Source organism: Eublepharis macularius, chromosome 13 (genome assembly GCF_028583425.1).
Source record: "Eublepharis macularius isolate TG4126 chromosome 13, MPM_Emac_v1.0, whole genome shotgun sequence".
NCBI classification, from domain to species: Eukaryota; Metazoa; Chordata; class Lepidosauria; order Squamata; family Eublepharidae; genus Eublepharis; species Eublepharis macularius.
In genome coordinates, this window is record NC_072802.1 from 18,039,993 (window position 1) to 18,112,081 (window position 72,089).

The following is a 72,089-nucleotide window of genomic DNA, read 5'->3' on the forward strand; positions in this document are numbered from 1 at the left end:
GCAAGCATTTATTTCTTGGTATGCATCAGCGTGAGGCGTTTCTTGTTCCTCATGTACCCCTTCAAGTTCAGCGACTGCAACCGCATCTATGATGTCTACATTAGTATCGTTGGGTGGGTCATCGTCTGTATCGGTTGTTTGCCTTTCCCTCTTCTACGACTTACTTCTAATGAGACTCACAGCAGCAACAAATGCTTTGTGGATCTTCCAGTCAAGGCTGTTGATAGTACGGCGACCATCACCATGATGACCCTTGGCGAACTGGTTGGGTTTGTAACCCCTTTGTTTATTATTCTGTATTGTACATGGAAGACTGTCTTATCTCTAAGAGAAAACAATTCCCTTTCCCAGGACCTTGGAGAGAAAAAGAAAGCACTGAAGATGATCTTAACTTGTGCTGTGGTCTTTCTGATTTGCTTTGCCCCGTACCACATCAGCTTCCCTTTAGATTTCTTTGTGAAAGCCCAAAAAATCAAAGACTGTTATGCTCGAAAGATGATTTTGATATTCCACCCGATAGCCTTGTGTATCGCCAGCCTAAATTCTTGCCTCGACCCTGTCATTTATTACTTTACAACAGACGAGTTCCGAAGGAGACTTTCAAGACAAGACTTACAAGACAGCATTCAATTACATAATACACACTGTGGAAAAACCAACGGATCCACAGAGAGCAATGCCACAGCATGCAAGTTGGAACATCTGTATTGTACTTTTTAAATGGTTTATCATAACGCCATGGGCTCAAATTCCTACTGATAGGGCAAGGATAACGCTTTGGATTCCTTTCTGATCTGCATATTGATTGCCTTTAAGGACTTGACTGGTTGAGTATAAATGTCACCTTTTGCTTGCACATGCTTTCCCCCTCCCCCAAACCCCTGGGACTACTGTTTTAAAGAGTATTCAAAAATTATATTTGATTCCATTCTGGAAAGGTAACATCAGGCTAAAGTTACAGTGCCCTAAACTGCATGGCCCAGGCTAGTCTGATCATGTCAGAACTTAGAAGCTAAGCAAGGTTGGTCCCGGTTTTTACTTGGACGGGAGTTCACCAAGGAAGTCCAGAGTCACTATGCAGAGGCAGATAGTGGCAAACCATCTTTGAATGTCTCTTGCCTTGAAAACCTGTGGGATTGCCATAAGTTGACTGCAACTTGACAGCACTTTAGACACGCACACAGAAACTGACAGTATCGTTTATCCAAAAAGTAACCCAAGGCCAGTGCATGTAATCATTTTTTAAATTCAGGTAATGATTCCTGAAAACATGTCTATATTTGAAGAATAGCCCAGGTTTTCCATAGATACAATGTTCACTTCTTAGACTGCAGTTGCCAAGATCACGTGGCACATGTATTGTCCATGGTCATCGAGGTTACCACCCAAAGCAGTGGCTGTAGCATCCTTGGAGATCCCAGTCCATATGAGGAAGCCTATATCCAGATGCATCCTCAAGGCCTTTTAAGAGCATTAGATGGAGACAAAATTGACCATCTCTTAAATGTCTTAGATCTGGAAGGAGAATTATTTCCTATTATCAAAAGATTAAGAGTCTGTGAAAGGGGCTACTATAATCGATCTTCACAGCTCTCGTGATATGTCCCGTTCTCTATATGACACCTTCACACTCCTTTCAATAGAACATTTCTTATCTGTGCTATTTTTTCCTGGAGTTCATTCCAGAGATACTCAAATGCAAAGGAAGTACCATGCATTACTACTACCACATGTGATACATCAAGACAGAAACACATTCAGACTGATTATCAGACTCCTACATAGCTAGTGCCCATTTTCACATAAATGAGAGGTTGCCCTCTCACACCCACGCCCACAAATCCACTTACCCAATCCACAAAACTCCACATGTAGAAGGGCAGTCAAGGGCCGTTTCCGCATGGCTTACCTCAACCCGGAACGCTGCACAACATGTCAAAAAAACCACGGAAGATCGTGTTTTCTCGCACGAATTTTGCACGATGTTGCTCAACATCACGCAAAACTTGTGCGAGAAAATGCAAACTTTCACGTTTTTTCCGGCATGTTGCGCAGCATTCCGGGTTGAGGTAAGCCATGCAGAAACGGCCCGTTTTAACCTCTGATTTCTTTCCTGAAAGTTTAAAACAAACCAGACACTCAAGCGAATTCAGGGTTCGTTTATTCCAGTGAAGGTAAAAGAAAAAAAACAGGTCCCTTGGATGATTGTGTAAAGCCTGCTAAAATGTTACTAGCTGATTTCACTTGTTTCAAGAAATATGATAAAGGATTTTAAAGCAAAAGCAATGAGGGAGCAGGCTTATTCAGAAGTAAGACCATTCAATTCAATGGGGCTTATTCGCAGGAAAGCGTTTTTATGACTGCAGCCAACATTATGTTTTCAGGGAAGATGAGCTTGGTTGTACATGCTTAACCACCACCTTCATAGATAATGAAAATGAGAGAGTATTGGATATGCACACTAACACGTCTACGGCAGGCAGCACCATTTCAGATGGGGGGGGACAAGAGATTTCAGCAGGAGGAGTTTGTGGCCAGATTTTTACAACTGTTCAAATTAAGGCTGCAATCTCATGCGTCCTTGGGATCGCATCCCTTGACGTCAGCAGGACTTTCTTCTCAGTAAACCTGCACATTGCAAAAAAAAAACAACCCTATGTCTTTTAACAGCATTTCCTTTGGGGTTATTTTTATACCTCATAATTAAATATGGCAAGGCTGATGGTACTGAACAGCAGTGTTTTCAACCAAACAAAAACAGATTCATGCCTTTTGCCTGCATATTTAATCCTATTTGGGGGGGGGGGTTGGTCCTGGAACAGCCAAATGGGGACTACAGGCTCAAGGAAGCGGCTTTATCTGACTTCCAGATGCCCTACCGAATTTTAATCGATGGGGTGGGGTTACAAAGTGATTCGCTTAATCCATTAGGGAAAAGAAGCAGTTATGTATTTCCCATGCATTTTCTGTCTCACATACATATTCTGGAAAGGCAAAGGAGTATTATGGATTAGGGTTGCCAGCAGGTCTGGAGAAAATTGTCCGGTTCCTGTAATAGACAATTAATGTGTAGAAATGGGCTTTTCATGGCATGAAGGTAAATGACATTGCCTGGTAAATAGCATCCCATTAAGCCTCTATTGAAACCTTTTTTAAAAAATTCAGGCCGTTCGCAACTCTATTACTGATTGCATCCTAGAACAGAAATCAACCCTTCAGGGCCAGACCAACGGGCTAGTCTAGCACTTTGTTTATTGTCATGGCTATTGAGATTGTGCCAGAAAGCTTCCAAGTCCTGCATGAAGGAAAATACCCCCTAGACACTGTAGTCTCCCCCAGCAATGGATATTCAGAAGTATATTTCCTCTGATAAGGAAAGTTCTATTTAACCACCATAGCTACATTGTTAGACCTATCTTGCACAAATGTGTCTACCCTTACTAACCTTGTGGGCATGACCTCGTTTAACGGTAAAGATCTCTTGGAAAAATCATTCAGAAATCACAGATTCTCCATTGTGCATATATCTGCAAACACCTTACTGCTTATGAGAGAATGAGTGCTCATTATTATTATTCCCTTCATATAGAGTCCACTATAATGGAATCAGAGGACTTGAGACCCCAGAACGATTATTTAAGAGAACGGCTTGGCACTTGGACATTGCTCATTCCTAATGGTCAGTCAGTGGACAGAATGGTTCAGCAAGACCAAGAAATAATCACAGGTGGCCTGCAGCACAGAGCAGGGCAGGGAACCTCCTTAAACAGTACCCCGATACGAGGCTCTCTTGCGTGTTGTGTTTGGTTTTTTGTACATGCCAAAAATACTGTGAAGTGTTCAAATGTTAATTTAAAATTCCTGATGGAAATAATTTATAAAAAACATGTTTTATTTTTCTTATAATAAACCCAGTGATGCTCTGTGAAACACAGTTTAACGTTTGATTAAACATCTGAGTGGATATATACTGTACTTACTTTGGTCATCTGCAAAACAAATTTATTTAAAACAAATGGAAATGCATCTTTCCACTTCCTTAGCTCTACCTTTCCCCAGGCACAGGGGCAGATCTACATTTTGGGGGCCCTGAAGCTTGAACTGTTATGGGGCCCCCTTTGCAACCAGCAACAACAGGGCAACATCCAACAAGGTCCAAAGGGCTTTGCTGCCCTCGCAAGGACCTCGAGGCCCAAATGGCAGAGAACGGGGTGGTGAGGTGGAGCCCTTGAAAATGGGTCATACAGTGAGCCCCTTCCCAACAGCAACGAGGTCTGGGTAACCACTATTATCTTCTTCAATGGAGTTGTTCCATGGCAGATCACTACAAATTTTTAAAAAATTTAACCACATCTCAGGTTTTGATTAAAATTGCTGTACTGGATTATCTCACAGGTCAAAGTCACTTGTGTGAATAAAAATTCCCTAGGCTAGGCTTTATAGTTTCCAAGTTAAGGGGGATGAAAATTATGGAAATGTTGTATACATGCATGATGCATCATAGAATCTTTAAACATAAAAGCCAAGCCATATTCCCGACGACTTACTTTTTATTCTGGTGCAGGCGCACTGAGGGCCCTGCGATGCGCCTGCGCCAGGATAAAAACTGAGTTAGCAGTGGCAGGCTTCTGAGGGGCCACAAAGATGGTGGGGAGGCAAAGCATGGGGGAGCCCTCCTGTGCGGCCTCCCCCTTGCTCCGTAGCCCCTCAGAGGCCAGCCTGGGAAGTAGCAGGAAGGCGAAGCACAGGGAAGCCCTCCTGCACAGCCTCCCCACTGGCTCTGCAGCTCCTCAGAGGCCTACCTGCAGAGCTGGCGGGAAGGCACAGTGCAGAGGAGGGCCCCCGTGTGGCCTTCCCACCACCTCTGCAGTGGCAGTGAGGCCACATTGCGTCTCCCTTCCTTCTCCACGGTCCCTCAGAGGCCTGCCTGTGGAGCTGGTGGAGAACCGCAGCATGGGGGAGCGCTCCCACGTGGCCTTCCCACCACCTCCATGGTGGCAGCGGGGCCCAGGGCCCACCGCTAGAACCCGTTGTATTTACTTTCACAACGTGCTCTGTTGCTAGTCTCTAATAACTACACAGGTTGCCAACATTTACCTGCAATAATCCAAAGCAGGCCTTGAAACAAGATCTGTGCAGGCCTTCCCCCACCCTTATGGTGCTGTTGTTTCCTCCCGGGCCAGGCTGAACGGCTAGGCTGCTGGATACAACCAGCACACTTTAGGGGAAGCTACAACACTGAGCATGCTCCATTCTAAGGGCAATATTAAGAACTTCAACCCATTGGCTTATGATTCTATCACTAAAATAGCCTTATTTTAATAACAAACTCTTTTAAAAACTCCATTAATTTTTGTTGAAAAATTCACTCATTAAAAAAAAATTGCTTCAGGGGCCCTCTAGGATTTGGGGCCCTGAAGCTTAAGCGCCATTCGTTTCACAGTAGATCCACCTCTGCCCAGGCACGAGTGGAGAGAATGGGATACGCCTTGTCAGAATCGTCTTTTTCTTTGCTCTCAAATGTCTGATGATCTCTGGGTGATTCTGCTTCTGGCCCAACCTAGTTCTCAATAGGCAAAGATCCCTGTGCCCTAACCTGCCCAGGCTAGCCCTATATTCTCAGATCTTGGAAGCTAAGCAGGGTTGGCCCTGGTTAGCACTTGGATGGAAGACTAGCAAGGAAACCAGGGTTGCTATGTAGAAGCAGGCAATGGCAAACCACCTCTGTAAGTCTCTTGCCTTGAAAACCCCAGCAGGGGTCGTCATAAATTGGCTACGACTTGACAGCACTTTCCACCAGCACCACAGAGGGTCCCATTTGGACTATGACCCTCCGGGAGAAGGGACAGAAACCTCTACTGACCTGTTTTCCTCACCTGAAATTGGGTTGCCAACCTCCAGGCATGGGCCTGGGAATTGGGTTGCCTGGGAATTGGGTTGAAAAAACTGCTGGGAGTTTCTGGTTTGGAACATCTGGTATGATAGGACTAGGGTTGCCAGCCTCCAGGTAGTGGCTGGAGATCTCCTGGAATTACAAGAGATCAGTTCACCTGGAGAAAATGGCTACTTTGGGAGGTGGACTCTATGGAATTATGCCATGCCAAGGTCCTTCCTAAACCCCACTTTCTCCAGGTTTCTCCAGGTTTCACCCCCTAGATCTCCAGGAATTTCTCAACTTGGAGCTGGCAACCCTAGATAGGACTCTAGGTAGACCCAGAAACAACATAAGCTGTAGTTAGGCCTTTACTGTCATGTAATGTTTGGTCTGGGAAAGGCTTACGATGGCTCTTAACAGATTTTCAGTTCAGCTGGTATTTTTGGCTCACAGTTCGTACACTTTGGAAAAAAAGCTACTAGTACATTTGCAATAATAAGCTCAGAACTGAGTTGGGAGTATATACTTGACAAAAAAAACTTCTGCCAACTCAGATGCCGATTCCCAGTTTCCCAGAGCTGTTCACAACTGCCGGTAACCAGTAGAAGAAATGCTCCCAGTTTTGCAAACGTGCTTAACAGACAGAAATTTCAGCTTGCTTGTGCAACATTTTGCATCTCTTGGCACATTTTTTAAAAAGCCCAAACTATACTCAGCTGTGGTTAAGAGGGACTTTTTCAGAGCGGAGGAGGGGCTGTGCAGGCTCATTTGCATGGTAAATGTTGATGTGATTCACTTGGGGAAAAAGACACAAATCACGCCAGAAAGCATCCGGGTCTGGTATTATATGCAGGAGACGGGGGGAGTTGTCCAGTTCAGGGCTATATAACCAGTCTTAAGGCCAGGGCTTTTTTTCAGCAGGAATGCAGGGGAATGGAGTTCCGGCACCTCTTGAAAATGGTCACATGGCTGGTGGCCCCGCCCCCTGATCTCCAGACAGAGGGGAGTTGAGATTGCTCTCTGCGCCGCTCAGCAATGCGGAGGGCAATCTCAACTCCCCTCTGTCTGGAGATCAGGGGGCGGGGCCACCAGCCATGTGATCATTTTCTCCGAGGGCAACCCACTGAGTTCCACCACCTCTTTTCCCAGAAAAAAAGCCCTGCTTAAGGCTATTTCAGCCCTTCTTCCACACCTCTCCTACCTTCCTACATTTGACAGATATACACAGCAACACCTTCATATGCTTATCACATCCTTCTCTGCTTGAGTTCTGCTGCCCCATTACACATTGGCCGTTTTCCCACATGGCTTACCTTATTCTGCAAAGTAGCGAAATCTCGCGAGAAGACGCTGTTATCGCGCAAGAAGACGCTGTTATCATGCAAGAAGACGCGATAGCAGCATCTTCTCGCACGATTTTGCGCGAGATTTCACTATTTTGCAGAATAAGGTAAGCTGTGTGGAAACGGCCATTGTTTTTTCTGACTCTGAAAGAGCCTGACCTATGCCGGCGTATGAAGTAGATTCATAAAGTAAACTGAATATAACATTTTTCTCTTGCTCTCTTTTTACGTTTCTGCCATTTTTGAGCCTCTAGGTTTTAACTTAAAGAAAAAGTATTTCACAGACAGGTCCCTCTTACAATGGATCTAGTTCTTCTTATGCATGCATTTGTAGCTGTTCTATCATATTTGATAATATTTACAATCTGGATGCTGGGAGGAAGGAATGGAAAAAGTGTAACAGACATTTTTTAAAGGCGCACCCAAAGTCTTACCAGGAGCCAAAATCAGGATAGGACAGGGCAGTGTACGCTGGAATCAGGGACAGGCTCCAGTAAATAGGAACAGTTGGTGTCTGAAGTAACCATAAGGAAACATCTGGCTTATATTGATAGGTTACGCTTATTTTAAAAGAATGTACCCCCCCTCCCATTTCACTTGAAAACCTGCAAGGTGACTAAAAATGCAGGATAACACTTTTAACAAGAGAGAGAGAGTATTGCATTGTGGTTAGAGCAGCGGTATTCACTCCATAGCTTGTGGAGAGTCACATTCACAATTACCATCAACTGAAGAGCCACATGACTATCACAGGGTGGGCGAAGTGCCTGGCTTTTCGTTGAAGAGCCCACTTGCTTGGATCTGGCCAGCAGCTGCACGAACCTGCTGTGCCTCATGCTGGGGAAAGAGAAAGAAGGCAGACGGTGCTTGGACATTTCACTACAGGGACGCCCTCAGCCTAGGGTTGCCAGCCTCCAGGTAGTGGCTGGAGATCTCCTGGAATTACAACTGGTCTCCAGGCCACAGAGATCAGTTCCCCTGGAGAACATGGCTACTTTGCGGGGTGGACTCTACGGAATTATGCCATGCCAAGGTCCTTTCCCTCCCCAAACCCCTCTTTCTCCAAGTTTCTCCAGGTTTCACCCCCCAAATCTCCAGGAATTTCCCAACTTGGACCTGGCAACCCTAGTCCCAACCCCCCACCCCCTGCCATGAGTGTTCTAAACAAAGTCTCCAAGCTAAGGAGTAAAACGGCCACTGTCCTGGTGTGGTGGCGGTGTGTGGCTGCCTTGATGACGATGTTACAACTTTCTCTTCTCTGCAGAGGAGGACAGAGGGTGATTGGAAAGGACTGGCCCTTTACTTCCATGCTTGGCATGAGGATTGCAGCTTGGATGTTCTTTGGTCCTTCCAGCAGCAGCTGTTTCAAGGGGGCAGCCACCTCCCTACCACAAACCCTACTGGGCAATGGCCTTGCCCAGGGCTTTTTTTCTGGGGAAAGAGGTGGTGGAACTCAGTGGGTTGCCCTCGGAGAAAATGGTCACATGGCTGGTGGCCCCGCCCCCTGATCTCCAGACAGAGGGGAGTTGAGATTGCCCTCTGCGCCACTCGGCGGCGCAGAGGGCAATCTCAACTCCCCTCTGTCCTGAGATCAGGGGGCGGGGCCACCAGCCATGTGACCATTTTCAAGCGGTTCCGGAACTCCGTTCTCCCACGTTCCAGCTGAAAAAAAGCCCTGGCCTTGCTCACATTCTTGGAACATGGAGTGGCTGCCACATTGGAGAATGGTACTCAGAAGCTCCACCGGAAGCATGTCAAAGAGCCATGTGTGGCTCCTGAGCCACTGAATACCTCTGGGTTATAGGGTTGGACCTGGTCCACAGACTTCCAGGCTCAACTCAGGCTAGTCACTCAGGGTCCAACTAGACATGGTGGCATCCATGGGTCGGAACAAAGGGTGCTGCCACAAGGATGCGGTGATTGGGCCCTCATGGCCATTCTAAATCCCTTTAAAATGGCAACATCCTCACCCATGGCCCTGAGTGACTGGCGTAAAGTCACCCAGGGCACTCCAAAGCTGAGTGAAGTGTTGAACTCTGTCAGCATAACCTACCTCACAGGTTGGGTTGTCAGCTCCGGGTTGGGAAATTCCTGGAGATTCTGGGGGTGGAGCCTGGGGAGGGCAGGGTTTGGGGAGGGGAGGGGCCTCAGCTAGGTATAATGCTACCTTCCATGGCAGCCATTTTCTCCAGGAGATCAGATGCAATTCTGGGAGATCTCCAGCCATGACCTGGAGGTTGGGAACCCTACTCACAGCATCACGGAGCAAATAAAATGGAGGACGAGAGAACTATTTTCCTGACCCCTTTTTGACAAAAGGGTAAGACACAAATCAAATAGTTATAGAACAACAATAAAACAGAATAGGGGAAGATAAAATGATCAATAAGTTCCAGGGAACAGGGATAGCCTAGGGGCTGGATCCTTTGACTCTCTTTGGAGAAAGACTTCCACCCATGCAGACATACTTTCCTGGTTGATGGAGGTAGTTCTTGGAGGATCTGATTCTGTGAAAGGGAAACTCGTCAGTTTCTTATGTGTCTACAGGTACAAAAATGTACAACTTGTCTGAAATTTATTACTTGGCCATTTTCAAATCTGTTTTTCCCCAACACTTGATTTTAGTAGCATATCACTGAGTAAATTCAGTACTTGACTACTCGCATTCGGACGGAGGCTGGCTTGCATTCACCCTGGACGTCCCCCACCTCCCACATCATCGTATCTCTGACTAGAGGCATTTCGAAACAGGAATGCAAACACCTGTTCCAAGCCGCCTGTGAACAGGCGATGTTGACACAGATAGCTCTTGTTTCATTCTGCTCACACCCATTTCTCTTCTGTCGCCTGAATAACTGGCAAGCGGAAACCACAGTGGAAGCAAAAGGTGAAAGAACCACCACCGTGATAGGCAAACGGAGAGATACAAAAAGTGTGAAATGCTCAGCTGCAAAAGAAAAACAACCAAAAATATGCAAGGGCAAGAAGGAGCACGCTTAGTTGGCTCAGAGGAGTGATAGATACCGTGTGTCACAGGAAGGCAGCCATCACACACACACACTCACACCCAGGGCTTTTTTTCTGGGAAAAGAGGTGGTGGAACTCAGTGGGTTGCCCTCAGAGAAAATGGTCACATGGCTGGTGGCCCCGCCCCCTGATCTCCAGACAGAGGGGAGTTGAGATTACCCTCGGCGCGGAGGGCAATCTCAACTCCCCTCTGTCTGGAGATCAGGGGCGAGGCCACCAGCCATGTGACCATTTTCAAGAGGTACCAGAACTCCGTTCCCCCACGTTCCCCCTGAAAAAAAGCCCTGCTCACACCACACAAACATACACAATGCTGAGGCACCAGCCAGTCTGGCCTTGCTTAAAATTGCTTCCCAGCTTCATATTGGGTGATCAGTGATTTTCGGAAGGTAGAGGGAACTTAAAATCCTTCAGCCCAATCGGAATCCTGTGCCACGCCCACATTTCATAAACTGGGACTCCTCCCAAAAATCCCAGATGGAAGTCTTTTAACCTCTCCTGAGATCCAGTGGAAATGAGCATTCCAGATGAGTATGCCTGTTACTTTGTAGCAGTAAAATGAAACAGGAGTCCAGGGACCCCTTAAAAACTAACAAAGCTTCTGCCAGCATAAGAAGAATGGTTTCCTCTAATTTATCTTTATATGTTATTTATAGTCCACCTTTTTCACTGAGACTCAAGGCGGATTACACAGTATAGGTCAATAAAACCAACGGCTGGGATATTAGATAAACAATAAAATAGGGTCCAGATTGCAGAATTCGAAAACAAGCAAGTTCTGAATACAGAGATAAAATATCATTAAAGGAAAACAGAAGTAATTTGACATATTAAAACAATGTGGAAACTACCCAGTAGAAGCATATCTGCATCAACAGACAATCCCCAGTAGTACAAACTACAGTCTCTACCCTTTCCCTAAAGCTTCTCTCTGAGCCATTTCATACAGTACAGCCCTTTTATCTGAGTTTTAAAACCCTCCTGAAGAATTCAGTTTTGCGCAGTGTCAGCCCCTGGAAGTTAGGTCCCTTAGTTCTCCACAGCAAACACACAGGTGATTTGGTTGAAGTAATATTTATTCAAGATCCATCTCCTCAGGCTGATCAGACAGTGGAATTGGCAGAAGTGACGTGTACAGGAAAAGCACGGTTAGTTATACAGTAAAGTCCCACCCCCAGGTTAGTAACCCGTTGAAATTCTGGCGCAAACACCAGAGACGAAAATCGTCACAGTTTAGACTACATCTACAGAGTACAGAGTAAGCATGAATTCATCCCCATTCCCAGGAGAAGCCCCGTTTGTGTTGGGTGCAGCAGGGCTCAAGGCCGCTTGCCGTCAAGTAACAGTATTTTGCTTCTCCGGGAGAGTGTTTTACTTCAAAGCAAAGATAACCCAGTGCGCTTCTAAACAACAGGCATTGAAAGGCACTCAGAACTCTTCACAGTGTCAGAGGACTACTAGGCAGCACACAGCACACTCATGGCATGTATTGCAGGCAGGCGTACATGACATACAGTTTGCGGAAGAAAGCCAAGGGAGTGGGAGAGCTCCCGACCTTTTCAGGCAGGCCATTCCACAAGGTGAGGGGGGCAACCATAGAGAATACACATACACAGGCAGCAGCCGAAAACTGCAGGACGGTATCTGCAGAAGGCCGTGTTCACATAAGCGAAGCTGCAGTGGTAGAGCATAGGGAGAGAGGTGGTGCTGCAGATCTGAGTGGACAAGGCCATGACGGGCTTTGAAAGCAATAGCCAAAGCCTTAAACTGAGCCCAGCAACTGATGGGTAGCCAATGCAATGACTGCAGAATGGGAATGATATATGTGCACCATCGGGCTCTTGGTAATAACCAAGCAGTGCTATTCTGAACCAGCTGGATTCTCTGAGTTGACTTCAAGGGGAGACCTATCTGAGGACATTGCAGTTGTCTAGTCTCGATCCCAGCAGAGGATTTTTAGCCACTTACCCCCATCTTTTTTCTTCTCTCTCTCTCGCACACTCCCAGCTAGCGTGATGATGTCACTTTCAGGAGTGACATCATCACGTGGGGAGGGTCAAAGGGTGCCCTTTCCTCGCTGACATGGGCTGCTCTCAGTGCATCCACGGTCCACTCTTCTTGGGTGCAAAGAGACGGTGGCGGAGAGAATGGGCTCCAGCAGCAGCAAGAGTGGCCTGCTCTTGCCACCACCGCCCGGTCTCGCAGTGCGAGAGCACACCGCACCGCCTGGGGAGGGGGCATCCCAGGGAGCATGCCCCCTGCTGGCTAAGTAAGTGGGCATGGTGGGGAAGGGTTGGATCAGAGGATCCCCCGCTCTGGGCAGGGGAATGGGAACCCTAGAAGCCACCCTGGCTTCTTAAGTTTCCTCCCATTTTTCTTTCTTATTGGAATTGTTCGCTACAAACAGAAATCTCCTCTCAACCAATCTGAATTGCCGTTCTTATAGCTTCCATTGTCTCCAGGCTAAGTTTTGAAGACGCAGATCAGCCAAAAATAAAAAATTAATTTAATCCACACACTTGAAGTCTTGTGTCTTCAGTCAAGTGTGTGTGTCTTTAGCTATGCACAGGGCTTTTTTTCAGTGGGAACACAGCGGAACGGAGTTCCAGCACCTCTTGAAAATGGTCACATAGCTGGTGGCCCCACCCCTTGATCTCCAGACAGAGGAGAATTTAGATTGCCCTCTGCGCCAATGCACGGAGGGCAATCTAAACTCCCCTCTGTCTGGAGATCAGGGGGCGGGGCCACCGGTCATGTGACCATTTTTGCCGAGGGTTATTTATACTTTAAAAAACTCCCCCCTTGTTCCAGCTGACTCAATGTGACGTAATTGTGCGGTCTTGAGTTCCACCACTGAGTTCCACCACCTCTTCCCCCCCCCCCCAAAAGCCCTGGCTATGCATCACAGTGCGTGTGTGTGAGGAGACCGAGGGGACAATGGGAACTGTAGTTGAGATGATAGCCAATTGACTGGTCATATATTTTCATGCGAATGCCTATTATCTGACTGTAGCCATATATTCAAGAAACTATTTATTCAGATATTTATATCATGCTCTTTTCTGATCAACCAGACTCAAAATAGCAATATAAATAAAAGGAAGCAAATCACAGCCTCCACACACAGGCCACCCAAAATGAACTGCAAAATCTTCACTTCTATAGAGCATCTGAAATCTGGGGCCTTCTTCACATGCAATAAAGATCTGTATAAAACATCCAGGGGCAGGGTTAAAAGTGGCTCTGTCTCGAGTCTGAAAAAGTTGAAGACTGCTGGCCAAGGAATACGGAGAGCTCATTTGGCAAGAGTCAGATCCGGGGACTATTAACGGCAAACTTGTCTATTCTGGCAGCAGTTGGCTCAGGTCTTGGGTCAAGGTCATTCACATCACTGAACTAGAGATGTTAGAGATTCAGCCAGGGAGCTTGTGCACGCCGAAGAGATACAGTGTCATGGAGACATGCCCCTACACCAGGGGTCTCCAACTTTTCTGAGCTTGCGGGCACATTTGGAATTCTGACACAGCATGGTAGGTGCAGCAATATGGATGCCACAAAATGGCTGCCACAGGAGACACAGCCAGCTACAAAATGGCTGCTACAGCTTACCTTCAGTTGCACAGTGGAGATCATTGTGCCGTGAAAGCAGCTTCTGTCAAGGCAATATTTTTTAAAAATTTCTCAGCCAATCGATACTCCTATGGCCAATCAGAAGCCTTGTTGGGCAAAAGGCCCCCCTGGCCAGACATGCTTTCTAAAAACACTTGGTGGGCACCAGGAAAGGTGTTGGTGGGCACCACGTTGGGGAGCCAGCCATAAACCCTAAGAATGGTACACTCCTATGTGAAATGGTCATCCTCTTCCAGCTTGAGAAGGGTCACATAAGACATAGTGAAGGAGCAAGAGGATACCGGCCAAGCCAGTGAGATCAGCTGAATCAGCCCTGGAGGATGTAGCCAAATCACCCTCACGAGCCAGAGACCACCATTTTCATTTCTTCTGGTTTGCAAATGTTGTCATTTTGTTCGCCCCATTCAATGTTTCTCCCATGCCATTTTACACCAATCGCATGTTACACCCAACTGATAAGACTGTGTAAAAGTAATACTGGAAAAAAGGGCGTTCGTTTTAAATGTTGCAAGGCAACTGATGAGAAAACAACATTCGGGTTCATTTCTCACAAGGGAGACACTGAAACAGGGATGTTTGAATCATACTGGACATTTTCCAAAATTGGGAGGCGGGATTCTTAGTTCAGATTGTATGAGCTTGGGCCAGTCAAATGATTCAGGCAAGGGGTACAGGACAAGGTAACGCCACATATGTGGTTCAAGATTCATTAAAAGAGAGGTAGGATACAAATGGAGAGCACTACATGTGGGAATAGTCACGAGTCCAAAATGATTGACACCCATTTCAGCCTACTCAGGACTGCAAGGGGGGCTGGTTAAGGTGCCTTGGAGTCCATATTCTCAGACACCTTATTGGCAGGTACCCATAATAGGACTTTTAAAGATACTGCTTCCGCATCAAGAGTGGCAGGACTCTAATCTGGAGAACCGGGTTTGATTCCCCACTCCTCCACTTGGAGCCAGCTGGGTGACCTTGGGTCCGTCAAAGCTTCTCGGAGCTCTCTCAGCCCCACCCACCTCACAGGGTGATTATTGTTGTGGGGATAATAACACACTTTGTAAACCACTCTGATTGGGAGTTAAGTTGCCCTGAAGGGTGGTATATAAATCAAATGTTATTTGTCTTTTTCATCATCATCATCGCAGTAGGGATGTTATCAAATTTCCAAACACACAGTTTGGATTTAAATTGCATTTCCCCCGATCCCAATTGTTGAAATGAATGCCTGCTTTTGCATCAATTATGAAAAAGTGGCACTGGAGAATATATAAAACTTATTTTTCTTCAGGCTTTGAGTATGTTTCCCTCTGACAAAGACATTTGAAAGACTAATGGTTCTCTCCTTGTATATGCAAATCAACCTATTTATACACATAAATTAGGAAAATCATTTTGTACATTTTCAGTACATTCATTTAGTACGCTCTTCCCTCCAAGGAGCTAAGGACTGTGTGGGACACTCTCCATTTTATCCTGCTACAACCTGTGTAGGTGATGTTGCCAGTCTAATAGTAACATCTCTTAATTTCTATGGTCATAGATGCAGAGGAGTTAGCCGTGTTAGTATGTGGTAGCAAAATCAAAGAGTCCAGTAGCACCTTTAAGACTAACCAATTTTATTGTAGCATAAGCTTTCGAGAATCAAGTTCTCTTCGTCAGATGCATGGTACAGAAACTGGTCAAATATAGGAGGGAGGAGGAGGGGAGGAGAGAGAAGATGCAGTTAGGGGGGGAGAGGGAGGGTGCAACCAAAACATTCCTTTGCTAGGGGCTCCCTCTCCCCCCCTAACTGCATCTTCTCTCTCCTCCCCTTCTCCCCCCTCCTCTTCTATATTTGACCAGTTTCTGTACCATGCATCTGACGAAGAGAACTTGATTCTCGAAAGCTTATGCTACAATAAAATTGGTTAGTCTTAAAGGTGCTACTGGACTCTTTTTGATCTTAATTTCTGTACCACGTTCTTTGTTCTATATCATACCAAGTTCTTTGTCCTGCAAAATGCTTGTCATATGTAACACGAGAGATTGCAAATTTCATGTTCTGTCCTAAGCAAGAGATGCAGAGTTCTAATAAAACCGTGTGGTTACTAAAACTAGGAACAGTGAACTCTGTTTTGATCTGAGCTCAAGAGCTAAAGGAATCGTCCTTGTATCAGAGTTCTTTTATTTGTAAAAGGTATTTAATGTGTGCTGAATACATGTATGGCACTTAGCATCTTGTCAGCTTCTTAGGTTAACAGAGATGTGGGTCCGCATCTGTGAAACCTTGTGTATGTTTGTATTTCCATGTAGCTCTCCGTGCAGCTCTGTCTCTGAATTTTTGTTTATTCTTAGCTTACTCATGTCCTGAAATAGAAAGGTCTTTCACAGATCAGTGTTTTCAGTTTCCTGGGTTAAAATTGCCATGATGTAGGTTAGGCCGAGACTGTGGGACTGGCCCCAGGTCATCTAGGGAGCTCGTATCGCGGTATGTTGGTCTCCTAGATCCTAGTCCACCACTTTGACTACTACACCACACAAGCCTGTAAGGTAAGACTATCCTCATACTTGTGGGTGGGGAGTTGAGAGTGACAGTGCGTTTACCAGCCAAGTGGTATCCAACCTATCTTAGCAACAGTACTATACCAGTCTTCATGAAGCTACTCAGAATATCCAAAACCCGCTGAGGGCTTGCGCTGGGGAAAGCAGCCTTCCCCCCTGCCCTGGATCACTTCCCCCGTTCACAAAGATATGGAACAGTAGGTCTGCCTGCCATGACTCAGCAAGCTGCTTAAAAGCATTGCCTTTGACACAGGCATCCCCTGTAAAGCCCTGGCTGGAGGACGTGGTGTGGTTCAAAGTTATACTTATGAACCAGAAAGACAGAGAGGAAAAAGTTAGTAGCCCAACTATTTATAGACAAGCACCCATCACAAGTTTACTTGAGGTCTGACAAGAAGATACTTGCCTAGAAAAAAATATGAACCAATGTGGCATGCCATAGCAGAAGAGAACGGGTTTCACAAGTACACTGCTGGCTATGATTGTAAAGCCCACAACATAACCATTGGGGTTTTTTAAAACCAAGAACATATTACTTTGCACAGCTACTGGTTCGCCCACCTCCCATGGCACAGTTCCATGCAGCTCTCCAGCTTCTCGTGCAAAAACTTACCATTTCCACCTCATGCGTTTATCTCAGTCTTCTGCAAGGTGTTCAGGCCAGCAGAAGTGGTTCTCCCACTAATTCATCTTCACAACGATCCTATGAGGTAGGATAGGCTGACAGTGAGTGACTGGCCCAAGGTTGTCCAGTTATCGTGGTAGAGTGGGAATTTGTACATTGGTCTCCCATATCCTCATTTGGACAGCTAACTTAAGAAAACACCTGACATGGTGCCTATGCACTTTTTTTATCCTCGACCCCACCTTGGTCACCTTATATACTAATTGCCAAATGCTCCTAATCTGAGGATACTTAAATCCAGAGTCATGAATGGACAGGACAGATCTCCCTACACACCTGAAAAATGTCCCAGGTATGCAGAAAAACCTGAAATTAGAAAAAAAGGTTAAAAAACTCCAAAATAATAAAAGGAGTAAACAGGGTTAACATACCTGTAACTTATGTTCATCGAGTTCTTCTGTGCTGACACACATGGGGACTGCGCAGGCGCAGGCCAGCCGCCGGAGAATTTTCTAGAGCTTCCATGGCTCCGAAGGGGCCGTTTGTCGCGCGCCTCAGCGACCGTTTTCCCGCCCAAACGGTCACGTGATCCTCCAGCGACCAACGGCCCCTTCCCTCAGTTCTCCCTTGCCGCCGCTTGACCAACACACTTCAGCCATAACACCTTAAAAACACCAATTTCCGTTACAGCCAACACAGTATTGTGCATTGGAGTTCACAGCGGGGTAGGAGGGAGGGTTGTGTGTCAGCACAGAAGAACTCGATGAACATAAGTTACAGGTATGTTAACCCTGTTTTCATCTTTGTTCTTCTGTGCCTCCACACATGGGAGTGTACCAAGCTTCACACAATAAGGAAGGCGGGGGTGAAGTCCAACACAATTTTATTAAGCAAACAAGATCAACAATAAATAGATATGCATATATACATCTATGTAAAAATACTGTGTAAGGACACATAAATACTCAATATTTACATATATACACACCCCCAGGTACATATATACACACTTTCACTCAAGGGTACCCAGCAGGTACGCCAAGAAAGTCATTCCAAAACTCCCTCAGGAAAAGAGGGAGTGTAAGACAGCCTTGGCCACAGATACATCCTGCTCCGCATTGACATCAACGGCGTAATGCCTGACAAAGGTGTCTGCAGAGGACCATGTGGCTGCTTTACAAATGTTAACCAGGGGCACCCCCCTGAGGAGTGCCGAAGAGGATGCTTGGGACCGCGTGGAGTGGGCTCTGACATGAAGCGGGCAAGCCACCCCTGCTAGGGAATAGGCCTTGCTAATGGCCGTCACAATCCACCTAGACAGGGTCTGCGAGGAAGCCCTGTTACCCTTGTCCTTGGCCCCAAAACATACAAACAGGTGAGGACTGGAGCGGAATCCCTTCGTCCTATCCAGGTAATAGGCTAGGGCCCTCTTCAAGTCTAGGGTATGGAGGGCCTTTTCCCCCTTAGAGGAGGGTTGAGGAAAGAATGCAGGCAGTGAGATATCCTGCGAGAGGTGGAAGGCGGACACCACCTTGGGCAGGAACTCAAGGCAGGGACGCAGGACCACCTTGTTGGGATGAAACACAAGAAAGGGAGGGTCAGACCGCAGTGCAGACAGTTCACTGACCCTTCTGGCCGACGTGACGGCCACCAAGAATGCTACCTTGTAGGATAGCATATCCAAGGGGCATGTAGCCATAGGTTCAAATGGAGGCAACATGAGATGTGAGAGCACCAAGGACAGTGACCACCGAGGCACTGGCGCAGACACAGGTGGGTAAAGATTGTACATGCCCTTAAGGAACTGGCGGGATTGTGGGTGAGAAAACACCGTAGCACCCTCAATTCGGGTGTGAGCAGCTGATATCGCTGCCAGGTGGACCTTGAGGGAGGAAACCTTCAAGCCCATACCACGCAAGTGGCACAAATACTCGAATACAACCCCCAAGGGACTGCTGTCAGGCACCACCCCTCTGGCAAGTGCCCAGAGCTCAAACCTGCGCCACTTGGCCGCATAAGCGCGCCTAGTGGATGGCCGACGAGCATTCAGGAGGACCCTCTGTACCTCGTCAGTAAAGCCTATCGGGGAGGAACGATCCGCCAAGCCGTTAGGTGCAGCTGCCTGGGATCGTGGTGGACCAGGCTCCCGTTTAGGAGAAGGTCTTGCCGAGGAGGCAGACTCACATACGTCCGTTTGGACATCCGCAGGAGCTTCGGGAACCAAACCTGCCGTGGCCAGAAGGGGGCCACTAGGATGCAGTCCGTCCCGTCCTCCTCTATCTTGCACAGGACCCTGGGAATCAAGGGGAACGGAGGAAACATGTAGTGCAAGCCCTGCGTCCACGTAAACTGGAAGGCATCCCCAATAGAGAGGGGGTCGCTCCCTGCCCTGGAACAGAACGTGTGGGCTTTGGTGGTCGCCGCAGTGGCGAACACATCTATCACTGGATGACCCCACATCTGGAAGATCGGCCCAACGTACTCTACGTTCAGTTCCCACTCGTGTTCCAGTAAAGGGACCCTGCTGAGGGCATCTGCCCGGGCATTGTCTGACCCAGCCACGTGTATAGCACGGAGCGACACGCCGTTCTTGATAGCCCACTGCCAAGTGAGTGTGGCTTCCCGGCACAGGGCCATGGACACTGTGCCCCCCTGCTGATTCACGTAGTACATGGCAGTCGTGTTGTCCGTCTACACCAAGACATGACGATTTCTCAGCAGTGCTGTAAGAGACACAAGTGCGAAACGAATGGCCCTTAGTTCAAGCACATTGATGTGGAGGGTCTTTTCCCTGTCAGACCAGACATCTTGCACAGCCACATCACCACAGTAAGCACCCCATCCCATCAGAGAGGCATCAGTGGTAACCGTGATGTCATGGTGTTGATACCCAAAAGGGGTCCCTCTAAACAAGTTGTCATCAGACAGCCACCAGTCCAAGGAGGAGAGGATGACCCTCGGGATAGAGAATTTGAGGGACGGAGGGTGCAGTAGAGCATCGTACCTCCGCACAAACCAGTTCTGGAGAGGGCGCATACGCAGCCTAGCGAAAGGCACCACAGAGGTGGCCGCTGCCATATGCCCTAGTAAGCACTGGATAGCGCGCACAGACTGGAACCGGTTCCTTTTAAACATGGACACTAGACCCCTTAGGGACCGAGCCCTCTCCAAGGGGAGCAGGGCCTTACCCTCCACAGAGTCCAAAAGTGCACCAATGTAGGACACCTTGCAGTTGGGCACCAGTTTGGATTTCTCCAAGTTCACCCGGAGCCCCAGGCGTTGGCACGTGCTAAGTACCAAGCCAATGTCCTGCACCAGCCTAGACTCTGAGTCAGCCACGATGAGCCAGTCATCGAGGTACGGAAAGATAGTACAACCTTCTTCCCGTAGGAAGGAAACCACAGGGGCCATACATTTAGTGAACACTCGTGGGGCAGTGGACAGGCCAAAGGGGAGCACCTTATACCGGAAAACCCTTTGCCGGTAAACAAAGCTCAGGTATTTCCTGTGCTCCTTCCGTATGCCCACGTGAAAGTATGCGTCTTTTAAGTCAAGAACCGCAAACCAATCCCCCTGTTTCAGCAAGGCGATCACAGCCGCCAACGTTACCATTTTGAATTTGGTCACCTTGAGGAAGGCATTAAGGCCCCTCAGATCTAAGATGGGACGTAAGCCCCCATCCTTCTTAGGGACCAGGAAGAACCTAGAGAAGAAACCCTTTACAGAGTCGTCATAGGGCAATTCTTCCACAGCACCCTTGGCCAAGAGCGACACGATCTCCGCATCCAGCTCGGCCATAGTGTTATTGACAGCTGTCAGGGGTGAACTGCATCTAGGCAGCTCAACAAACTCCAGCCCGTACCCCAGTTCAACAATAGTTAAGACCCATGAGTCAGATGTTATTGACTCCCACTCAGAGAGGAGTGGACTAAGTCTGTCCGCAAAGTTCAGGGATACGGCTGGCGTGACCTGTCAGTACTGCCTCCCGGCGCCCTGCTGTTCTTTCTGCAGGGCCGGTTGCTGTGCCTGACGAGGTTTGAAGGGCCGACGCCTCCTCTGCTGTTGTGCGGGAGGGTAGGGCCGCTGCTGGTAGGCAGGATACTGATGATAGCCCGGCCGCTGCTGTTGGTATCTGCCCTGGTAGTGGTAAGGGCCGGACCGGGGAGCGTACCGTGACCTGGAGGAGGGCTTGTCCGCTGGAGCCAGACCCAAGGACCGCGCAGTCTGCCTGTCCTCTTTTTTCTTTTTCAGGGTCTCGTCGGTCGATTTGGAGAACAGCGAGTCCCCTTCAAAGGGCATGCTCTCCACCCTGGAACGCACCTCCTGGGACAGGGCCGTAGACCGCAACCAGGAGTGGCGCCTGAGGACCACCGCCGACGCCATCCCTCTAGCAGCAGTGTCAGCAGCGTGGCTCCCAGCGTTCATCTGCTGCTTAGACAGCCTCACAGCCTCCGTCTGTAGCAGGGACACTACAGCCTTCTGCTCAGGAGGGAGGTCCCGGGTATAGGATGCCAACTTCTCCCAGAGGTACAGCTGGTACCCTGCCATGATGGTCTGGTAGTTGGCAATCCTCAGACCCAGCGAAGCGACGATATATTGGCGCCTGCCCATGGCATCAAGCTTCTTGCCCTCTTTATCGGCAGGCACCGAGGAGTGACCCGATCGTCGGGGGTTGAACTCCTCTGTGACCAAGGAGGAAGGTGGAGGGTGCTTCACCAACGCCGGCCAGGTGCCCTGCTTGATCTTGTAAAGCTGCTCGATGCGCTTGGACGTTGGAGGTTGATCACAGGGCACCTGCCACACCTTCTCCACAATCTCCTCAATACCCTCGAGCATGGGGAAGCCTACGTACGCCGGATTATCTCCATAGATACGTTTGAGGAGCTTGTCCTTGGTCTGGGGAAGTGCCGAAGAGATGTCCATCTCGAGAGCCGTAGCCATCCTTGCCATCTGATCGGCGTAGATGCGGAGGTCCTCGAATGGCGAGTCCGCAGATGGCACTAGCTCCTCAGCCGGCGATGGTTCGGACCAGGACTCCGACTGGTAGCCGCCAAAGCTCTCCCCATCCTCCTCATCGGAACCGAGCTGGGATTCCGGAACCTGGAGCGGAGGGGGAGCCCACGCCGACCTCGATGTCGAAGGCCTCGGTTCCGACACGGAGAAGCCCGCAGGTGCCCCCTCCCATTGGCAACGGTATGGCGAGGGGAGGTAGGAAGCCTGCCGATGCCGGGACGCAGTGGACCGGACTGATCGGACACTGTCCCCGGAACCATGCCGCGCACGACCGACCGGAGGTGGAGACGGACGGGCAGGCGACGGACGGCTCCGACGAGGAGACGGGCTCGGTTCCAGCCTCGGCGACCGAAGGGCAAGCGATGGTCGGCTCCGACGGTGCGGGCTCGGCTCCGGCCCCGACGAGAATTCCGCGGGCACCGTCTCGAAGGCCATCGGATCCGGCACCTGCACGGAGATGTCCTCTGGCTCCGGGGAGCCCAGATGAGGGGAAGGCGTGTGAGGAAGCACGATGACCTCCTCCTGAGGAGCGGGACGCGGCGACCGATGGTGCTTGGTCTTTTTCTTCTTCTTCGGTGGTTCCGAAGAAGAACTCGGAACCGACGCGCTCCTCGCCTTCGAAGGGGACCTCGGCTTCGACCTCTTAGGCTTCGTCGGAACCGATCCGGTCGGTTCCGACCGGGGACTCGGTACCAGGATCCTCGGTTCCGAAGCTGGTCTCGGATCCGACCTGGTAGATGAAGCGCTACGGGGCGGCCGCACCGGTCCCTGCGCTGGAGAGGCCGCTCTCGACGCCGAGGTACTCGGGGGACGCGGTTTCGACCCCGACCTCGCGGAGGCCACTGAGCCAGCTCTGGAATGCCGTTCGGCAGAGGGGCTTGGGCCGGCCTTGGAGGAGGGCAACGGAGCGCCTCCGGACATGACCTTCTGCCACAGGGAGGAATTCAATCGGGCCTTGCGCTCCTGCCGGGCCTTGCTGGTGAAGCCCTGGCAAATTTTACAGGCCGTCACATTATGGGTCTCTCCCAAACAGAACAGGCACAGTTCATGGCCATCGGTTTTGGCCATTTTCGTGTGGCAGTGGAGGCAATGCTTGAAGAGAGCCTTTGAGGCCATCTTCAGGGGCACGCGAAAGGAAGGTCAAAAACAGTCCGAGTCAAATTACCGAGTCCACAACAATGTCCAAAACGAGGTCCGAAGAATAGTCGAGGTCACGAAGTCCGAAGTCAAAAGCCAAGCAATCAGTCAGAATAAAGCACGAAGCACAAAAAAGCACAGAGCAACGAAGCTCACGTTCTCTCCAAGCGGCGGCAAGAAGAGAACTGAGGGAAGGGGCCGTTGGTCGCTGGAGGATCACGTGACCGTTTGGGCGGGAAAACGGTCGCTGAGGCGCGCGACAAACGGCCCCTTCGGAGCCATGGAAGCTCTAGAAAATTCTCCGGCGGCTGGCCTGCGCCTGCGCAGTCCCCATGTGTGGAGGCACAGAAGAACAAAGATGAACCTATAGCTTTAATCAGAAGCCCTTAGTGGCTGTTGCTAGGCAACCATAACAATTTAGCTAGTATTCCAGGCTTGGTTGCTGTTAGTAAAAAGCAGGGGAGGGGGCAGTGGCCTTTCCAGGGCTGTTTTGGCCTTTGAGGGAGGATTCACTGGGCCTAGGCCCAGAAGCAACCACTGGACAACTTGGCATCACGACTTGCGTGACTCACCCAGGCCTGGCTGTTTGCTTCTGTTCAACAGCAGCCCCACCCCTCCCAACTAAAGCCAGTACTGTGTAGTGGGTAGATTTTCAGAACAGGATGTGGGAGACCCAGGTTCGAATCATTACTTTGCTGTGGAAGCTCACTGGGAGACTTTGATCCAGTCACACAGTCTCAGCCTAACCTACCTCTCAGGATTGCTGCGAGGATAATATGAAAGCAAGACTAATGATGTAAGCTGCCTTGAGTCCTCACAGGCAGAAAAGGCAGTATATAAATTAAGCAAATTAAGAAAAATAGGTAAAGTGGAAGGCAAATAAAAGGTAAGTTGTTTAGCGGGTTTGAAGATAAGACGTGTATAAGGACAGCGAGCATAAAGAGACTGCCTGGAGGGAAAGAGGAAATAGTGTGAGGAAGGAAGTACAGGAAAAAGTGAAGTACTCTCCTCAAATTGTTGCAGGTTCCCCACTCTGCTGCGCTTGGGCCCAGCTCATCTGGCACCCGCAACTAGGCCACAAGGGAGAGGCTGCAGGGGGAGGGCGAAGACAGGAGGGCAGACAAAAAGATTGTAAGAGAGAAGAAAGCAGCAAAAGGGGGAGAGGCCATGAGGGGCAGGGAAGAGGGCATGGTGGGAGAGGAGTAAATGAGATGCTTCCAAGAAGTCCTTGCACGCCCCCGCCTGTGCAAACCTCTTTTGCACATTCTGTCCACAGGGTCCCTTTCAGCAACACACCCAGGGAAGGATGCCATGACCCTACAGGCTGCTTGGGAGCTTCCAGTGTTGTCTAGTGGACCCGGGTTTGAATCCCTGCTTTACCTTGGAAGTCTGCTGGATGACCTTGGGCCAGTCATACACTCTCAGCCTAACCTACCTCATAGGGTTGTGGTAAGGACAAAATGGAGAAGATGAAAAGGATGTACGCTGTTTTGGTTCTCTAATGGGGAAAAAAGCAGTTTTTAAACATTGGGCAGCTCCTCTGGAATCTAAAATTCCAGCATTGAAGTTTATTTGTTCAAAGCAAGTACAATATTCATGATTTTCAGCTCTAACTCACAAACCTGCAAGGGTGGTAATATATGGATATCAACTGGCAGCAAAGGTGCATTAACAAAATCTCTCAACATCTGGCTGCAATTCTTACCAGCAGCCTGTAAAGCAGTTCAGTATTACTCCCCATTTTGCTGACTAGGGTGAGGAAGGAGAAGCTGAAAGCTGGGGCGGGGGGGGGGTCCCTATAGCCACTGAGTGACTTCATAGCTTTGCCAGTTCAGAGCTCCAGCAACTGGATACTATGCTAGGAAAGCTCTCCAGGTAGTTGCAAGGGTTTTTGGCATGCAGGTCCAATGCAAAATTCCCTACTCAGTTTTCAGTGTAAAGGATATTTCTGCCAACTGCCTACGAGAATTATTTCATGTAAGAGTGCAGCTCTGTAATAGATAAAACATGCAGTCCACAGGGTTAACACAGCCATATTGTGTGCAAGCAGCTCTGAAAAATCTACAGAATCAAAATGGATGATTTTGCAATTTGTGGCGAGGCAAGACAAGTGTCCATTCCTCTTTTCTGCAGTAGATGCTAATTACACAGTATTTATTTACTTCACTTATACCTCATTTTTTTCTGCCTGATGGGGACCCAAATCAGCTTCCATTATTCTCCCCTCCATTTTATCCTGGTATGCTCTGGGGAAGACACCAGAGCACACCACCACAAATTAATTCTAAAATAGTAAAGAGACCAGTAGCACCTTTAAGACTAACCAACTTTATTGTAACATAAGCTTTTGAGAACCAGAGTTCTTGCCCCTTGTCTAATATTTTCATGGAGTTACAATGAAAACAGGAAAGTTATTTTCCTTCGTTTGATGCTTGCACCATCTAGTGGACAAATGCAATTTTCTTCTTAAGGATATGTCAAGCTTAGTGGGGGTGGGGGGCTTCCACAAAATATGACTCAGAGACCAAGTATCTTGGAGTCTTGCAAGAATCCAACAGGGAACACTGAGCAGAATCCGTCACCTGAAGTTCCAGCAAACCCATGGCAACAGTGCTTGTCCCAAGAAATCAGCTTTGCAGAAGGACCAAATTACTTTCTCTCTCTACTTCTCCTGTTGGTGGCTTATAAGCTAAACCTCGGCTATAGCTGGCTGTTAATTCACCATAGCCTGGCCCAAACCTGCCACAAAAAGGGAAGCACATGGGAACTACCTTGTGTGCAGATAGACCTACAAACTACAGTCATCACAGCCTACAATAGCGACAAATGATCACAAAAAACCTCAACTCAGCCATGAATTTTCCCAGGTAACCTTCAGGTACTTAGCCTACCCTACCACACAAGTAATAATGGCAAAAGTGTTTTGAGCGCTTATGTTCTTTAATAGGTGCTGTAGCCTCATCGGTCCACAGCAAAATCCGGAAACAGATGTCATGTAATCTCTTTTAAGGCTGCTCAAGATACTGCATAGTATGTTATTTTGGTTCGTCGGCTGTAATAAGAGTTATGTGACTTCTGCTCAGATCTGAAGACGCACTGCTGGAGTAGACCGGTTTTGGGGCTTAGAAGCCATCTAGGATATGTCTGGCACCAATTCAACTGCTATGCATGTAAAGAGGAGATGCTTGAAACAGTTTGCCAAATTTAACATACAAGTGGCCGCGTTTTAAAAACTCTGCTGATTGCAGGCATGCAAGGACATTTTTAAAAAAGCTTCCAGATTTGGAGGATTGGTGGTGGTAAATTAACATTAAGAGACTGAGGACAATGAGGTATCTTATCAGACAACTGGGGAGAGGACACAGCTGAAGAGGACTAGGTACATATGGCCACCTGCGTGTTCTGTCATGAAAAGCTGAAGTCTACAGGTTATGCAAACCTCTTGCATGTTTTCTTTTTGCATAATTTATTTAGCAATAGCACTATGGGTATTTGAGTGGAAAGGAGGCATAGAAATGTTTTAAATAATAAATACCCGTCTGCTATAAAAGAGGGAGCGCATGGCAAAGCAGAGAAGGAAGAACAATGGTGCAGCGGGGGAAAATATTTTATTTCATTCCACTCAAAGATCCTTTAGTGTTTCACACACTGCTTCATCAAGGGATCCGTAAAGCAACTTTCTCTCAGGATGTTCCTGCTGTTGAAGATCTCTATGCTTATTAAGTATTGAAAAGCTGAAGTCTAATGGGGATGTATTTTTCTCCATTCCACCACCACATTCTTCTGCTAGCCATCAGGAGAGGAACTCGGCCCTCAGCCGCTGGAAATCCTATTTAGCCCATTTCCAAGACCCAAGCACTGGCCACACACTTTCAAGCACTATCTTCCAAGTGCTAGAAACTAGACCGTATTCTCAAAACCCAAATTCTGTTCTTTTCTGCTCTTGCTCAAGAGTATGAACGGCTCAAATGTCAAAGTTTCCTGAGCATAGGAGCAATATGCCACAAACATGACAGTGTTAGCAAGCCTTGCCCCACGACCACCATATTCTCTTCAAGAAGGGAGGCCACCACGATAATCTTAGAGAAACATTTATTAGAGGGTTGCAGGATTTGTTTGAAATATAAAGTCCCTTATAAAACACTCAACTTAGCAGCTCTCTAGCTATCCTTTTACCACTTTGCACTGCAGTCCAAAACAAGGGCAATACTTTTGACTGCAGTTAACAGCACTTTCTTGCTCATAAGAAGTTCTGATCTAAAATTTCATATATAGGTTTGGGGAGGGAATTTACAGCTACAGAAACATTGACAATTGGTCCAAATCAGGCTGTAATGACATAAGCTTGTAGTTAAAGTGTTAAACCAGTTTTAAGATACTAATCAAAATACTAACATAAAAGCTTTAAAGAACAACTGTACCAGGATATATAACTAAATATCACAAAAAAATAAAATAAGAGAGGGGAGGAGGAAAAGTGAGCTCAGGAGAGGTCTCAAATATACATACAAGTTCAATACAGTAATTGCACAAAATGAAAAAGCCATGTTAGCTGCTGATAATTACCAATGTTAAAATTTACAAGCTTCACACGGGAAGTTCAAATAAACCTTAGGTGTGGTTTTCTACCAGGAGATGGGAGTGCAGAGCTATTTACCGAGCTATTCAAAGATGTGCAAACCACAGATTAATAAAGTTAGTTTCATTTTGTGAAGTCAAGGTGATGATTAGGCTACATTCCTATGCAGGAACCGGGTGCTGTTTATATAAGAGTTCTTCTGCTAAAAAAAAAAGTGAAACAGATGCTCACCAGGCACGGGGCTATCACTTTAAATGTTGTGCAAATTTCCATTCCAAATTAGTGTCAGGAAAAGTGAGCAACACTAGGGGCCCAAAGCAAAATAAACAAGATGACTTCGGAGCGTGCTTATTTTTCCCCCCTTTTCTTAAATCTAAGCAATGCACACACACAAAAAAAGCATAAGGCTTTTGATTATCACTGTACTCTTTTTTTTTAATTCTGAAGATTAAAATGTAAAGCTTGGACTTCTTGGTGAAGATGTGAGATTGTCACTTTCCAGCCTGTCCTTGTCACTGCTGGCAGATCTTGGTTTCTACAGCAAACACATTTTCAAAGTGCCGAATTGAGCGGCATTTCTCAGCAGAGCGTTTTTGGAGACCTGATAAGGAAAAAAGGGAAACAAGATAAACTGACTGATTTGGGTAACGTATGCCCAGAGATGCTTGCATATAGCTATACATGGGGCTTTTTTTCAGGGGGAACGCGGTGGAACGGAGTTCTGGAACCTCTTGAAAATGGTCACATGGCTGGTGGCCCCGTCCCCTGATCTCCAGACAGAGGGGAGTTGAGACTGCCCTCCGCGCCGCTGAGCGGCACGGAGGGCAATCTCAACTCCCCTCTGCCTGGAGATCAGGGGGCGGGGCCACCAGCCACGTGGCCATTTTCTCCGAGGGCAACCCACTGAGTTCCACCACCTCTTTTCCCAGAAAAAAAGCCCTGGCCATACATATCACTTGGATGTTTTCCACATGCACACTGACACGGTTTTCTCCATACTCAATCCTTAAGGATCAGATCCACTTTGAGCCTCTGTAATTCTGCGCTTATGGGAGTCGAGCTAAAGTGATGTCTTTATTTTTTTCCGCGCCAGAAAAATGCCCAGTTTCTGCTGCAGGCTTTCTGTTTTGTCGACTGACTGGCTAAGGACTCTTCAGTTGATCAGCTAAGACACATCAGTTTCCTCAGGTGATCAGCTGAGGACAGGTCAGTTTCCTCAGTTAATGGGATGAGGAAAGTTGCATGGTTTTTTTGTTTTTTTAACACACCGACTTTGCAACATTGTTTTAAAAAATTAAAGAGATTTACTTGTTACTGCTGAGGTTAGAGTGCACCTACAACACACTTCAGTCCATTCTTAAAATTTCTCTTAGCCATATTGCAGTTGAAAAGCTTAGGAAACTTGCAAGGGTTTTTTTTAATGGATTAATGTTGCAGGTTTGCAACTTGGTTGTTTAGGGGGAAAAAAGAAAAAGAAAAGGCTGGACTGGTCAACCAAACAGGACACAGAGGGATAAAGGGGAAGGCAGGGCCAGGCCTCATAATGAGGAAAGCATTCTGCATTTTAAATAAGACCTGGTTTGACTTCACTGGGAAAAACAAACTCTGGGGTATGTGTGCAGAGAAAAACTGCACATAGCCCACGGAAAAACAGACTTTGCAGCTGATGCAACCTTTCACTCAGCAGAATGCAAAACAGTCTGGGAAGCAGGATGGAGACTGAATCAGGTATTCTGACCATGCATGTAAAACTCTGTAGGGAAATGATGCAGTGTGGGCCGAGAGCCGACAAAAAAGCCCAGTGCAGAAAAGACCTGGCTGTATCTACACCAGCCCTGAGCTGGTTTTAACAGCTGCCCCTCCCTCCAGGGAACCACAGTTCTGTAAGAGGGAGGCAGGAGCAGTCGGGATCTTGAATGTAATTCAAAGCAAAGGGTTCCCAGGATCCTGCGGAAAGCAGAGACATGGTGCGGTTACACCCTTTGTCTCTATACTCCAGTGTAATCTTTCGCAGATCTTATAATAAGGACGACCTGAGCATGATACTATAAAGAAATTATCCAAGGGTCCCTTGCAAAGTCAGTCTGGGGGACAGCTTGGATGCAACACAATTCCACAGTTTGGCACTCTGCGCTCACACATTCCCTCCCCCGTGGCTCTGTAGTCCCACATACTGACAAACAAGGGTTTCTACGAAGCTGTTCAACCATGTGAGGATGGAACTTGATATTCAACGCAGCACTTAACTATGGTCTGGCATTACACCTGCGCCATCCCTACAGATCTACAATGAAAATTACCACTTCCACTTAATTCTTCTGAAACACCTTCGCACGTTCCCTGCCCTGCCGCTGCCTTCTCATGAAACAAGCCTCCTTCAGGAAGGAAACAGCAGCTGGATCAGTAACAGTGCTAGAATTGTTCACAGAGTTATATAGGAAGCCCAGCCCTCCATCAGGACATCAGGAACGACGCATGACTCTACCACCAGAAGCTCAACACTCTCTCCGTGCTCTCCTCTCTTACAGGCTAGGGAGCTGAAAACTTCCTTGGTCTTTTCACCCCTCTCGCCTATAAGGCAGGATTTCAACTTCTTCAGTTTCCCAGTAGCAGGCAAGGAGAGGAGAGGGAGAGCAAGTTAGCCCCCAAATTTCCAGTGCCTATTCTTGTAATGACAACTAATACAAAAGTAATCCATCTAGCTAACATGATGTGTTAGGTCCAGTCAGTCTCACCCAGTTCCCTCCCTGCATTACGACAGCCCCCACCACAGGCCGGTTCTGTCCATGCAGATCCTATGATTTTTTAAACTGTGTAACGGGCCTCCTTTCTTTTTCCACCAGCATAAAAACCTGTTGAATCCAACCCAATGTTCTTTTCTGGACTGTCCATAAGATGGCTAAATACCAGTTTTAGCTTTTGATAACTACTAGTAAGTAGAGCCCAGTTTACAGCCTAAAATACTCACCGATGGTTTTATCTCTGCGCTGAAGTCTGAATGTGTCCTTCCCTGCACAGAGCTGATAAATGAAAATGCCCAGATCTGACACATTATCAATCTCTTCTGTCACAACCATTTCTTCCCGAACAAGGTAAGTCTGAGGCAGATAGGAACCAGTCTGAAAAAAATTAAGGCAGAAGGAACAATTCACATACTTAACATATGAAAACTGAATCGTTCTAAACCTTCACTGAACGTCCAGCACACAACAGCTGCAAACCTACTTTCATATGAAGCAGCCACTGGAAAACTTGGTGCTATGAAACAAATAGATGCCAGCCTCCCTGTTTTAAGAAATAAGATTCAGAAGCCAATCAAGAGCCATTCTGATTTTCACCCAGATCACTATGCTTGAAAACAAGCAGCAACCAAAAATAGTTTTGCTGCGCGCACACACTAGATAGGGCAACCAGTGGGAGACCGGGGGGAGAGGGGGGGGGAGAGAGATAGAGTGGCTGCCAGAAATGGTGCATCATTACTTCTGGGGAAACCTGGAAGTGATGCCATGCCTCTCTAGGAACTGCCAGAAATTCTATGGTAAAACAATAAGGTTTCCAACAATTCCTATAAAGGACTGGTGTCACTTCTGGGTTTCCCCCAGAAGTGGTATCATGCCACCACCACACCAGGAGATTCTCAGTTCCACTAGGGGGCTGGCAAGCCTTATACTAGGCCATTTTTTAGAAGCCGCACCCCTTTAGAGATCATGCTGTTGGATACTAGTGACAGGCAGAGCCAGTTTGCAGTCACCAAAACTAAATCTTTACTTTTTTCATATGAGCTTTCTGGGGATGCTATTTAATTTCCTCCCCAGCTGAAGCCAACAGGCCATTGGGCTTTGACAAAGCAGCTCACACAGTTTTGTGAAGCCAGCTGAGGCCATCCGAAGGAAGGGAGGCAACAGCATTATGCCTGGATCCAGCTCAATCCATGAAAAGTTGTCTCATTTACTCTTTCGATATTTTAAACAATTTACCTTTATGTAAACAGCTTTGAGAAGACACAATGTAAGTTATCACAAGTAAACAAATGACGTAACAAAAGGAATCTTCAAATTTGGGGATTTAACACTGCATAACCCCAAACATGATTACTCGAGAGAGCAGTCTTCAAGCCCTTTTGTGAAATATGTTATGAAAACAGCAACTGCTGTTTTGCAGTGGTGGAAGATTAACTTTGCTCAGGTTTTGTTTCAGGCATACTTAAAAACTAAGGTCTAAATGACACACACTGATGAATTTCTCAGTGCAATTCCACTCCCCTCCATATTAAAAACACAAAACTTTATGGTGCAATATTTAACTTTGCAATATACCCAGTTAATCTGAGAGATGACTCTGAATGGAAGAGAACCAACTTCCAAATTTCACTTGCTTAAAATATTTGTTTCAACATTAATAAAATTAATGCTGAAGCCCTTTTACTTTCCTTTAGATTCAGTTTGTATTTTTCCTTCTGCTGAAGAATTCCATGTAAATCAAGAACCTCTGTATCTTACAAAGCTAGTCTGCTCCAAAAAAAGGTGCCCTTATGGGTACGGTGCCTATTTTTGGTATCAATAATATGACTGGTAAGACATCAGTTTAGCAACACTGGCCAATCCCTAACTGTTCATAAGACAGCAGTATACTGAATCTAAAGCCAAACATCATCTGTGGAATAAAGGCTACTGCAGCAAGGTTAACAAGTGGCTCTACCTTACAGAGTAGAAACCTCAAAAGTGCTAATTTGAGAAAGAAAAATAGTACACACTGCTAATTTTGTGAAGAGGTCCATCAGGTTCCTTGGTGGCATAACAATGGATGTGTTCAGAGGGATCACGTAGCAGTTACCCAGTTGCAGGTCAAGGTAGGCTGTCAGAAGCTATTGGGAAAAGACAGACAAGAATCAGTCAAATGTAGTCTTTGAAAACTTATTTGATCCCCACAACCTGTACCTGCTTGACAAAAGCTCAGTGAAATTATGACCCCATTTCAACACAGCAATGAAGTTGTGGGGGGTGGGGTATGGCAAGTAGAGAAGACAGGTTTTAAAGTACAGCTACTCTGTTCATCCTAGCTAGTGGAAAGTGATCAACTTGAGATTAAAGTTACAAGTTTTGCAAATAAAGGTGAGAAACTGGACAGTTTTTTGAAAGTACAAATGAGACCCTACTTGGCACATTCTTGTGCAAGCATTATTTTAAAAAACAGGATAGCTTCTGAGCAAGGTAAGACTGCTAGATACTAAAAGGAGAAAAATCTACTATTACACTTTTGGTAGCTTCTATCATAGCAGTTCTACATATATACACTACATAAAAGAAAACTCCAGCACAATGGTAGACACTGCTAGAGATTAAGCTTATTCACAAAAAGAAAATATTCTTCATTTAACAGCACTTTGACAATGCAATGGTTAGAATATGCCTACAATCTACAGTTGAACAGCCAGCATTCCTTTCAGTGGGGCTTATGAGGAACCCTAATCAATGCTGGAAACTGAACAGGAATGCTTGGCAGAATGTTTTCTAAGGCTGCTGTAGGGCCACACACATGTAGAGCAGTCTTAAGCCCACACTGCCATGTAAGTCTTCTTAGAGCCATGGCAAGAAATGCTTCAGCGCTCGTTTCTTCTTCATGACCTTTCAATAGGGAAGCCAGATTCGAAAACATGACTGAACAGGATTCGACAAATCCCAGGCATAAGTGGACCTAGACATTTCACTATAGCTCCTGTTATTCTCACCTATCATTTACTGTAAGTGATTCTTGGTGATTCTCAGAAGTACAAAGCTTATTTGGGTGAGGGATTAGAGATGCTAGCTTTTTGTTGCAATGACAACCAGAGCTATCCCATATTTATTTATAAGCTACCATGTTTATTATAGCTTTTAAAAAGAAACTGACAAGGAACTAGAGTTTTGTGATAGCAATAGTTAGAAAGTATGGTCATTGAAATACAAAATGCTCAAGTTGATTAGCCTAGCTCCTAAATTTTTGGGGGGGCTCCTAAAGCCAAAGAAAATTTGTCAAGGTCTGCACTAAAAAGAGATGTGTGCCTCCAGTGCATGGCGAGCACAAGAAAACAGTTCCCATACTGTTAAGACCGTACGTATCACAGGACTTTTTAAACTCACTCTGTCAAAATCATGCACAATAGCTGCAGGATCGCTGTCAGAGAATTTTGGAACCGGAACATCAATGATCGCTATGTTGTCATCCTCCCGAATATCAGCTACTTCAGCAATGGGTAGGAAGTACGGTTCTGCAGCATTATCTTGACTGTCCTCTGCTCCATAACATATCTGTCCATGGAACACTTTGTGCTAAAATGAAGAACAGTTACTTTATGACACTCTAAAAGGTAAAGATATTTAAGACAATACCAGGGCATTGGAACTGAGCTACATGTGGGTCTTCCATTAAAAAGGGTGAGGGGGGAAGAGGAGCAAATAGAGCAGTATAGGAAACGGGGATGTGCACAGTTCTTTTGCCACACATCCAAGGCAGTTCTGCACAGACATGATGCCAGGGACAGACTCGGAAGGTACAATGGTCCAGGAGCAAGCCTGGCACAGTGGTGACCAGAGCACTATAACGCAGCAATGCAGAAACTACTCAGTTCTGGCCAGGGATGCCAATGATGGGTGCTAACCTACCTACTGCTTTTTTGTGCACCAGGGCTAAGCAGAACGGAGTCTGCCAAGCTGCCACCACCATTGGGGCACTTGACCCTGCTTGCTCCATTCAAAGGCAGTGTTACCACAGGAACTATCCCTGTAAGTTAAATGGTCATTCTGCCCTTTCTTGTACATCTAGCATGTGTTACTTCAATCCAATGATCATGACTATCTATGCAAATAACCAAGGAAATATGATGTGGTTTTAAAAATCTGTTTAGTGATTTTCTTTTAAGTTTTATGAATCCTCACTGCCATAGCTTTGAAATGTCATAGTTTTGGGATACAGATCATTGTTTATGCTTATAAACCAATTCAATTGCATCCATGCTTGTATCGTGTGGAACATTTTGCTTTGAATTGCTTATGTTTCTTTTGCCAATCTTTCTCTGACAAAGAAAAAATTATTCTATTACCCTTGGCATGAAGTACTTGTAGATGCAGGCTCCGCCAACCACCACTCCTGCTAAGATGAATGCAAGACCCAGGAGGGTCAACAAACATCTTCCAGATGAGCTTTCATGGCTGTGTGTTGCAACTTCTGGATCCTTCAGAAAAGAGAGAGAAAACCAAATTCACTGCTGTCTGGGAGACATGTCTTCAAGTAATTATATATGACCTTGAGTCAGAGGGAAGAGTCACCCTTCAAGGTGAAAGACAAAGTGCCAGACAAAATGCACTTCACAAAGACTTGGAAATAAGGACTAAGACATCCTATCTTCAAAATGAACAGCGTGAAGTTGATCATGTATTTCAGAACCTTTAAAGGACATTATTGGATAAATGACTCCTATCAACTTATTTGAATTACCAAACTTATGTTCTACTAGCCTAGTAAAGGTAAGTATTTCCCCTTGCTGTGATTCAGATAAGTTATTGCAAGCTATTTATCCAATAATTTGGTTATCAATGATGCTACTCAAAAATTTAACAGGGTAGATGCTTTATTTAACAGGGGAGAGAGCCAGTTTGGTGTAGTGGTTAAGAGCATGGGACTCTAATCTGGAGAGCCGGGTTTGATTCCCCACTCCTCCACTTGAAGCCAGCTGGGTGACCTTGGGTCAGTCACAGCTTCTAGCTCTCTCAGCCCCGCCCACCTCACAGGGTGTTTGTTGTGGGGATAATAATAACAGACTTTGTAAACCACTCTGAGTGGGCATTAAGTTGTCCTGAAGGGCGGTACATAAACCGAATATTATTATTATTATATTATTATTAACCTTAATTAAGTTAATATATTTAAGCATATGACTACATGCCATTCACATTCAGAGAGTTCATTTTTTTCTAGTAAGAATGAATGCCACTGTGTAACTGTTAGCACTGCTACTAAACCTTTAGTGAGCATCAATGTGCCAGGTGTTGTACAGAATGTAAATTACATGGCGTATGTCAGAACAGCCCATAGCACATTTACAACATACTATCATGGGGCTCACAAATCCAGATACTTCCACCCCCCTCCCAAGGACAATTGCCACTCATCCTCCAAGAAACCCAGCATACCTGAGCTCCATGTACTTAGTAGAGAGCTAGTCCTGTGACATGTTGCGTATGAGAGCTACTGTTCATTAGAATAATTAACATTCTGCAGCTGAGAACCAGAAAAGCTCTTGCGCTTAAAGAGCACAGACAGGAATACAAAACCACTCTAGTGAACTCCTGGGAAAAGTCTATTGGGATTCACATGGGATACAAGGGCGAAATTATCCACTTTGATCACAGCTTTTCAGTCCCTGGCTCCTAATGAGAAACTCTTAATGTAGAAAAGATCATTTATTGCACTTGATCTCAGTCAGATTTTCTAATCCCCTCGCTCTACAAAGAAAAACAATTTAACACAACATTACATACCAGGTCATGCGATCAATGAAACATCACCAATTCAACTTTACATGATTATGCATTCTGACTTCTCTTATGCTTAAGCTATTGAGAAATTTTTAACCATCATGCTTAATGATCAGTCACATTAAACCAGTTTTTTAAAGGTTGAATTTTATCCACCCTGATTTGTGAATGTCGATACAACTGGCCAAAGGGGAGCTAAGAAATACCATTCTCCGTCCCCACCTCCCAAGATTAGAAGAGTAACAACCTTCATGACCTTGAAAACTAAGACTGTTGGAAGGAAACATCGCAGCACCAGAATCTGAAGAAGCATGGCTTATACAAGCACCCAGAGTTCCCTAGAACCTAAAAAAAAAAATGCTGTTCAAGCAACTATGCATGCCAGTAAACAGCACTAGGATGGTGGCAGAAGTCCAAGGAAGATTCTAACAGCCAAAACAGAAACACTTTTAAATGGTTAGGCTGGATTCAGGCATTTCAAAATAAAGGTACTGTCTCAATATAACTTTGAGCTCAGGGACTGGTATCTTAAACACAAGAAAGTTTCTTTTATTAGGCACCCTGAAATGTAATGCCACCATCTAGAAATCTAAAACCCATGTTTAGCTACCTGGTGTAGCTGTATGCCATCAGCCTGGATGATCAGAAGTCAAACAGCAGCAGTCTAATCGTAACCTGACCTCTGAAGCCAATGTAAAGCAAGGATACAGCAGGTACCAAAGAGCTAAGCAGCACAAGCAAAACAAATGCAGCGTTTTGCCTGCGCTCAGATGCATTTGCAGCAGCTCGGATTTCTACCATGCTAAGTCTGATGCAGGGCAGAGGTGGGGGTGCTCTGCCTACCTTAACACAGTTACATCTTTTTAGTAGACCATGTGAACAACATTGTGTGTGTGTGTGGGGGGCTCTTGGACCCACCTAGCTGCTGGACAAGTAGGCAGGCATAGTTCTTTCAAGTACATCTTGCTCATAAGCTGTCTCCCTGCCTGAACTCAACTGACCTACCTACACTGGGTCATGATAGCCTACATTGACTGCTGATGCTCTGACTGCTGGTTGGGGGGGGGGGGCTGGTAGTGTAATTCTGTATACTTTTATTTTAATTCATATTGTATGTTTTGATGGGATGCATACTGTAAGCTGCCTTGTGCCTCTGTGGAAATAAGCTAGATAAAACTATTACTAATGCATAGTTATTTCCACATCACTGAGGCACTATTATGACCAACACTAAGCTCCATAAAACATTGTGCGTACAGAAATACTTCATTTGTCTGGTCCAAGCTGAAGTCTGCTTTACATACACGTGTAATTTTTCATTCACCGGTTCAAAGGAAAGAACAATGCTGATTACACAAGTTTTGCTTTCCTACCTGGTGTAGGTTTGTGATTGTATCAATTCCACATGTCTGTGTATTTTTAAAAATGCCTGTTTCTGAGAAAGTTTGAATTTATTTATACACTATTGTTTCTCTAAAGAGCTCTGTGAGGCAGTTAACAAAACAAAAACCACTCAACAAGTCTCGGAAGTTTTGAGATTGGTAGTGCCAGGTTAATCTTACTATAGACTCATCTTACTTTCAGGAAGCTTTCATCTGACCCCCTCCCCCTACCTCTGCCACAAGCCATTAAACTTGACCAAGCTAGACAGGGCACTAGGAGATCTATAAATTGATTCCAAAGCACTAAATTGCTAAACTGCAAGCACAAGACGGTATAATTCAGGTCTAGGGACTATTTAACTCCCCCCCATGACATTTCCTGATCCTCAATTGCCCTCAGAAAGGACTATGTATGAGCAAATGGCAGCTCCAGAGGATGGGAATATGACATGGGAAAGAGTTAATCACCACCACCACACCGTAACTTCTATATAATAAAAATGCATGGGAGATCCATCTAGTCTGGCCCCTGTCCTTTGAACTGGCTAACATTGCACAAGAGCCTAAGTGTTAAATTGCACCTCTGAAGGTTAGCTTACAAGTCTACAGCTGATAAAAACTGCATGCATTGGCTTTTTGTTCTCCAGCATTTTTTCTGAAAGCTTCGAAGTCAGTACTCAGCCGAACACATACTGCTTTTTGATCTGTAAGCCATCTGACAGGCTACATAGCACATGTTATTGACCGAGCCCATAAATTAACTGGCAATCATAACCCCAAGCAGCAATTTGTATTTTCAAGCAGTTGCCTACAGCATTTCATTAGAGTATTAACAAGTACATGTTTGAACATATTCAGCTGCCTTACACTGAGTCAAACCACTGGTGCCGAGCCTAGTCTATTTCGAGGCTACAGCTCTGACAGGTCTGCATCTCCAAGCACCGAGTTACCCAATGCTAGGCATTAAATTTTAAGCCTGATGATGTGCAATTAAAGCATCAGCATGGATAGCAAATTGTGAAACTCCACAGCCCTTTCCCATGCCACCCACAGGCTCATTTCCACAGCCTGACTTTGGGGTGGGTGGGTGTGTTTGTGTTAAGGGAAGGATACAGCATCCAGCCCCGCTTTAAATGGGACTGGGGCAGACTTTGAGGGCACAGGCCTGCCACCACTGCTTTGGTCTGACTGGCAGCAGATTCCACTAAGCAAAGATCTTTTGCAATCCTCCCACACATGATCCTTTACCTAGAGATGCCAGGCATCCATCCATTCTCTATTATGGAGAAGAAAAGAATAAGAGTTCAGTAGCAGCTATAAGACGAACAAAATTTGTGGCAGGATATGAGCTTTCATGAGTCAAAGCTCACTTCTTCAGGTATGTGGTATCTGAAGAAGTGAGCTGTGACTCACGAAAGCTCATATCCTACCACAAATTTTGTTCGTCTTATAGGTGCTACTGGACTCTTTCTCTTTTCTACTAACAGGGCTACCCATCTTGATCTATCTGTATTATGGAAACACATTCAGAGAGAAGAGCTGTTCATAACAGCTGCTTTTCAAATAATAACAAGAAAAGGAGGCTTCCCCCAGTGAATACCAAAAAACTAGAAGCGGAATAGAGCTGCACAGGAGAATACAGATTATTACAGGTGGTCAATGTATCAGTAAATTCATATATTTCCACAGGTTATACACCAAATTAACACATATAACAGCAATACAATAATTCATAGGTTCATAGGTGTGTAACCTCAAAGCAATATTAATTTCAATTGACCACCCCTATATACAACAACATGCAAGGAAAATTGCACATGTCCCAATTAGACACACCCCATATGTTTCACAGGTGAGTCCAACAAATATTGGTTATGCAAGTAAATCCAATTCTCTTCATACGTCAAGTATATAAAGATGGCTTTTCTTTTTTCTTTTTTAGGTGGAGCAAGCGAAAAGACCGAGATCCACACGATGAGCCCAAATAATAATAACAGCAGCTCTACTCTTAGAAATGCTTTTGCTCACAGAATCTCAAGAGAATGAACTGTGAATCAGTGGTGGGGGAATGGATCTCACACTTGCTGCTAAAGGTGTAAAGGGGCCTGGAGCAAGAGTTCATGCACATTTTGATTCATCACACAGCATCAGGGTTAAAATGAACATGGATTGGAGAGAGAGGACACACAACCGTGGCAACTCAAAGCAACCTTCCCAGCTGATACTTGAAAACAATCTATATGCACCAGTACCTCTTCTCTAGCTGTCAAACTGGAAATGAGACAAGACTATCTAGTGTGAAACTCCTGTTACACAAGCCAGCATCTGATTTTATCTCTTCATTTTGCTAAGGGAAACCCTTTGCCAAAAAGATCCATGGGCATGTTTTTAGGGCTTGTTTCCATGCCAATGTCTTAAGATGATGATAAATCAGATCCCCAAATAATACATTTTATTGGGACCAGCCATATGTCACACAATAGTGAGAGCGTTCAAGTTCTCAAGAACTTTGTCAGGTTGGATGTTACAAAAACAATAAGGGGGAGCACATATGCCTCAGGACATGATATTAAGTCCAGTTCAAGTCTACATCTATACCATTCAGGCACTGTTATGCACCCAAAGACCCATTCCATCTGTTTTCCACAAGCCTGGAAAACATATGCCTTTCTATCACGACTGAGTTACTGACCGCACAATCCTGTACATGCTTATTCAGAAATTAGCTCTGTGTTCAGTGGAGCTTATACCCAGAAAAATTAAACATAAAATGGCAGACTGCAATTAAAGCGAGGCTATTAAGAGATTACTTTTGATTTTTGCACATTCCAGATTTTATTTGATTGTACAATGTGTAATCTCATGAAACGTGGGAGGATTTTCAATTTATATATGCATAGTAAGACTGAAGAAGAAATAATTTCATTTATTAAAAATATTATTCAAGAGCACCAGCCTCATGATTTTAGTTTTTATGCTGATAACTCAAGTATGCTTGCACATATACATGTATCAAGATCAGAGATGTGAAGAGGTGGTGGGGAGGAACTAGGATGACTGTTCTCCTGTGTTCCATCCCCTGTCCCCGTCTTACATCCTTAAATAAATTTCTTCACGACAAATAATGGAAATATAAAGTCCATCTGTACTTACTTCCTGGGATTTTAGCTCAAATGTGTTTGTTTTATTACACACTTGGGATTGCCAGATTAAGAGTCAAGGACAGTCAATTATATTGTTGAGCTGGCAGTCATGTGCGCACAACTGCAAACTAGGAATGGGTTGAAGTCAACTGCAATATCCCCATTAATCGTAAAAACTGGGAGACAAGTGTCTTGCACACACCATATAGTCAACCACAGCTTCCTGCTGCGTGCACCCACAGAAGAAACAGCTACATGCCATGCAACAGGAACCACAACTGCCTGCAGCTTCAGTCACACAATACAGCACTCCAACATGTCACCAAGACAGCTGTCACCAAAACAACTTTCACTTTCTTTAAGGTGAGTACAGAGTTTTTAGGACAATTTCCTCCTTCCCTCCCTCCAAAATGTAGCACTGTCAGCAACTTACAAGCAGCTGTCCAAAGAAAAACAAAGCCCACAAGCAGTTTTAAACAGACACAGCTTTTAGGGAAGTAAAAAGAGAAGTTCTAAAACAAGCTAAACATACGCCCTTCCTTAGTTGCTTCCCCACTAAGCCTCAGCAATTCACACAACCCATCAATAACCCAAGAATCCTCTTTCAGTGCACAGACCTTATTTGAGCTGGCTGGCCAAGCAACTTTTCTACATCACCCTAAAATATGCCCTTTCTGTAGCACTTGATAAGAGGGGAGGAAAGAGAACAAGGTTTGTAACAAAATGCAACTGTTGCAACCCTGTCACATGGATCAAATTACATTTATACTGCCACCACGCAGTTCTTTGCTCCAGCCAGGCACCCTAGGATTGGTCCAGCCTGCAAAGTTCATTTGCTTGACAGGAATAAATGAGTAGCTCAGTGACAAAACCCAAAATAAAACTGCCTGCTCCACAGATTAAAATAGTCAATTAAAAAAACTACATTAGAAGTCAGGCACTGGTGCTTCAAGACAGCCAAAACTATGTGCTATACTAAACTAGAAGGAACTGTAATGGCTCAAAAGAATCTGTCTGCATTAACAAAATGCCTGGTTAGCTACTCCCCCCCTTCTACCACACCACAACTTCAGATATTTTCACCAAGTTGTCTTTTCAACTGTCAAATCCCTGCTACAGCTTGCAGCATCTCTCCATGGGATGTCCACAGGCTACAACCTAAATTCTCTTCCAAGCTCCTTTGCACATGACTTTTACTAGCACACTGTGAAAGAAGCATAAACACACACTTTTCACAGTACGCAATGTACATATTCATAATAACCTATCACAAAAAATCATTTCATCACAAGGCCAAAGTGCAAGATTCCTAAACAGCCTTAAGCTTCAGCATTAAAAAGCCTACCAACAAAACCGAGCACCCTTTGCATTTTCTTGCTGTAGAAAAACACAAGGTGAGGAGGAAGAGAAAGTGCCCCAGAGCACATGCAAAGAGCTCTTCCCTTCAGCTTACAGCTGCTAAGATACACGGTTTAATATTATTAACAATAATAGTGTGCTTATATACCACTCCTCTAGATTACTGCCCCACTCGGAGTGCAAGATTCAGGTCCAGTAGCACTGTAGAGGTTGACAAAATTTCCAGCGTATGAGCTTTCAAGAGTCAAACCTGTCTTCTTCAGATTCCAGACACCTTCTCCAGAGTTTTGACTCAAAAGCTCAAACCCTGGAAATCTAAGGTGCTACCAGAAGCAAATCTTGCTCTTCTACTACAGACCAACACAGCATTTGAAACCACTCAGAGCAGAGAACAAAGTCAAGGTCACCAATCTCCCCACAACACAGCTGGGGCTGAGTGGAGGGGCTTCCCCAAGGCCCCTTACTGAGCTCAGGGCAGCAGTGGGATTCGAACCAGCAGAGTGCTGATTCGCAACCCATTGTGCTACACAGCTCATATACCACTCTTCTAGACAGGCAAGTGCCCCCCTCAGAGCAGTGAACAACGCCAGGGTAATTATTATCCCCGCAACACAGCTGGGGCTGAGAGGCGTGGCTGACCCCAGGCCGCCCGCAGAGCTCATAGCAGGAGTGGGAGTCGAACCCACGGAGTCCCGATTCACAACCCAACCCCCTTAACCACCATGCCATAGCAGAGGACACGGAGCAGCCTTGGGCTCGAGTTTCTCCCCTCCTCGGCCCCCCCAAAGCCCAGCGCCTGCAGGCTCCGTCCCCGGGGAGAGGCGGGCCAGGCGAGGCGTGTTGATGTTTCCGCCGCCATTTTGAACGGCCTCTGCGCGACTCCGGGGGGAGGCTGCCCCTCCCCCTCCATGCCCCCCCGTCCACAAAATGGCGGCGCCGCCCCTCGCACCTCACCTTGTCGGCCACCAAGGCCTCGGCCGCCTCCTTCTTGTGCTCGTCCTTGCCGGCGAAGGGCGACTGGAAGGCGATCTTCACCATGGCGGCGCTCGGACCGAGGCCTCCTTCGCTTCTGCGAGCCTCGCTGTCGCCTCCCGCTGCCGCCGCTGTTGCTCCTGCGGGCGCCGCTCCGGTTGCTGCGCAGCGGCCTCTCCCTCGCTCGGCTCGCTGGGGGGGCGGGGCCTAGCGGGGAAGGCGAACAGGGGGAGGAGCGTGAGAAACGCGGAACGGCAGCTCTGCGCCGCACGGTGAGGAAGGAGAGGGTGAGGAATCGCGAGTGCGCGTGCGCCGGGGAACACCCCCTCCCTCCTTCCCATTTTGGATCTGCGTGAAGAGCCGGCGCTGTTTTGCGCATGTGCTGCTTGTCTCAAAACTTCGCTCGCCAAGCTTGATAAAGAGGGGACAGCGAGTGAGAACGCGCACGCGCGAGCGGTAAGGTTTTCTCCAGGCGTGTGGAAGGGGCGCTGCGCGAATCAGTAACAGTTCCTAGCAGATCTCTTTCAGGCCCTTTTTAGAAAATGAATACAGATCCCGTCTCAGCATAGTAATGGTTAATTAACTATTACTAATAATAATAATATGTTTATTGCTTTTCCGGCCGAAGCCATAAGCCATACAAACACCAACAAAATATGAACTGTACACTTGAACATACCCAATTCACACAGGCATAACTCGTCATTATCACTTTAAACTATCTAAGCTCATGAAGATTTTGTTTCTTTATCACCGTGGCTAAAAAGGAAGCCACTATAGCAGAGGTTTGATTGTCAGGAAAGTTATCAGACAATAACACTGAGATTGCCCAAGGAAGGAAGGGAAGCTTTTCTTTTAACATAATAGGAATAATAAATCTCTCTCTTTCCTTGCTCCACTTAGGGCAAAAAACTATTATATGATCCAAGGTCTCTAAATTAACTATTACTAATGAACAATTCACTAATCAGTAGTAGTATTAATTACCTATTGACAAATAAATAGGAGTTACAATTATTAGCTATGGGGCAGTAACTTTTAATAATAGTACTTTTAATAATGGTACAGTATTTCCAATATGCTGTAGCATACAGGTTAAGTGGCTGGGCTGCGAATCAGCACCGTGTTGGTTCAAATCCCTCTCCTGCCATGAGCTCAGCAGGTGGTCTTAGGTAAGCCAGCTACTTCTCTCAGCCCCAACTCCTCAGCTGGATTGTGGGGATAATAATACACTGACTTTGTTCACCACTCTGAATGGGGCATTAATCTGTTTAGAAGAGCAGTGTATTAATGCACTGATGTTATTCAAACCACTTCGGATTGTCCTTAAATCCTGTGAAACAGGAGACATCCTCAATGCAGAGGATTAAGGGGCACCTAAAATGGCTTGTCTAAGGCCTAGGGTTGCCCAGTCTCCAGGTAATGGCTGATCTCCTGGAATTACAACTGATCTAGGGGTTACCAGGTCCAAACTGGAGCCTAAGGTGGGCAGGGATCTAAGCAGGGTGTACTGCTGCAGATTCCATTCTCCAAAGCAGCTGTTTTCTCCAAACCTTTTCTTGCTCAGTGATAGCCTCTCCAACCTTAAACAACTCCTTACTCACAAAAAATGCACTTCTCAACATAGACACAAACTCTGGGACCAGCTCCTGCAATAAACTTAAGATGCCAGCTCTGCTCCCGTATTCACTCCAACAACACGATCACTGGACCTAACAGCAGGCTCATTCACGTGTTCATCTTTCAACATTACATATGCCATCAGGTGTCAGCAATGCCCTTCAACTCTATATTAGAGAAACAGGTCAGTCCCGTCATAAAAGAATGAATGGATATAAATTTGATATTTAAAAAAAAAATCAAAAACCAATGGGAGAACATTTTCATCTCCAAGGATAGTCTATCACTGATTTAAGAGTAGCAGTTCTCAAGTAGAGAAACTTCAAAGGAAAACTACAATGTGAGATTGCAAAAATTGAGTTTATCTGCAGATTTGGAACAATGGATTCCCCAGGGTTGAATCGGGACATAGGATTTTTCTCGCATTACATAGATGCTAATTTTCTGCACTTCACCCCCCTGTTTTATCAAGCTGATTACAACATGTATTATAGCTAGCTTCCTGACACTCTGATTTACCCCTCCCACCCTCTGCCCGGATTATAAAGACTCCTTCCTTGTATCTGACAAAAGGAGCTTTGACTCCAGAAATCTCATACCTTGGAAATCTAGTTGGTCATTAAGGTGCTATTGGATCCCAATCTTACTCTTCATTTTCTCCAAGGGAACTGATCTCTGTTGCTTGGAGATCACTTACAATTCCAGGGAGATCTCCATCCACCACCTAAAGGTTGGCAACCTTATCTCCAGGCTGCAGGGATCAGTTCCCCTGGAGAAAATAGCTGCTTTGGAGGGTGGATGCTATGGCATTTTGCCCCAATAAAGCCCCACCCCCTCCTCCTAACAATGCCATCTCCAGGCTCCACCCACAAAAGCTCCAGGAATTTCCCAACCCAGAGTTGGCAACCCTATTCCTGAGACAGTAGATCCTCTGATCTACTGTCTCAGGAATGACCAGGTGAACCCTACTTAAGGCCACATAGCCAAGGCAAGGTTTGAACTTGGAACTTGCTACTACACAGCTGGCTGCACTACATTATTATCTAGGATGGATTACAAATCAAGTATTCCTGGAACTGTAGTTCCCAGTCAGCACTGGAGAGGATGAATAAATTGGCAGGATGACACTGCAAGAACGCAGTCTCAGCTGCGGCTGTTGTACCCGCTGTTACTAGTTGAACAGTTTTCCACTGACAGGACAGGTTTTTCTTCCATTCTGGCCACTTGCCAAATGAGATTTTTTTCATTTGAGGGAACAGGTCACAGATTAGATTTTAATCTATGCAGAGCTTTTTAAGGCAAATTGATTTTCTGTACTGTGCCTTTAAGAGCTTTGCAGCCGGTGATCCAGCAGAGCCTTTTCGTACCTCAAAAGCAGCTTATCTGAACATTGCAGCCATTGGCTTCCGCTTCTGCTTCCCTTTCCTTTCCTGATACATTCTCAGTAAGAGAGAGAACACAGAGCGCAACAACAAAAAGCACCTTATTTTGCCCTTTTGTAGCAGGGAACTGCAAAGTAACCTGGAGAAATCCAGGGCTTTTTTTCAGCGGGAACGCAGTGGAACGGAGTTCTGGCACCTCTTGAAAATGGTCACATGGCTGGTGGCCCCTCCCCCGATCGCCAAACAGAGGGGAGTTTAGATTGCCCTCTGCGCTGCCAAGCAATCTAAACTCCCCTCTGTCTGGAGATCAGGGGGCGGGGCCACCAGCCATGGGCAATTCACCAGCCATGGGCAATTCACCAAGGGCAATTTAAACTTTAAAAAACTCCCCCCTTGTTCCAGCTGACCCAAAGTGACATCATTGTGTGGTCCTGAGTTCCACCACCTCTTTTCCCAGAAAAAAAGCCCTGGACAAATCCATCTTTATGTCTTTTACCTACAGTCAACAGGTAGTGTGGAAAAAATACTATCATTGAAATCCTAAGCAGAAATTAATGGGCTTATACTAGAGTAACTCTGCTTAGGATTTCACTGCAAGTCTGTTTCTGATTGAGACAAAAAAAATTGCCCAATGACAGAAAACTCTGTATGATTAGAAAATCGCCGCATGATTGTGCTGTCATAAATTTCCGTTCTGTCTCTGAGCCTCAGATTAATTGGCAGCTGTGATAAGATTTATCAGTTTCAATTTGTGGTTGCAAAGCGTGCTGTAAAATTACATGCAATCTTTTCTGAAACAATCTGAAATATAAAAACTGTCAGAGAAAACTCATGTAAAGTGGTGGGGTGGGACCAGGATGATTTAGGGTAGTCAGCTAGCCTGAAGAAAACTGTCCTGTCCTATTAATAAAGCCTTAAGATATGGAAATAGACATTTGGAGATTTTCATGGCATGGAGGTAAATAATATCACCTGATAAATAAAATTCCGCCCCAACGCATTTTGAGAATAATCTCTTCATCTACAGCGACAAATATATAATCACTCAAATAGCAAGAGTACAGGGGCTTGGATTGGACTCGGCTGGTGGTGAGATGGACCTAGAAGGGAATGGGCGTACTTTGCTTGGGGTAACAAAATACTTTGAAGCAGCCCTGGGGCAAAGGGGCACATGGAACAAAGCCTTTGATACGTATCTTAGATATCATCAGACAGGCTCACGTGGGAACAGGTTGTCCTTTAGATGCCCCTCTTCTAGACTATTTGGGCTGTAAGGATAAAAAGCTGCTCTTTGAATCAAGCTCACTAACAAATTGGTAGCAGAGCAGGATTTGAATCTGGTGGCACCTTAGAGACCAACAAGATTTTTGTGGTATAAGCTTTCAAGAGTAAAAAGCTTCCTTCTAAAACTCTTGTTGATCTCTAAGGTGCTACTGGACTCGAAACCTGCTGTGCGACTGCAGACCAACATGGCTACCTATCTGAAACTAGCTAATTGGTGGTAGCAGTATAGCTAGGGTTGCCAGCTCCAGGTTGGGAAATTCCTGGAGATTTGGGGGGAGAGCTTGGAGAGGGTGGAGTTTGGGGAAGAAACAGGGCTCATCAGGAAATATTGTCATAGAATTCACCCTCCAAAGCAGCCATTTTCTCTAGAGGAACTGATATCTGTGGCCTGGAGATTAGTTGAAATTCCAGGAGATATCCAAACATCACCTGGAGGCTGATAACCCTAAGCACAGCTCTTGAAGTACTTGAACACTAGTAGACAGTCACCTATAAACTAAACAATAAAGAAAACAGACCAAATAGCTGACACCTCTCCTCAGCCTTGCTTCATCATTTTGAACTAAATGACCTTTCTAGTTTTTTTTTCAAAGGATACTTCAAGTGGAGCACATTACAGTAAGCTAGCCTGGAAGTCACCAGTGAGTGGATAACTTACTCATATCTCAAGAAATGGCTGGAGCTGGCAAATGGGCCCGAATCGATTAAAGGCAAAGAAAACCTTTAATTTCATTCTTCCTTATGGATTCTACATTGTTGTGCTTTCTTTAGATTTATCTCCCAACAACTGAGAGGGTCGTGCAGCAAACTTCCATGGCAGAGTGGGGATTTGAATCTGGGGTCTTCCAGACCCTATTCCAGCACCAACAATATTGGTTGTCATGGTGCTTCATGACAGTCAGTGGCTATGTTTGTGAGAACTCTCAAGCAGACAATGAAAGTGATAGCCTTCCCCTATAGTTTGCCAAGGGTTTCTGGGTCCCCCAGAGCCCACACTGGGGGACATGGGGGGTCACGTATGGGGGAGACCATGGCTTTTTTTCAGCTGGAACGCAGTGGAATGGAGTTCCGGAACCTCTTGAAAATAGTCGCATGGCTGGTGGCCCCGCCCCCTGATCTCCAGACAGAGGGGAGTTGAGATGGCCCTCCGCGGCGCTCAGCGGCGTGGAGGGCAATCTCAACTCTCCTCTGTCTGGAGATCAGGGGGCGGGGCCACCAGGCATGTGACCATTTTCTCCAAGGGCAACTCAATGAGTTCCACCACCTCTTTCCTCAGAAAAAAAGCCCTGGGGGAGACTTATTGTATGCATGCATTTGCTTGCGCCGTCCGGAGCCTTCATGGTCGCATCAGGAATGACCTCATTCCCATGGCAATGAAGGCTCTGGCACTCCCACTCCCGTTCTGTGCACCTTCCCTCCCCCCCCCCTGCTGGCCAGGTAAGAGGCAGCAGGGGGTGGGGGCTGGGAGTGAGGGATCCCCTACCCTGACCGGGGTACATGGAAACCCTAGTTACTATGGCTAGCAGTTCCTGATGGACCTCTAGGAAATTCTTCAAAAATCATCAAAACTCACGGCTGCCACTGCTTCCCGAGGTTACATCTCCCAAATTAATTACACAATGAAAATATATTTCCTTTTGTCAATAATTGGGTGACCATGCACATTTACTTGGGAGAAAGCCCCACTGAATACGATAAGAGTTACTTCTGAGTAGACACGGCTAGATTTGGGATGCAAGACTCTCCAGGGGCATTCCACACGTTTTTACGTTTTGAGAACCTGAAGCTGGCTATGTTGTCAGTCAAGATTATTTCTCTTAGGCTCGATGGATATAGGCCAGGGTTTGGACTTGTTATTGTCACCCTGATGATCAGGGTAGTTTTTTCATGTTGCCAGGAGTAAGGCAATAGGTTCGGTGTAAAATCACAGTTGAGGGAGTGCCGGGAAATCCCCTGTTCAAATGTCAGACCAGTCATGAATTCATCACTGTTCTCTCCGACTGCATTCACTTGTGCTACTTACACCATTTTTCACCCCCTCTTCTCAAGTATATTCAGCCCATATCTGAGCAAGGGATTTTTAGGTTGCTATTGTTTCTCTTGGTTAATGTATAAAATCAGGGCTTTTTTTCAGGGGGGACGCGGGGGAATGGAGTTCCGGAACCTCTCGAAAATGGTCACATGGCTGGTGGCCCCACCCCCTGATCTCCAGACAGAGGGGAGTTTAGATTGCCCTCCGCGCCACCATGCAATCTAAACTCCCCTCTGTCTGGAGATCAGGGGGCGCGGGCACCAGCCATGTGACCATTTTCTCCAAGGGCAACCCACTGAGTTCCACCACCTCTTTTCCCAGAAAAAAAGCCCTGTATAAAATCATATATTTTCCATATTCAGGGAAGTATACAGTATACCTCCAAGTATACAGTAACCCTTTCCATGTCCTTGTGTAGAGGAGTTAGCCGTGTTTCTGTGTGTTTCTTGTGTGTGTTCCTTGTGTGTTTCTGTGTGGGGAGACATTGTGCTGTTGTCATGGTTGGCATGGAGGCCAGCTTCTTTTTCCTGTTGGACAACACAAGATGCCAGACACATGTTCTTCCTGTAAGGTTCCCTGGGTAGTGTAATCTTCAGGGCTTTTTTTCTGGGAAAAGAGGTGGCGGGACTCAGTGGGTTGCCCTCAGAGAAAATGGTCACATGGCTGGTGGCCCCGCCCCCTGATCTCCAGACAGAGGGGAGTTGAGATTGCCCTCCGCGCCACTCAGCAGCACGGAGGGCAATCTCAACTCCCCTCTGTCTGGAGATCAGGGGGTGGGGCCACCAGGCATGTGACCATTTTCAAGAGGTTCCGGAACTCCGTTCTACCATGTTCCTGCTGAAAAAAAGCCCTGGTAATCTTACAAAGAACAGCAGCTCGATGCGATTCTCTGCTGGGGGGAAAGCGATGGGAAGGATTCTGTCTGTCTCTTACAAAAAGCCTTGCCATGGGTTTTCCTCCGGGAACTCATGCAGGGGGGCAGAATCCAGGGTGGCTTTTTGCAGGAGAGCAGTGCCGTAGCATGGGTTGTCGAGAACAAAACAGAGTAGCTCCCTCAGTAGCAACAGCCGAAAAACAAAGCGGAAAACCACACCTAAGGGACTAAAGCAACCATAAATACAACCAAAGTAGAAATACAAATATTTTTGTATTTTCTCTAAATATTAGTAATACTTAAAGTGATTCAGTGTAATAAACTCTCATAATACAAAATACATAGAAAGATAATATTCAGTGCCAAAACCATAACATCAAAGGCAAACGGCCAAATAGCAAAATCTGTAAAAATATCTCTTCCTGAATACGGAATTCTTCAAAGTGCTGGTGCGGAGAAGCCAAGACCGATCAGGGGACCTGTCTGACCACGACAATAAGTGTGGTATCATTCAATGTAAATGTCCAAAATTTGCTGTAAATCTTATAGCACTTCTCTTATTTCTCTTGGTAGATGCACATTATAAGGATGGCAGGCTAAAGAGGACCGTAGACCCGACAAGGAACCGGTCATCGGAGACGCTTGTTTCTGAGGTGTAACTTCATCAGGGGACCTTGCCATCAACAATCACTGCTAACGCATAGTAAATTTCAAGCGGCAGCAAGACGCACCCTCACATTGGCCATATTATGAGAGTTTATTACACTGAATCACTTGAAGTATTACTAATATTTAGAGAAAATACAAAAATATTTATATTTCTACTTTGGTTGTATTTATGGTTGCCTTAGTCCCTTAGAGCCAAAACACACGAGAAGAAATACCTAGATTCAGCACGTGTTCTCTAACCTCAAGGTTTGCCGGGATCTGTAGGCGTCCTGGAAGCGTAAAGTTTAGCATTTACAGAGCAGCAGGAAGGGAAATACAGGCGCCTGTATTTCCCTTCCCCTTCCTGCTGCTCTGTAAATGCTAAACTTGTTCTCTTACCTCAAGGTTTGTTGGGAAGTGTAGGTGTCTTGGCAGCTTAAAGTTTAGGTGTGGTTTTCCGCTGTGTTTTTTGGCTGTAGTATGGGTTGCCAGCACCCAGGGCAACTCCTGTCAGGTGGCACCCTTCACGACACATGCGTGAAGTGTGTGTGCGTGTTCCCAGTGACGTCATCGTGCAGGGTGTAGCTGCCCCCCCTGGGAGCGCCTCCTACTCATTACCTGGCAGCCCTCTGGTGCAGCTGCCTGCACTGCCGCCAGAGGGCCAAGAGCGTGCGACAAGCCAGCAAGAGAGAGACAGAGGGAGAATCCCCACCACCACTCTTCTCTCCGGCAGAGAAACTCTCTCTTGCAAAAAAAAAACCACCCTGGATTTCCTGCCTCCTGTTATGTTCCCCCCACTTCCTTGTAGGACCCAACACACGCCCAGGCGACTCGTGTAGTTTCCCTCATAGTGACCCAGAACTACTTTACAGGGTTGTTGTTTGAATTATGAATTTGATTTATATGATTTATATGAGGGCTTGGTGGCCAATTCTGGGTTGAGAATTTCCTTGAAATTTGAGGGTGGAATCTTGGGGAAGGTGAGGTTTGGGGAGAGGAAGGACCTCAGCCCGTTATAATGTCATAGAGAAGAGACCATCTTCCAAAGCCTTCATTTCCTCCAGGGGAACTGATCTCTGTAGTCTGGAGATTTGTTTTCATTCCAGGAGAACTCTAGGCCTCACCTGGAAATTGACAACCCTGTATGAGGGGCTTTGAAAACTCTAAAATAGTAAATATGCAAAGTAGATTTCTTTTCATTATTGAAAAATGACCCCAAAAGTGAGTTGGAGTGGAGAGGTAACCGTTAATCTTTGAAGGAAAATTGCTTAGTAACTCTATTTTCTTTGCAATCAGAGATGACACAGAAGAAATTGTGTAACCGCAGAACAAGAAGAAGGTTGGGACACTTCCAAATTAAGCAACATAGTTTTTTTAAAAATCCCCTAATTGTGTGTTCTTGTCAAAAGCTGAACCAAAACATTTCTCCAACACTGAGGCACAAGGCAAAACTCCACCAAGGACATTCAAGCTTGCTCAAAACCTGCACAGCAAATGACAAGAAGAATTAACAGCGTGTCTGTGGCCCCTTCACATCTTACAAAATTCCTGCCGGAAGACAGTTCAGTGTGCAAAGTAACATGAAATCCATGTGCTAATGGTCTGATCTTAAAAACTGACATGGGATTTTCACTGTAGGTACACATGATAGAATGCCATGCATTTTCTGAACCGTCTGTACTGTGTGTGCCCCTGTGCAAAAACTGCACATTCAAGTTCATCTGAAATCGGGGGCTATGTCAGAGTTTCTCACTATCATCCACATGAAAATGTTTTTATTTAAGAATTGTGCAACATTTGAAGGGGCCTAGATTTGCCTCGGGTAACCAGTTCCATAGTAAAATATATTATTTCCAGGTAGAATTCCCAGCATGCATCTTCAGATGACAAATCTCAAGCAGCAAGATTGGAGCAGGTTGCTCTGCTTAAAATTTAGCAGAACTCCTGCCAATCAAAGCGGACCATACTGGATGGGATATTCCAGTAGTCTTAACTCCTATTGGTTTGTATCCTGTTTTTAAAATCCAAAGCAGATCACAATATTCGTACAATGCATCACACTCCATTGAAAAGAAAGAAAAAATACCTTTCTATTTTAAAAATTAAAGCCACTAGAATAATTGGATTTGAATGAAGGGATGGCAGATGGCGATAGAACAAAATTGTCTGAAGAACAGAATTTTAAAATACTGATTCTGCCCCCCCCCCAACCAAGAGAAACAGAATAAGCAACAAATCTCACCCATATGGAGAATATTTAAGGAACAATCCTAAATGGGTCTACTGAGAAGTAAGCCCCTATTGATTCAATGGGCTTACTCCTACGAAAGTTTCTTAGGATTACATTGTTGGTTCCTTTGAACATGGATTAGGAGGAGAAGTAATGACCCTGTGTAGGCATCTTCAGGTTAAGAATACTGAATTTCTTAACCCCTATTTTGACTTGAAAATCTCTGCTTAGTTTTTCCTTCTGCCTCAAGTGAATAGAATGAATGAGTCTCTATTTTCATGCCATGTTCTGTTTCCGTGCACAGAATTTTCTGCTTTCACTTTTGTCACAATAATGTTGCCTGCTGCAGATCTGTTCCTCTAGGGAAAGCGCCTCTGGGAGCTGAATGGATTCACAGGACCCAGTGTGCACTGAGAATATAACAGAGAACCTGTGCAGAGTATTGATTTCTGTGAACTTAGTCCACAGCATGTTTGCATGACTGCACTGTCAATGACATATGCCATGGCATAAACATGGAATAAAAGGAATAAACGGATTAGGAATGCCCACACTGACTACACAGGAAACTAAAAAGGAACCTGCCTCTCCGCCCCCAGCATAACCTTGCTTATCTCTCCATCACCTATATGTGTCCCTTTCCAGTCTCAACATGATGTCTTACCTAGTTGCTGTGATGGAGGGGAAACTTCCAAGATGCATGAGCTTCTTATAAATGCAAGAATGTCACTGATACTGCACATGAAATGAACTTCAGGGATATATATGCTGGAGACAATGGCATGTATCCTACCATAAATGATCTTTTTTTTGGACAAAGGTGCCTTTGGCTAAGACTACCAACTTTGCTTAAGGGAGTGATAGGATAAGGTCCATTGATTAGAGGATCCTCTATTCCCCACCTCCCACCCCCATCAAAGGAAGGAAAGGTTCAAGCAGAGCAAAGGAAAACATCACCTCTTGTTTACCTGGGTGTTCACAGGTGTCACTTGAGACCTTGTTTTTTTCCTCTCGCTCAGGTTTCCATCCACAGCTGCCCTCAGAGGTTCCATATCCTTGCCAGTCTTGGCCTGCAATGGGTTAGAACCCGGCCTACTCCATATCCCAGTATGCTAGCCCCATGTGCCACTGGCTCAGTCATGAGCTGTTCTGCAGCAAAGGCTGGCGGCCCATGAGCCGAGTGAAGGTGTGTACCTGCCAGACCTCCCAACCGCACGGTCTGTATCCTTACGCTTCCCTCGATTTCCCAACCGTCACTTGCTCGGTAGGTAGCTCCTGTCGTGCAGTGTCTCACCTTTCGCCCAGAGCGAAAAGACAACTTCTGGGCCAATTTGTTTAGCTGCGGCACAAAATTGCATGGAATGTGGCCCAACAGAGGGACAAGGTCTGCCACAGGCGACTCAGCAGATATTTCTTCGCTCCTTCTGGCCCAGTTCTATCCGTGCTAGGAAAAGTACCCATTTTCTGATGAGAGGTGCTTGTTTATTTACAATATTTATATCCCACCATTCTTTCCGATCTGGGCCACTGGCTGATCTGGTAAAATAAATGACAGTAGCAACATGGGCCCATGTAGTGTAGTGTTTAGGGTATTACACTAGGACCCGGGAAAATTGAGTTGAAATCTTCACTCTGCCATGAAACTTACAGGATGGGTCGATCACGCTCTCTTGACCTAACGGGGTTGTCGTGGGAATAAAATGGATGCAGGAATTTGTGCTATGTTGAGCTCCTTGTGGGATAAAAATGCATAGACAGAAAAATATTTGCCCTGCAAGGTAAAGCATCAGATGATGTGACAACTGCTAAGGAACTCTGACCACAATCCCCAATATGGGTGTGGTCAGGGCCGGTGCCAGGCTTTTATGCATCCGAGGGAAGGCTAACTACTTGCACCCCTCCCACCCGCTAACCAATTTTCAAAAACAGATGAATTGTAGGAAAAATGTAAAGCACAAAACTTGAAATTGCTGGGGGGCGGGGTGTCGCGAGCATGTATGCCAGATGCGTGAGGATTAGGCTCCTGGCTCCGTTTCCCCCCTGATCGTTTAAAAAGCTTTCTAGCCTGATCTTTTCATGCCATAAAGATGGGTAAGACAGGAGGCAGCAAAAATAAAGCCTTGGAGCGGACTCCACAGTCAGCTAAAACTTACTTCTTGGCAGGAGAGCCCAGAAAGGGAGCCACAGCAGAACCACGTCTCACAACTAAAATGGCCTCCGCTACTACAGTGGAGACAACCGATGAAGCCACCCAGGTACAGGAACCGAATATTAATCATAAAATAAACCAAGTAGAGGATAAAATTGCTAACAGAATGGAGAGACTTTTGAAACCCATGAATGATCAGTTAAAAGTAATCACTGAAACCCTCCAACGAGTAACTCATACTGCAGATTCTGCTTTAGAGCTCAGTTTGTCTCTACAGAAAGAAACACACTCTCTGCGGGCTAATGAGAGCTGGATGAGAAATAAAATCATGGACTTGGAAAATAAATGGAAATATAATAATTTAAAATTTCGCGGATTTGCTGAATCTGAGGAAGGCTCCACTGATTTAACAGCTTTCCTGGCTGGGTGGTTAGCACAGGAGTTGCAATTGGAGGACGGAGTGACGCCAAATATAGTGTTGGCATATAGAATGGGCTCCCTCTGCAACTTAAGAAAGAACATTTCCAGAGATATTATTGTCAAATTTATGGACACATGCACTAGAGAGAAAATTCTCCAAGAGGCAAGGAAAAGGGGCTTTTTCCTCTTCCAAGGAAAGAGAATCCATGTTTTTCAGGATCTGTCTAGTGAAACCCTTCTGCAGAGAAGAGAGCTCAAACCCATAATCACTCAACTAAATAATGCAAACATCAGATATAAATGGGTGGCCTCTTCCAAACTTCATCAGGGAAAAGCCCTCCACACGACGGATCTTTTATCTGGCACAACCCTACTCAAGGAGCTGAACTTACCTCCACTGGACGCGGTCATTAAACCTACAAATGACATCATACAGAACCCCTCAATTTGGTCAAGATGGACCACAATCCCTGTGAAACCAGCTACCAGCTACAGATAGCGATATTTCCTTATTTCCTTTGAAAGAGATGAACTACGGCCCCATTGAACTCACTGCTGTACGACGGATATCACCTATCAACGTCTTCAGCCAGCATTGATCTTCCCTATAAAGTGTCTAGGACAGCTTTTGGCTGTGCTTAGGCTGCTTTCTTCCTTTCTTCTGTTCTCACTCTTAATTTTCCTTTCCTACTATCACTATGTGTCTTATCTCCTTTACCTTTATCTGTGGCTCTATCTTTTACTATTAGTCCTACGGTTGGGGGTGGGGAGGGAGGAGTCACCTGGTTTTCATTACTGTTCCCAGTTTTTCTTAGGGACCTCCAGACATAGAGAGGGAGAGTCTCTTCTCCTCTCTATCCATTGCACAGAGTGTTTAATTCTGTGCCTCTGGAGTGATTGCTCCTTGTCTCATGTAAGCAGAGGTTGATGGCAGTCAAGTTTGTGATGTTGTTAGTTGGGGGGAGTTGGGCAATAGATGGTATTGTTGAGGTTAATCCTTGGAACAAACGTTTATTTTTACGTTACAAATGCTTTATTTCTTAGGGTTGACTCTACAATGTGTAACACTGAAATTCTTTTAAATGCTAGTACATTATGATGGACAGAATTAAAATTATTACCTTTAACTGCAGAGGTTTAAACAACCCTATAAAACTCAAATGTGTCTCCACAGCACTAGCGAAACAGAATGCAGATATATTATTCCTGCAGCAGACCCATTATAAAAAGGAAATGCCTCAGATACTGAGAGCTAACATGGTTTAATAAGCACTTTCAAGCCCCCGCCTCATCAAATGCAAGGGGGGGGTTGCAATTTTGTTCTCGAAAAATGTTAAATTTCAGTGGCTAGACCCTAGAGGAAGATTTATATTTATTAAGGGAACTTTGGAAGAAACAAAGATAACCTTAGCTTCTATATATGCACCAACTGATAAACAACTTGATTTTCTCCACGAAACCATGGCCGATTCCAGACGGCCCTCTGCCTCCCGAAACGTTGTGCGTCGTCGCGCGGAAAACGCGAAATATCGCGTTTTCTCGCGCGAGTTTTGCGCGAGGTCGTGCAAAACTCGCGCGAGAAAACGCGATATTTCGCGTTTTCCGCGCGACGACGCGCAACGTTTCGGGAGGCAGAGGGCCGTCTGGAATCGGCCCTCATCCAGCTTATGCATGTTTGCTGAAGGGGAAGTTTTGTTGTGGGAGGGGATTTTAATTGTATAGCAGATTTTAATTTAGACCGGTCCCAGAATGATAGGACTCATCATAGGAAAAAACCACATCAATCGAATTTGCAACTTCTATTTGATAAATTTGCTCTCAAAGATGTATGGCGTAATCAACACGAGCAAGAAAAAGATTTCACTTATTTTTCTGCTCACCACCAAGTTCACACAAGAATTGATTTTATTCTGGCCTCTTATAAAATTTATCAAAATCTTACCTCCTCCAGCACAGGCAGCAAAATTTGGTCAGATCATAAATGGGTGGAAAGCCAACTAGATTTGGCAGAAAAAACGAGACATGAATCACATTGGCTGTTAAATAAATCCCTTTTATTAAATCCAACTATTCACAAAGAAATAGAGAGAATGCTTGAGAATTATTTTAAGGAAAATGTTGCAGGTGAAGTCTCTCAGGCAACAATTTGGGACGCCATGAAGGCAGCGGCTAGAGGGAAGATCATTTCATTAGCTTCATCCTACAAGAAAGAAAGAGAAAAGATTAGATATCATAAACAAAATCCAAGTATTAGAATACAAACAAAAAAAATACGATAGTAAAAAGGCTTACAAACAATTATTGCTAGAACGGAAAAAGCTTGAAACGCTGGAGTCTTCCAATATAAAAAATAATTTACTTTTTTTGAAACAAATACTGGCACAGCAATTCTAAGACATTGTGTTTACTTGCTTGGAAGGTAAAAAAAAAAGCCTCCTCTCAACAAATTCACCTAATCAATAAGGCGTATACTTCTAACAACAGAGAAATTTTGGAAGTATTCTATGATTTTTACTCTAATCTTTATAAAACCACAAATCCCCTTCCATCAGAAATTGACAATTTTCTAGCCTCCTGTACTTTTAAAGCAACGTACACTACTAGCACATAGGGAATTTTTAGTCCTCCCCATTTCCACTCAGGAAATCACAGGGATCATCAAAAATCTTAAACTTAATAAAACCCCAGGCAGGGATGGTTTCCCTGCAGAATTTTATAAAAGTTTCAAGCACATTCTAGTGGAACCATTGAGACTGATCTGCAACACAGTTCTTTCGCAAGATATCTTTCCCCAGTCTTGGTACGAAGCTTTGATTATTGTGATTCCCAAAAAAAGGGAATCAGCATCTTATTGTCCAATTTCCCTGTTAAATCAGGATGCAAAAATCTTTACAGCAATACTAGCCAATAGATTGAACAAAATCATAAACCAATATATCCACCCTGACCAAACCGGCTTCATTCCGAATAGAAACATCACAGATAATGTACGTAAGTCTCTTAATATTATCAATTACTGTAATACCAACCAAATTGAGGCACTGTTGCTGGCATTGGACGCGGAAAAGGCTTTTGACAGCCTAGAAACTAATTTTCTTTTGAAACTCCAGTCAAAAATGGGTTTTGGCCAATCCTTTACACGTTCAATCAATTTGCTTTAAGCCAACCCTACGGCTCAATTAAAAATAAATGGAATGATATCAAAGAGCATCAAGCTAACTAGAGGGACTCGGCAAGGATGTCCCCTCTCCCCGTTATTGTTTGCCCTCTCTATAGAACCTTTGGCAGAAACCATAAGACAAATGTTTGAGATCACAGGTGTTAGAATCAAAAACCATGAATATAAAGTCTCCCTCTTTGCGGATGACATGGTTCTCTATATCGCTAACCCACTCACCTCATTAACTCCCCTGGAAAATATCTTGCATAAATTTGGGCAACTATCAGGCATCAAAATTAATAAATCCAAGTCTGAAATTTACCCTGTTAATCTAACCCCAGCCATACAATCACACATAGCTTCTACATTTGAATACCATTGGATTCGTAATAATTGGGACTATTTAGGTATCATGATTCCCTTAAATTTAGCTAATCTAAAAGATTCTAATTTTAAACCCCTGGAGGTAAAGGTTAAAAATAAGATTAAGGATTGGAACAAGTTAAATTTGTCCTGGGCTGAAAAGATACTGCTGGTCAAAGCCATGATTTTACCTCTTTTCTTATTTAACTTTTGTATGCTGCCTATTCATCTCACGGATCAAGATATCCAGTCATGGCAAAGTCTTATAAATACATTTATCTGGGCTAACAAACCCCCTAGAATCAACTTCTCAACCATGAAACACACCTCTAATAGAGGTGGACTGGCCATACCAGATCTAAAACATTACTACATGGCTGCTCAGTTAGCAAACATACTGCTTTTGTTAAATCCCACAGAAAATTTAGAGTGGAGTTATGCTGAAACAACACACATTTCCCCACATGACATAAAAGATATGATCTGGACAGATCATAAAAGCAGACCAGTTCAAACATTTACCAATCCTTTTTTTGAAATCTACTCTAATAACAGGGTAAGGCAGTATCTAGCCCCCACTCCTTCTCCGTTATCATCCTTCCTGGACCAATCTTGGTTTCCACCTGGAAAGGATTTAATCTCATTCCAGAAGTGGAAGATACTTAAGAAAAATAGAATTATGGATATAACCAAACAAGGGGCCATCCTAAGTAAAGGGCAATTTGAAAAAGATGCAGCTGATACCTTGCCATGGTACTAATACTTACAACTGTCACACCTTATAAGCAGCCAATCAATTGAAAATACTTTAAAATGTGAGCTAACAGACTTTGAATTCCTGCTAAAACAAACATCATCCCAACGTAAGGGTCTTATAGCAAGAACTTAATCCATTTTAAACCTAAAAAATGAGCATCCACTTTTAAAATACCAAACAAAATGGAATAGGGATTGCAATAACATACTAACGGACAACCAATGGGCCTTAATTTGGTTGGGCAGACAATTAAAAACTAAAGCAATCAATATTAAAATAATCATCTTTTAAAATAATGTCGAGATGGTACGTGACACCTAGCTTTCTCCATCACCTTAATCCTACTATAGCCCTGCTTTGTTGGAAGCAATGTGGCCAAATTGGAGATTATATTAACCTCTTGTGGACGTGCCCTAAAATCCAATCATTCTGGGACTTAATCCTGAGGTCTGTTACAGAGATCACAGGCTATGACTTTCCTAAAAACCCTGAGACAATCCTGCTGGGTCTCTGGGAAGACCCAACTATACCAACGATCAGGAAAAACTTAATATTCTTGTTACTAGCTGCAGCAAAAATGCTTCTTGCATCATATTGGAAACAAGACAGACTTCCAAAATTGCAACATTGGTACCAGAAAGTGTGGGATATCTTCACCATGGAGAAAGTAGCGGATTATCTTCACTCTACTGATAACCCACAGCATCAATCAACATTCTTTATACAATGGATACCTTTTTTGAACCATCTTCATGCTACCAACCATCTGCCAAATGCAGATATGAACACTTTCAGTTTTTGGCAATATTATGAGTCTTATCTAGTATTATACCTTCTCTAACAATAATGTATTTCTCAATGTTAGCTGTTCTCTTATTGACTGTTCCAAGGTTTACTGTTAATGTTTTTTGAATGTTATGTGTAAATTTTGTTTAAATTGTTATGTATTCCAGAAAAATGGAAAATAAAAAGTTCAAAAAACCCCAACAACTTGAAATTGCTAATTCTTTAAAAATTTGCAAGAATAAGTAATACAACAATCTTTGATTTTCTTTCTCAAACACAAATCAGTTTTAGTACACACAACATCCTTAAACATAAAAGGCAAACCTAAAAGGCAAACCATGTTTCCAATGACTCACTTCTTATCCCCGCACAGGCACAGTACGCGGGGATAAGAAGTGAGTTGGGGCAAAACTTTTTGCCTTCCTGCTGCCTCCTTGGAGCCTCTAGAGGCCTGGAAAGGCCCAAAGTGGCTGTGGGAAGGCATGGCGCCACAGCACCAGGCCTTCCCACTGCCTCGGGGCCCGGTGCAGCCCAGCCCAGTGGTCCACTGTGGCATGGGGCTGCCTGGCCCATTGTGGTGCAGGACTGCCCAGACCTGCGGCTCACTACAGTGCAGAGTGGCCCGGCTTGGCAGCCTGCTGCAGTGCAGGGCAGCCCGGCCCAGCCCAGCCCACTGTGGTGTGGGGCTGCCCAGCTCACTGCAACGAGGAGCTGCCTGGCCCAGAGTCCCACTGCAGCATAGGGCTGCCCAGCCCATTGGGGCATAGGGCTACCCAGCTCGGCCACCCGCTGTGATGCAGAGCGGCCCAGCCTGGTGGCCCGCTGCAGCGTAGGGTGGCTCAGTCCGGCACCGGCCGCTAGAGACCGTTGTATTATGTCACAACGGGCTCTGGTGCTAGTTTTGAATAATCCTGTGAATTGCGATGCTAAAATTTAAGTCTCTTGAATGTTTCCATTTCAAGAACATCAAAATCTCATTTTGCGTGCCTTTTCCTTTGCAAATTTTATCACCAATTTCTTCAGGTCAAGTGCGATACTTGGGAATGTTCAATTGATATAGTTACCAAACCAACTGGTCTCTTGCAGCATTGTTGAATGTATGTACATTTTTATAAGTTTGAGCTTTGAGAAACTGCATTCACCACTTGCCACTGACACTGGAAGTGTGAGAAGGATTCAACAGAAACATTAGGGACACCATCCAGGAGTTTTTGTTGCAGTATGAAGAAAAGTAGTCCTTGTGGTGGCATAAACTTTGGAAGACTTTGAAATTATTGCTGTAAGTTCTCAGCACATATCTCCAGCATCAATATTTTTGTTTCCATTGTTCATTAGTGATTTTTCCAAATTCTTGCAGGCCTTAAGTATGTCTTCAGTAATTTTTTTGGTGCTAGTGTATATATCTTATAGGAAGCCAAATAGGGTGCTGTTGTCGCTGTTGGAATTTCTCTTCAACAGATTGTACGGCCATGGCTAAGACAGCATAAACTTACTTTGAATTTCTGCTTTGGATCTGCTTCTTGGACCTCATACTCAAAACTGCTGTTTCTTTCTCCTTTTTCTAACTTGTTCTGTCTCAAAGTTTGATAGTATTCCAAGTTCCTTTGTAATCTCAGTAGGATCTATCAAAACTTACTGAAAACCCTCATCACACCTGATTGTTTGTTGAGAGGGCTATTCCCCCTACCCTGTTGGGGGATGCTCAGTAGGTTTTCTGCCCCACTCCTGCCCTGTTTGCTGACTTATAACCCCAGGAGGCAGACCACAGTGGCTGGTGCCAATGAGACTTGCAAGTGATAGGGGTGCAGAGAAAACTTTGATAAGACGTTGTAATTAATTATATTCTATAGCACTGTTGTAGTATTTATTTTTAAATAAAAATATAAACTGTCAGTTGCTTTTAAAAAAGAAATTAATCTGTATAAAACTGTGCCCCTCAAGTCAGTTCTGCGCCCCTCTGAGGTCTGTGCCCAGGGCTTTTTTGGTGGAACTCAGTGGTGGGACTCGGGACCGCACAATGGCATCACTTCGGGTCAGCTGGAACAAGGGGGGGGGATGTTTTTAAAAGTTTAAATCGCCCTAGTCGAAAATGGTCACATGGCCGGTGGCCCCGCCCCCTGTTCTCCAGACAGAGGGGAGTTTCAATTGCCCTCTGTCTGGAGATCAGGGGGCGGGGCCACCGGCCATGTGACCATTTTCTAGAGGTGCCAGAACTCCATTCCACCGCATTCCAGCTGAAAAAAAGCCTGGTGCACAAGTGTGATGTTCTTTCTAATATGCAAGTTGTTTCCAGAGGGTTATCTGCCATGGGTTCAGTGCTGTTGGGAAGTGGATTTTTATTCCTGCTTCCCCACAGCATCACTGTGTGTTTGTGCACCTCCTGGAGTTTCCCTGGGTTTTGTCAGATCTTTCTCAAACCTGCTTTGCTGTGAATTTTGGGAAAGATTGCAGTAAACCTTGGCTGGCTGCTGTGTAGTTGGGAAAGTTCAGATTTTCCTATTTACATGGCAGCCATTTCCTCACCAGGGAGCACTTTGTAATACATTGGCAACTGAATATTGCTATATTGATAATGTTATGACAATATGTGCAACAGCTTCTCTGGATCCCCAGCTTTTGTTTAAATGACGTCTCTAGCCTCTTCCGTTGTGGAGGTACAAAGGGAAAGGCTTATCACTGCAAAGTAGGGCTGCCAGGTCTCCTGCTGTGTGGTGGGAGGCCTCCTGCCAGCAGCCCTCATTGCCTGCTACTGCTCCAGGCAGTGGTGGCAAGCCTCAACAGCCACACCTGCAAAGTATAATTCACACAAGCATGTCCCAGTGTGGAAACCACCACAAGTCCTGACTTTCAAAATATGAGATGCGAGTGAACCCTGATAATATAAAAGCCTGTGTGAATGGACTTGGAGCAAAGAAACCATGGGTTCTGTCTAGGACTTCCCCGGGACAGGCTCATTGGAGACAAGCATGCTCTTTCAGCATCCATTCCCCATCTATAACATGGGTATGTCAGTGATTTACTTTCTATAACATGGGTATGACCAGTGATGTGAAAGCAAAAATACTTTTAGGGAAGTCCTTAAACAGAGTTCCACCCATTTAAGTCTGTTAAAGTGAACGGGCTTGAAAGGGTGTGCCTGTTTAGGGTTGTACTGTTTGTGCAGTTATAAGTAGGAGGCAGCTGAAAAGAAATCTGGGGAAGAAGGAAGCTCTTATGCAAATTCTCCTTTCCTGAAATTGCTTATGAAGTGTTTAAAAAAACTGCTGCATATGTTGGGGGGACAGGGGGAATCCTCAAACAAAATCTCCTGATCTGAATCTACTGGCAAATTAACTTTGAAATCCTAAACCGAGTTACTCCAGTCTAAGCCCATTGATTTCAATGGGCTTAGACTGGAGTAACTCGGTTTAGGATTTCACTGTAAATGTATGCTCTCTTAATCCTCTCCCCACAACCCCTGTCCTGGATATTTTTGTATTTAGGAGTTTAAAATAAGGTGCAAAACATTGAATTTGGCAAATGGGTCCTTAGTATTATTGCCTTAACATTTTATGAACTGTATTTATTTCTTTAATTTATAGTCCACTGTCCCTGTGAGCGGGCTCAGAGGGGATTTACATCAAAAATGTAAGAACAACTTAAAACATTGGAAGCAATCATAAGATATAGCATTTAATATAAACAAGGCAAACAATCTGACTTTTTTTAAAAAAAAATGTATCTGTGTGAGAACCACATTTGAAAACCTTTGACATTCAATAACCAATCTGTAAAATATTTCCAAATGTTTTAGTACTTCAAGTCTTTTTTTAGCACATTTTCTATACTGCAGGCAAGAATATGTTTTCTGATTGTGGCTGTTCTGAAGCACAGTTTCTCGATGAAATCTTTAAACCAGTATAAATACGAATTTTTCATAACAGGGGCCATTTTTAATTTCCCTGAAGGGCGTTAGAAGCTTTTTAAAAAGCAATTATGAAAAGAGTTTTGTGTAAACCATGCATTTGCACAATGGAACTGTATTTCTACCAGTTCAACAATCCTCTTTCATTGCGACGTCTGCTATGTTTTCAGCTAGAACCGGTTATACAACAGGAGAGGTTAATTCATTCTCTTCTACCACAACCAAGTGTATTTTTAGAATAAAGCCCAAATGAGTGTATGATGTCAAAAATAGATATACTGTAGAACACCTGCCAAACCAGCAACCTATTTTAAAAATATTCCTTGTCGTGGATACAATTTTATGGGCCTTTTTTCTCTACGGAGCAATAAGTTTCACATTTAAATGGCATGCAGCAGTCCTTTTCTATGCAAGATCCATTTAACAGAATTATAGCTGAGCGCACAGACAGGTCTCAAAGGGATCATTTTCATGTTGGCTAGCTAGCCCAGCACTGGCAACTGGTGAGAGACTGGGCAGGAGGAGAGCAGACGTAATGGCATTGTGCGACGCTGCAACATCATTTCTGACTAATAACCAAAATTGATGTCACTGTGTTGTCACTGCTCTAAAGTTTCCCTGAAACTCTATGGTAAAAAACATAGCATTTAACAATAGGCTAAAGGTCCTTTTCTCCACTAAGAAGGAAGGTCTTATCTGCTCTACGAGCTAAATCAAGACCAGTTTTACTCTCTCTGGATGCAAGAAATAGACAAGAAACTATCTAGTTTCACCCTAACAAGGGATGATACACTGAGATTTGGGGAAAGCGAATCTTTACTCATCATCAAGAAATGCAAAAGTTCTAGATTACACAAAAGTTCTAGATTGCACAAAAGTTCTTAGATTATACAAGCTTGGAGAGTATGCTCCACCCAGTTCTTTGGCATCCTTCCACCTCCAATTATTCCAGCCCAGGGCTTTTTTTCAGCAGGAATGCGGTGGAATGGAGTTCCGGAACCACTTGAAAATGGTCACATGGCTGGTGGCCCCGCCCCCTGATCTCTAGACGGAGGGGAGTTGAGATTGCCCTCCGCACCACTCAGTGGCGTGGAGGGCAATCTCAACTCCCCTCTGTCTGGAGATCAGGGGGCGGGGCCACCAGCCATGTGACCATTTTCTCCGAGGGCTATCCACTGAGTTCTGCCACCTCTTTTCCCAGAAAAAAAGCTCTGTTCCAGCCTGCACTAAACACCTAACAGTTCCTTCTTACTGAAAAGCATTTATGCTCGTATGTCTGAATGCTGCTCCCTCAGCAGTCCTTAGGGATCCCATTCCACCGGTGGGGGAAGAGGATCCCCTGCTTTCACCCCCCCACCACCACCTTCACATACCTGGCTGGCAGAAGAGGAAGGCCTGGGAATGGGCCTCCCGGGCGCATTTCCAGGGTGGCGCAATGACATCACTGATGCCATCACACTGCCTCGAGAGCACTCCTGCTCTTCACCACAGGCCGATTTGGGCCCCAAACAGGCTGAATTGGGCCTGTTTGAGGCCCAAATTGGCCTGCTGAGCAGGAGCACTCCCGCGCCTGTGCAGTGACGTCATCGGAAACGACATCACCAAAATTAAGTCACCGAGCAGCCGTGGGACCACAAGCGCTACATGTGCACAATGACAACAGGAAGAGGGGAAGAAGGAAGTAAGGGCCAGGTGTCTGCCACCCCTGCTGAGAGGGTAAGGGGATCTGGCAACCCTCGCCAGTCCTGTATGGGAGATACTGTAGTTTACCTTATTCAGATTTTGCCAATGTGTTTTGAACAAGGTTGACTCCATATCCCGTGTGAGACTGGAATGCCCTCATTATAAATTTTATCAAGAATTATGGGTTGCCTCTATTTTAACTAAATTATCTTTCACTGTATCAAAAGATAATACAGTCCCCTATCTGTTGGTGGATAGAGATCCAAGGACTATGTGGGCAAGTATCTCTCCACTATATTTTCCTTAAGGAAATAAAGACTCCTTATCCACTGCTCAAGATCATTGGATTAAAGGAGCTTGAAAGAAAAGGAAAGGTAAAAACCATAAAGACGGAGGAAATTTTTAGACAGTCAATGACATGGGCCGTCGTCACACGGCCATACATTTAGTGCCGAACTAGCGCTATCTCCCACTAAATGCTCACCTTATTCCAGCTCTCTTGCGATTTCGCCATTCTCCCCAATTCACGCTTTGTGACTCTTTATGTCGTCTTTATGCACTTCCATGTGAATGTCCTGGATCGACTGTGAATGCTTTGCAGCACCAAAACGCTCACTCTCCCCGATCATCTGTCTCACCTAACACTGATTCTCCTGCCCTACACTCCCACAAGCCCCAGCGCGACCCGCAATTAAGCCTCAAAGTATTTATTTTTTTTAAAAAATGTCAGCCTTATAGCACTATAGCTCTATTCTGCCATGTGCGGGAAACCTCTGCTACCTATCACGGTTGGCTTTGGGGTTGGCCCAGCACAACATTGGTATAATAGAAGAGTGATATAGCGCAAATATGTGGAATTTTTTTTAAAAGGGGCGGGATTTTTAGGGCCCTGTTTCCAGAGGCACTTTGACTGACCGCCGAATTGCGCTTTTCCCTTTTAATGTGACTGACTGGAAGCGCAAGCAGTCGTCAAAAGATGGGAGAATCCGTTCTAATAACGATAACAGAAGAAACGATTTCTAGTGCAAAACTGACGAAATAAGGGCCCATGTGACGACGGTGATGTCACTTCAGGTTTCCTAGCATTTCCCTCTGTTTGTCCCCCACTACTCCACTGAACGGCGTTAGAGGATGAGCAGTGTCGACTGAGGATCCATGGCATGCAACAAGTGTCTAGCAATCCTACCTTTTCAGCAAGGTACTCAGAGTTATACATATTCAGTGGTAAAGTGACATATCTTTAAATTCTGCGCTGAATAGTATTAGCCTTGCCCCCGAGCCCTGCATCATTAATGTCAGGTGTTCTGAGAGCTAGAATGTGCTTGAAGAAAGTGATGGAATGAATACTAGTAACAATAACAACAACAATAATAATAACTGCACATATACAGCTCTTCTAGACAGATTAGTGCCCAATTCTGAGCGGTGAACAAAGTCAGTGTTATTATTATCCCCACAATACAGCTGGGGAGCTGGGACTGAGAGAAGTGGCTTACCCAAGGCCACCTGTCCAGCTCATGGCAGTAGCAGAATTTGAACCTGCAGAGTGCAAGTTCACAGCCCAACCACTTAACCACTATGCTACTGTTGTACTTGATACGATGAAGAGTCTGGGGAAATGACCCAAAAAAGTAAGCCACGCCACATGAGGATTAACAGTTTTGCTAAATGGATAGGACCAAAGGCTCCTTGAGTTCAACGCTTTTTGATGCTGGGAAGCTCCCAACTAGAGTAGGAAGAAGGTAGCCAAATACTACTCTGTACAGGGTCTAGTAATAAAAGGTATACTGTCTCTGTGCATGGAGGATCCATGTGTCTAATCTTTTCAAAAAAGTGCTAATGGGCATTGTCCCACTTTGAGGCAATGCACTCTATCAATTGATCAGGCATTGCATTAGGGAAAATTCCATCTGTGATGAGAAAAATATGCATCAACAAGAAGAACCACCTAGGATCACTGGCCAATCTGACCTGAGGGAAATTTCCTTCCCAACCCCAGAGCCGGGTATGAAAACCTGCTAAATGAGCATAACTGGGCCCGGCGGGTCTGGTAATAATGCCCTTCTCTAGTTTTCTTTGTTTGTTTGGTTAGGTGTGTGGCGCTCTGCCCAGCTTTATGAGAGGGGAACCAACAGCTTCTTTCTTCAGCATGGGTTGTTTTGCCGCAAACTTGAGTTATAGGAAGGGTTGTGATGAAACGACTCACAGGGGAAGGATCAGGAAACAACTGTGTGCATGTGATTTAGAAAAGATACAGAACAGGAAGCTGCTGCAGTGCCTTCTGTTTGCGGTAAAAAGGGGCTTTTATTTTTACTTTTTTTGAAAGACTGCATCAGCAGCTGCAGGTACTTGCTTGAGAGTTTGGATTGCCACCTGGCTTCCTGGCAGAGCTCCAGTTCTCCGAACAGCTGTTTAACAAGCAGCGCAGTAATTCCACATTGCGATGCTCATGTGAAGAGGCAGTGTGTGTGTGGGGGGGAACTCTTCTGTTTAATTTCTGCCTGTCAAGCACTTCTCAAAGCCCTTTCAATCAAAAGCATACGAGGCTTTTTTAAGAAGATCTTGGCAGGGTCTTAGCTCCCAATGGTTGAATCATGGGAGCTGGAATCTCTAAGAAAAATGTTAGTGTTGCCAAAAGAATTTTCTGAGTGTTTGAGAGGAAAGCCATCAATGTTAAACCGCTTTCAAATTACCATCTTGTTGGTAATTTGCAGACCATCCAGCAGGCCCGGCTTGTAGTTCCAGATAAGAACTGCCCCCCTCCTTTCTCCATTAACAAGGCTGCCTGAAGGTGGGGGGTAGCAGCTACCCAACCCTCTAGCTTGCATGGGTCTGACTGCAGCTGAGCTCCCTTTTCAAGCAACATTTGAGTTACATTTGAATCCATGTGTTGTTTTGATTTGCTTTATTTATTATTATTATTTATTTATTCAATTTTTAGCCCTCCCTCCCCATGAACGGGCTCAGGGCGGGGTACAATAAGATGCTCAATCAGCATTCTCTCTCTCTCTCTCTCTCTCTCTCTTTATATATATATATAAAATTTTAAAATCCAGAAAACATAAATAAATAAAACAGCATATCAGATGGCAGCCCCCTCCAGTTAACCCAATCATAGTATACACGATCCAAGAGGAGTTGGTAGTAGCCATAGTTTGATAATATTCTGGTGACTGCACTTATAGGGGGGCAGATGACTTTGTTACCCTCCTGGTGGGAGACCGGTAGGGAAGCTCCTAAACAATCAGAAAGTCAAAGGCTGGCCTCAGCTATATGCCTGGTGGAACAACTTTGTCTTACAGGCCCACCAAAAGGACATAAAGTCTTGGCGGGCCCAGGTGTTCTCCAACAGAGAGTTCCACCATAGCAGCTCAATGATGGTTGAAGAGTGAGATAAAAATGTAACAAAATTTTGAATATGGTCCCAGAATGCAGATTTTAACACAATAGGGCCATGTACAGAGGATGGAGGTTTGGGGTCTTTAAAATCCTTCCAAAATTGTTGAAGCTGAGATCTTGCAATGCTAGTTTACAAGAGCTCAGCCGCCATTTTGGGGGTTGCTTGGCAACCTCCATAAATAATGCCTTCTGAGACATCCACTTTCCATCTCTCAGCTGATTAAGAAGGAACAGGCAACCAGGCTGTGAAGAAAGGAACTACTGTTAACTACCAAGGGAATCCCCTTACCGGAGGTATACCAATAAGACAATCCAGTGGTGTTAATATTCAGATGAGATTTTTTTTCTATTTATAAAAATGCAAAGTGCTCAGAGTGCTAGTATCTTATAATACTAGTACAATAGTACAATAAATACAATACAAATATAAATTACATCCGAAGTCTTCCTAACATTAAATTATTATAGGTTGCAGGTTCGTCCCCCATGGCTATTAGTCCGTCAGAATTTACCCAACTTGGTGATGTGCGAATAAGACTTAACAATGAACTTGACTTTCATGTTGATTATGAGCCTTTGAAAAAGTTGAATACGAAACAGGAACTATTATGCTGGCAATGCCCGTCAGGCTCCTTCCAGCAATGCAGGGATAAAGACATGATCTTCTCAATGCACTAACAGCACTTTGGAGAATCCACACTTCCAAGAAGGAATCGGTCCCAGAAGAAAGAAAAACAGTGAGGAATTACGACATGACTGTATTGTTTCTTCACCGGCTGGTTTATTGGACATTGCGCCTATAATAATTTAATACGGAAAGAAGGAGATAGATATTTATTGTTAGGTAGCTGATATTAGGTTGTTCCAAGAGGTAGCCCTCTATATATTGTTTGAGAAGAAAGGAAGAGGGGGAGACAGAAAGTGGCAACCAGGCTGGGGAGCAAGAATGAGATGGATGAGGGAGAGAAAGTGGGAGATGGGATCACACTCAATCTAAACTCCCCTCTGTCTGGAGATCAGAGGGTGAGGACACTGACCATGTGACCATTTTCAATAGGTGCTGGAACTCCGTTCCACTGTGTAACAGCTGAAAAAAAGCCCTGGTCACAGCTCATTTCTTCACATACAGCCTTGATCTATCTTGATCTATCTCACTTGCTGGGGATGTGATATATCACAGAGGATCTGCTGCCCTGTGTAAGTGCCTCTTTGCCTCTATCTGTGCTAGTGTATCTGTAAATAAAGCAAATATTAAAATCTCTAGTGTTCCCTTCCCCAAAGGGAGTCAAAGTACATATGAGATGGTTCTGTTCAGGTGCCATGAAAATTGGAAGCGGACAATTAAAGAACCAACTGATTGTATTGTCGAAGGCTTTCACGGCCGGAGAACGATGGCACCAACTGATTTTCAACTGAAAATCAACCAACTGATTTCCCCCCCCCCTCTGAGAGGAAAACTGGCTGAGGAGAAAAAGATAAGCTGAGAATTTCCCTTGGATGATGAGGGAGGGGAGGGGGAAGGACTTTATGGGAGATTAATCTAAAGGCACGTCTAGGTGATACCTTTCTGTACAGGCATACACTCATTTTAACATATTCTCCACAGTGATACTGCAGCTGTGGGGAAGCGCTTCTAAAAAGGGGCGGGAGGGGGGAACCCAAATGGTCTTGGAATCGTGCTGTGGGAAGAGGCTAGGCTCCGGCCTCCCACTCAAACTGGGGGAATTATTTTCATGTGGAGCAAAATAAGCCCTCTCCTGCACGTGGTTTTTATGCTAGAAAATGGCACTGTGGGGAGGCAGGAACCTTTCCTCCCCCCACACCATCGTTCTGAAACCGTTTGGGCTCTCCTTTTTTAAAGAGGCAATTCTTCACAGTTGCCATGCAACTGTGGGGGGGGGGTATGTTAAAATGAGGGCCTGCCTGAGCAGAAAAGTATCCTCTAGAGGCACCCCTTGAAGATAATGTTGTTGTTTTTTTGACAGGGAGGACTGAAAACCATATAACCTTTCTTTTGTGCTTAACAGTAATTTGGGACTTTTTTCTTCAAAGAGCAAACACAGCTTTTAAAAGGGAAATGACAGTAAAAATAATTTGCTCAGCTCTAATGCCGTGCATATTTTTCAGGCTCTCACCTGCGTGGCTGCTTTACATGGGGGTGGGATAAGCCCTCCTTACTGTGGAAGGAGCAGAGAAAGGAGTGAAGGTATGCTGGGTGGCACACACATCCTGCTTTGGAATAAACACAGCATCGTG

The 72,089-nt window shown here is 45.2% G+C and overlaps 2 protein-coding genes across 2 annotated transcripts in view; one reads left to right on the top strand and one right to left on the bottom strand.

Annotated features, from left to right (window-relative positions):
- Nucleotides 1-720, top strand: part of LOC129340913 (probable G-protein coupled receptor 174) — a 1,168-nt gene extending 448 nt beyond the window's left edge. The window contains exon 1 of the mRNA XM_054995809.1: nucleotides 1-720. This exon is cut by the window's left edge and continues 448 nt beyond it. Within this exon, the coding sequence (XP_054851784.1) occupies nucleotides 1-720 (720 nt within the window).
- A 26,552-nt stretch (nucleotides 721-27,272) lies between these two features.
- Nucleotides 27,273-43,433, bottom strand: ITM2A (integral membrane protein 2A). Its single transcript, XM_054996215.1, has 6 exons — nucleotides 43,125-43,433; nucleotides 34,852-34,983; nucleotides 33,893-34,081; nucleotides 32,527-32,637; nucleotides 30,742-30,892; nucleotides 27,273-28,374 (listed from the first exon to the last, which is right to left on the bottom strand). Exons 1-6 carry the CDS (start codon nucleotides 43,206-43,208, stop codon nucleotides 28,286-28,288), a joined length of 756 nt encoding a protein of 251 aa, XP_054852190.1. The 5' UTR covers nucleotides 43,209-43,433; the 3' UTR covers nucleotides 27,273-28,285.
- Between the last annotated feature and the right edge of the window lie 28,656 nt (nucleotides 43,434-72,089).

Bases quoted from the DNA above. Each gene is read 5' to 3' on its own strand.
- ITM2A (XM_054996215.1), bottom strand. From the start codon at position 43,208: ATGGTGAAGATCGCCTTCCAGTCGCCCTTCGCCGGCAAGGACGAGCAC. The intron at 34,082-34,851 runs GTAATAGAATAA...TCTTCATTTTAG, and splicing joins ACAAGTACTTCATGCCAAGG to CACAAAGTGTTCCATGGACA. The intron at 32,638-33,892 runs GTGAGTTTAAAA...TTTTCCCAATAG, and splicing joins TTGTGCATGATTTTGACAGA to CTTCTGACAGCCTACCTTGA.